General features: G+C 33.3%; 4 protein-coding genes across 5 annotated transcripts; 2 read left to right on the top strand and 2 right to left on the bottom strand.

Moving 5' to 3' along the window:
* Positions 1 to 5,710: 5,710 nt before the first annotated feature.
* Positions 5,711 to 7,600, bottom strand: LOC108471713 (probable LRR receptor-like serine/threonine-protein kinase RKF3). The gene has a single exon (XM_017773291.2). It carries the CDS (start codon positions 7,598 to 7,600, stop codon positions 5,801 to 5,803), a length of 1,800 nt encoding a protein of 599 aa, XP_017628780.1. The 3' UTR covers positions 5,711 to 5,800.
* Positions 7,601 to 13,812: 6,212 nt separating this feature from the next.
* Positions 13,813 to 15,663, bottom strand: LOC108471714 (probable LRR receptor-like serine/threonine-protein kinase RKF3). The gene has a single exon (XM_017773292.2). It carries the CDS (start codon positions 15,661 to 15,663, stop codon positions 13,813 to 13,815), a length of 1,851 nt encoding a protein of 616 aa, XP_017628781.2.
* A 16,822-nt stretch (positions 15,664 to 32,485) lies between these two features.
* Positions 32,486 to 38,230, top strand: LOC108470937 (receptor-like cytosolic serine/threonine-protein kinase RBK2). Of its 2 annotated transcripts, none has more exons than XM_017772468.2 (9): positions 32,486 to 32,855; positions 34,051 to 34,163; positions 34,258 to 34,620; positions 34,823 to 35,074; positions 35,153 to 35,307; positions 36,670 to 36,749; positions 36,830 to 36,965; positions 37,051 to 37,200; positions 37,802 to 38,230. In XM_017772468.2, exons 2-9 carry the CDS (start codon positions 34,136 to 34,138, stop codon positions 37,970 to 37,972), a joined length of 1,335 nt encoding a protein of 444 aa, XP_017627957.1. In that variant the 5' UTR covers positions 32,486 to 32,855; positions 34,051 to 34,135; the 3' UTR covers positions 37,973 to 38,230. The 2 variants fall into 2 exon arrangements, with proteins under 2 accessions (XP_017627957.1, XP_017627956.1); XM_017772467.2 differs by having other exon boundaries at positions 32,486 to 33,203.
* Positions 38,231 to 38,960: 730 nt separating this feature from the next.
* Positions 38,961 to 45,131, top strand: LOC108470444 (autophagy-related protein 18h-like). The gene is made up of 9 exons (XM_017771756.2): positions 38,961 to 39,631; positions 40,852 to 41,310; positions 41,614 to 42,057; positions 42,356 to 42,601; positions 42,685 to 43,485; positions 43,593 to 43,768; positions 44,050 to 44,174; positions 44,260 to 44,751; positions 44,856 to 45,131. Exons 1-9 carry the CDS (start codon positions 39,443 to 39,445, stop codon positions 44,858 to 44,860), a joined length of 2,937 nt encoding a protein of 978 aa, XP_017627245.1. The 5' UTR covers positions 38,961 to 39,442; the 3' UTR covers positions 44,861 to 45,131.
* The last annotated feature ends 26,958 nt before the right edge of the window (positions 45,132 to 72,089 follow it).

Raw genomic sequence — 72,089 nt, 5'->3', positions numbered from 1 at the left:
ATGTGTTGTACTTGTATCATTCCTTTGATGTGGACATGACAGCATTGTATGGTCCGGGTTCCTACACCACTCACATAACCTCGATTGATTTGACTTCTCCCAGATATCAATGTTGTCGTATATCTAAGTTGATGTTGGGTGACCTTTTAGTTTACAACCCAATGATCTAATGGGTAACAACTTAAATGGAGCAATCGATACAGGCGGCCACCTACATTCATTTAGGACCAGTGGGAATACGTTTCTCCACATGTTGTAAATGTTTTATAGTTTGTAGACTTTGTCCAAAAAACTTATAGAATCCAAACGTTGATTGTTACATGTTGCAATTGCATAAGCGCATGGAAAACGAAATACGTCAAATTTCCCACAGTCGTAAGTCCTTTACCTCAAGTGTACACGACACACTCCCCCGGTAATACCTTGGTTCGATCTGTCGAACTCCATTACTCAAAACTATAGGTCTTCATGCGAGTGACACTGGATTCATACAGTTCGCTCGTGTTGTAGCCTTTCTAATTTCTTTCAGTACGTCATTGCTCCAAATGTGGCCACCATGCATCTACCCAACATAATTTACTGTGACGCCCCAAACTCGATCGGGATGGTCCAACCCAATTCGAAACATCACATTAGCTACCGAAGTAACTCTCCATTTAAAACTTTACGAACCACACCAACCATGTAACACCTCTAACCCGTCTCCGTTATCGAATTAGGGTTACGAAGCAATACTGAACAATTGGAACAATATTTAACATCATAACATTAAATAAATTAATCTCATTAAAAACCTATCAAACATGTGCATTTGGTCCCTAAATTGAGCCTTCGAGGCCCTAAAAATAGTTTAGAAGCAATCCGGGACTAATTTGAAACAAAACAAAAGATTTGAGAAAAAGTTGCAAAATTTAAAAATAAGGGGCACACGGCCGTGTGGTTAGGTCGTGTGACATAGCCTAGGCTGTGTAACAATCGAACAAAGGGACACATAGTGGTGTCCCAACCCTTGTAACTCACTGAGTTGGGTCACATGGACGTGTCACAGACCGTCTAACTCTTTAACTTGTGACACATGGTCGTGAACAATTTACATGGTTATGTTGCCATGCCGCGTGACAGCCTTGTCCTAAGCCATGTGATCCATAATTTGACCTTAAAAACAAGCCATTTCGAAACTAAAACACACCTAACCATCTATCCGATTTGTGCACACATTTAATAGACTTAAGCATCATTCAAAAACTTATAAACATACCATTTCAAACATCCTATTTCATCTAACCAATATGTCATTCAAAGGCACCACATTTATATCAAAACATCATTAACCAAACAAATCAATATAACCCTACTTAAAGCACAAAACCTAGTCCATTTATCTACTAAATGATATCATATATGGCCATTTACATGCCATCACAAACATACCAAAAAGGATCTTATATACAAGCATTTAAGAATGGCCAAAATGATCTAACTTGTCATAACTCCAAAGTTTATCAAACCAAACATAAACTTCAAAAGCATATACATACCAAATCAACCACTACACATTTTAGAACTATCATAATAAAAGGGTCCTATACATGCCATTTATAGCCTTGGACAAAATACTCAAAACTACCAAAATGATTACTGGATAGTGTGATAGATCTTTGACAAGTCTCCAACCGATCGAGCTTCCAATAATCTATAAAATTAAGGAAAGTAACTATGTAAACAACTAGTGCTTAGTAAGCTCGTATAAGCTCAAAAATAACTTACCATTTCTTTAACACAATTTATAGAATAAACATGATATCATTACCAAGACCATAAGCTTAGTAAAATCTTATACAAGCACCATCAAACTCACAAGTTAGTAAGTTTATCCATGATACATATGAGTTCAATTATATTATAAATAGATTTTATAAGATACATCATTTAACTCATCAACATTTTCATAAAATCATGAACCATTTCATTTGTATACATACCATGACATTTTCTTTACTTACCCATTGAACCATCTAGAATTGCACCGGATACTCGAGAATGCTCATACATAGTGTGTCTTTCCATATAACCATAACCTTTCCTTTTCAATAGTGCTCACACGAGCTTTGAAATGGGCCTGCACACATGAGCTGTGGGTCAAAATGTTAGCTACATGATACTGCTCACACAAGCTGTAGAGAATTCACAACAAATGCAGGACTTCAATCATCGGCAGGACATTCAATACCAGCACCCGAATCATAAAATCCCTAATGACATGTTATTCGTATCCTAAGGATTCTTAAAGTTCAAACAGGATTCATTGTCAGTTAATTACTCAAAACATCGATACATAAGCATTTTCAAGTTCATTTATATTAACACAATATAGTAAATAATCAATTTAGCTAACATCAATACGATTATAATTCATACGAACTTACCTCGATAATTATGGTTGTAGAAGTAGAATTTAAAACTAATCCGAAGCTTTCGTCTTTCCTCGATTTAAATCTGATTGTTGTTTATCTTGATCTAAATAGATAATTTCATTCAATTAAGTATTTTAAGTATCCAATTCAATTCAATCCATAATTCATATTTATGTAAAATTATGAAATTACCCCTTATTTTAACTTTTCATAATTTAGTCCTTAAACTCATAACTTGAATATTAATCATTTTAACCTAAATCCATATTAACCAATGCTACAAAGGGCCCTGGTACTATATTACATGTCATTAAAACTAATCATTCTAAGCGTGAACTTGGAATAAATATCAAAATTACATGTTAACTTTTAAATAGTACAATGTGACACATAAATTTTAATTTGATTCAATTTTCGTAAATTATTAATACCATTATTGACATATTACCATTTTACATTTATATATTATATATAAAAATTTATTTATTTAATATGAAAATAAATGATAAAATGTGTATAATATAAAAAAACCTCATGTGAACTTGAAATTATTACAAATATCCTTTCTTTTAACAAATAAAGTTATCCTAGTTAAACATGTAGTTTAATTATTTTATTTAAACTTAATTAATAATATTAAAATTAATAAAATTTATATATATAAATTTTATTAATTTATGTAAATTTAAAATTAATTAAACTGTAAATTATTAAATTGATTTTTCGTAATATAATATTGTAATTATACTTTTAAAATTTGAAATTATTTCAATTTCCATATTAAATCATGAGCTAATTAAATTTTTATAGTAAAAGATTATAATATTAATCTTTAAAATAATTCACGTGTAAATGCATATAAAAATTAAAATGAAAAATGTTATATATTTTTGTTTATTAATTGCATGCTTTAAATTCTCGTTATATCTAAATTTACAGCAACAGTTATTTTAATTATATTTCTTAATGGTCTGCCGCTCCGCCATGAATTGCTTAAACGTCATATACCTGTCAACCCCTTCTGTGTCTTCTGTTCGGAACAACCTGAGGATGTTGGTCACCTCTTTCGAACATGCTCCATATCTAGGGCAATCTGGTTCGGAACACCCTAGGCCATTCGGAGTGACACTCTGGCTCTATTTGAAGCAAGTATTGTGAAATGGATGTGGATCATAAAGCTGTTACTCATCGCTGGATAATAACCCTCTGGCGAAGCACCCCAATGCAGTATTGTTTAACAACGAGGAGCCAAATCCATTATTGGTGGTGTACATGTGTCCTGGAATATAATGAGTCCATACAGGGATCCGCAAAACCTATAGTACTGCTCTGCACCGGCAGAAGCGAAATTGCATATTCCAGGTAACGCGTCCCAAGAGCCTCCCGCTAACTGTCCCTTCGCTGCTCTGAAAGCACCATTCTTAATGCTTATAGTATAGTACAAGATAGAGTATCAGCAAGACATGGCGTCGCAGCTGCATTAATCGGATATTGCCCTAACCCTCTATATCTTGCTGCTTCCTATATGCAAATTTCCAAAACCCATCTTCGGCTCCTGCTGATCCGAGAGGCTTTGAGGAAACTGAACTCATTACGTATAACTCATGCACAGTTATATCACTCTGATCAGACATAGGCACGTTTGATTAATGGCCAGGTAACAATTCACTGGAAGCTGGAACCATTGCAATCAGGCATCCGGAATTCGCTCCGCTCCATTCATCTATGATTGGAGCGAACATGGCACATGGCGTCACACAGGGTATACCTGCTGGCTCGAAGGGCGACTACTTCTCAGCACTGGAACCCATAAACAATGTTTTTTGCGCTTTTGTTAATCCACCCAAAAAATTTTATATAAAAAATATTACATAAATTTATATTTCGGTAATTACAGGAGGGATAATCTGAAGCAAATTAATTAGTAACTAACCCCCAATCACATCAGTCACCTGCAATAGTTAATTGTAAACACTCAAGGCCCAAGTAATAGACTTCCTTTAGCAAGCCAAGCTGCCACGAAATGTTTTTCCCTTCCAACATATGCTACCTGCTATGTTAAATTCGAAATTTAAAAGGATTTGCGTAAAAATATTATATTTGAAAAATAGATTCTTAATAAAAAAATAGGTCTATTTAAAATATGGGTTGGATTCAAGCGCTTGAACCCGGCTTAGTCTGTTTTTAAGTTTATAATACTTTATATTATATTATATTTATATATTATATAATTTAAAATATATTAAAAAATTATACAAAATATATAATACTACTTTAATATAAGCATTAAAATAATGTTAAAATGACTATATAAAAATTTCAATAAATAAAAATATATAAAATTATTAAATATTAAAATAATATATTATAAATATTTTTAAAAATTAAAAATAATATAAACAAGCTTAAAATAAATTGGAATTAATCTTTTATAAATATAAATGGATTTAAGTAAAATTTTAAACTTAGATCCAAACTTAAATAAATATACAGTATATTAATATGAAGTTTGCGGGTGTGAATCTTTCCAAAGCAAAGCTCTTACGCTTTCAACAATAGATGAGAAATGACATAAATTTGATAATATATCATACCTAACCCATATGAAATGACATAATTTATTTATTTGATAAAAAAGAATGGAAATTCTTTTGATAATGCGACATAAAGCTAAAAACAGAAAAATAATAATAATAATAAGTACATCACAAAACCACGTCCAGCCCACTGTTTCTATCTTTGGATTCATGCGGTTTTGTACCAAATGAATTATGTTTAGTTTAATCCCTTTTAAAGTTTGCATTTTCTGCATTGATGTACTTAATTAGTAGCTTTTTATATTATTTAATCCCAATCTCAAATTTAATTTAATCTATTTCTGAATTTAGTTTGCGTTCATATGATTTTTAATTCTTAATTAAGATATAGTTAGTTTATGGAGGTGTAATAAATTTATTTAGCACTTTAATTTTATAAAAAAATCATTTTAACTCTTTATTTAATTTTTCGCCTATTTTAATTATTAAATTTGGGTTATTTGTTAAAATACCCTAAAATATATAATAAAAAAAGTTAATATTTGTTAAATTTAACATGGTATACACGTGGATCACACGTCAACCATTAATTAATTTTTAAAATTTAAATATTCAAAAATAAAAAAATATTTTTAAAAATTAAAAATTATGAAAAAATATCAAAATTATAAAAAAATATTTTTAATATTTTAAAAATCAATTAATTACTTTTTTTCTACAAGAAAATGCAATTATTTTCAAAAGGCGAAAATGCTTAAATTGTTTTTAATGAAACTATAATAAACCCCTTTTTTTACTACAAGAAAATGAAAATACAATTGATTATAGGAGTTATACAAGAAGCAGAGCCTAGGAACTGGAACGAACTGGAAGACCAGATTCCAAAATTTTCACAGTTTGGTCCATTGTTGGCCTAACATCTAATATGGGATGAGAACAAAGAACTGCAATTAAAACATATTGCTCCATCACTTCTGCTAATCCAATCTCCGCCATGTCTTGTTCAAGGACATCCAATGCCCTACCTTGTTCCACAAGCTCCCATGCCCAATCTGTCACCCGAAAAATCTTTCCCTCATCGTTGTCATATGCCTTTTTGCCACTCAAAAGCTCGAGAAGCACAACCCCAAAGCTATAAACATCGCTTTTCTCAGTTAACTTGCCATACAAGGCATATTCTGGAGCAACATAGCCTAGAGTTCCAGCTACCCTTGTGCTTAAATGTGTCGTTCCTTCAGAATTGATCTTTGCCAAGCCGAAATCCGCAACTTTCGGCTGAAATGTCTCGTCCAAAAGTATGTTACTAGCTTTGATATCTCTGTGAATGATAGCAGGATGAAGTCCATGGTGCAAATAAGCTAAACCTCTGGCAGTTCCAAGGGCAATTTTAAGACGAATAGGCCAGCTAAGTCTCTTCTTCTCGGATCCGAAAAGATGATCATAGAGGCTTCCGTTATGCATCAAATCACAGACGATGATCCTTTGATGTCCTTCCAATGGAATTGTTGCAGTGCAGAAGCCTCTCAATTCAACAAGATTGACATGTTTTACACTTGCAATGACTTCTACTTCATGTACAAAGTTTGCATCTCCAACAAGTGAGCAATTCTTGAACCTTTTTATGGCAACTTCAGATCCATCAGGTAACACCCCTTTATAAACATTTCCGTATCCTCCCATTCCAATAATGTTCTCTCTCGAGAAATTCATTGTCGCACTTTTGATTTCCTTAATTTTGAACTTCTTTAAACCGGTGCTTCTACTATACAATCCGAATCCGAAAACCAAACTAGTCTCATCTTTAACCGAATCGTTCTTCTCCATAACACGATCACTCCTCTCCTTTACGTTTTTCCTTTGTCGTCTCATCAGAAGGATTAAAATTGCAGAAAAGGCCCCAAGTAGACCAACAAGAGAACCGGCTGTGGCACCAGCAATTGCACTTCGGTGGTGGCTACTGCTCGATTTCTTTGGTTTAAGTTCTATGGAAAACAAACACTTTGCAGTTGCTTTATCAGTTGGACCAAAATTGTTGATAAATGCAGCTGCATACATACTAAGATACCCTGAACAAGCAGAGATGTTCCCCGCAGTGCTACCGATGCCATCGAAGTAAATTTTCCTAAGTTGGAGCAGCTTTCTAGTACATAATTCACACGTAAAACTATCATCCAAAGACTGAGTACAGTAATATCTTAATTGGTACAATACGGTAGTGGGGATTAGGCTCTCAAATTGTGCTCTAGATTTTATATCCATGCAGGGTTTAGAAATCCATTCTGCATTATATCCGCAAGAAGTTTCGATATCAAAACCATTTATGAACTCACCTATTAGCAGTTGATAGGAATCCCAGCATGCCTTACAGGTGGTGGGAGGGGGAACAAAGTACTCGTTCGTTCGAAGATACTCGGACCGGACCAAATCGAGTCCTTCAAGGATGGTTTGACACTGTGAAGAAAAGTTAGCAAAGGTAGAGCTTGCAGGGTCTTTGTTTACCAACTTCTTAAGGATGTCAAAGTTCAAAGGACAAGAGGCTTTACCAAGGGTTTCATTTGAGAGGTTTTGGCAATACGAAGCTGAAATACCGATCTCCAAAAAGGTTAAGATTGTTACTAATGCAAAGAAAGGGAATAGAGATAAAGGCATTGCAATGTCACTAAAAGGAACCTTCAATCTTTAACTTTCCGCTGGAATTGATCAAAACAATAACTTCAGCATCAACCTTTTATTAGATCCATTGGCCGGTTTTGGCTGTTTGTAATGGGCGGCAACTTAGAGCTTGGAACCAGTCTTCAACCAATTTTAAACGGTGGAGACAGAAGAATCTTTAACATACATCACTATAATCTTTTTCATATATTTAGAGTGTGATATCTTTTTTATTTATCTTCGATTATGTGTTGGATATAATTGATATTCAAAAAATGAAAAATTTGAATAACATGAATTGATATTATAAATAGTTATAAAATATCGAATGCGAATACTTTAAAAAAAATGAAAAATTCAAATAAGTATAGTTAGAAATTTTGTGTTTGTTGAGGTGCCGTGGACGAATGGATTCAATGGATGAAGAAAATATGCTAAGAATTGAAGTCTAAGCCGTGCATGTGAGGTTTAGGTAGAGGTTTTATTAATAAAAAGAAAAAACAACCTGACAAAATTAGACTACACTTTAAAAGGTAACTTTTGGCACTAAGCAAGACTATTTCATATATAGGAAATTTTACAAAGTTAAATTATAAAAAGAAAATTGAAAGTTGATATCGTTCAATGTCTGTATATTTGATAGGCTGCATAATTGCTATATAAATTATAATGTTTAACTATTGTATTTTGACTTATGTTTTGATTTTTATGAGATGGACTGAAGAAGTGAAAGTAAATTAAATTTGGATTTTGAGTGTTTAGTATGCTTTTATTTTACATATTTGAGAAGAGAAAGGATGGTTGAATTTGGGATATCATGTCATTTATATCTCTTTTAATAATTAATGTCATTTTAATATTTTCATCCCAGCTTTTATATTATCATTTCTCTTTTGATTAAATTTAAAAGTTTAAAGAATTTGGACAGTAATAATAATGTTTGAGAGAGAGAGAGAAGAGTTGATTATTTTATTTTTATCTACTTTGGTTCTCTTCCATAAATTCTTATTTATTGATTTTTACAGTTATGGTTATTCAACTTTATTTTTATTTTTATAGAAGGAGAGATTGTTGAGATAATTTAAAGTTGTTGCAATGTGCTAAGGGAAGCTTTCATTTCCTTTGTTATTGTGACAAAATAACTTGGCATATTTAGAAGATTGATAATTTATGAAATCAAATCTTTGGACTATGTTGATATCGTGGAATGATTCAAACCCATATATCAATGAATATCAATTTACTTGGAGAAACATATCTAGAAAATTGAATCAAATCGCTTACATTTTATCCCTCAGATAAAGATAATTGGATCGGATCAAAACTTGAAGACTTAATTTGCCAACGGTCTATTTTACTTTAGTCATTGAATGTTATATTGCATTTAACTATTTTAGCTACTGCTTAGAAGGGACGATGATTGATGTTTATCATGTTAGCAAGTCTCAAAAATCTTAAATAATCAAAGAGACTTGTAAAGGTTTGGTACTGTTTTTTGAAAGCACTTATCTATTCAAGTTAGGAATATTATTTGTAAGAGTAAATTTTTTTATTGTAAAACATGTGTAGTTGGTTTTACAAGCTAAGTTCTCATAAGGGAATTTAGTAGTGAGAGATCTAATTTTTGAAATGTAAGAGTGAAGATTCTTCACTGGAATGTGTTAGAACTAGTATCACTCTAGTTGTATTCATTTTAAAGATAGTAGATTCATCTCATCGCAAATGTAAGAAAATTAAATTGCATAAACAACTTTGTGGTTCCCTATTTTCATTGTGGTTGTGATGCTTATTATAAAAGTGTGCATTTCTATTGTTACTTTTGCTCATACTCTATTTCTTATTAACTTAATAATTGTTTCAGGTGAACAATTGGTACCAAAGTATCCCATTAACATGACTATTAGGGATTCTTGATGTTGTTAATTATAGGTTATGGAAGGATCATCAACTACTCATCCCCAATGTTGGAGATTGGTCATTAATTGATGAGAAGACTTGACACTCAATTCTTATAGGACGGGAGCATTATATGATTGAGACTGATAAAGTGGCTAAACCCTAACTACAATGGACAACTGATGAGAAACTACTTGCCAATGCTAACTCTAATGCATTGTATGACATTTTTATGGACTGGATCTGCAAGTGTTCAAGAGAATTGCAAAGTGCATGATTGCAAAAACATGGAATATTCTACATATTGCACATGAAGCAACTAATATATTCAAGCAATAAAAAATGCAAATGTTGACCACTAAATTTGAAACTTTGAGGATATGCAAGATTCAGAGACCATAGGTGAATTCTACATAAAACTCTGAGATCTGTCAAATCAGGCATTTGCCCTGGGGAAGAATACTCCAATACCAGGCTAGTGAGGAAGGTTCTAAGATATCTTCCTGAGAGATTGTCTATTATGGTTACTACTATAGAGAAAGCTAAAGACCTTGAAAGCCTGACAATTGATGAACTCATTAGTTCTTTGCAGATCTTTGAAATGAATCTTGATGATGCCAAATGCAACAGGACAAAGGGAGAAAAATATTGCTCCTCAAGTGGGAGAAGTGCCAACTTCCCACACTACTGCAATTGAATGACTTCAAGAGTAGATCACATTACTCACAGAACTTCAAACAAAGCTTTTAAGAAGCAGTAAAGGAAGACAAAGAATTTTGGATCCAACACAAATGTTCCAAGAAAAAAATCCAGGGGGATGATCTTCAAATAAGAATTTGAAAAAAGATAAGAAGAAAGGTGTTCAGTATTATGAGTGTAAAGAATATGATCACATCCAGAATGAGTTGACTAACACTCTAAAGAAGAAGAAGAAAAAGTCACTTTGTATGACTTGGAGTGATGAAGATTCATCCTGCAACTCAGATTTAGATAAAAACCATCTCAGTAACTGTGGCATTTACAACTAGAACATTAAAAGGATCTGAAATTGATTTAGATGAAGATTTTGATGGTGGTTCTGAAGAAATTTTGAAAACTTACAAGATTATGCTAGGAAAATGGGAGTGGGTAGGTGATGTGAATACTCAACTGTTAAAAAGAAAATGGCCATTTGAAAGAGGAGAACACAAGGCTAGTCAAGCATATCGAAGATAAAGAGTGTCTTCTTACTGAAGAGCTTGACAATCTAGTGAAAACCTAGAAGGAACTTGCTGCATCCAAGCTTATGGTGTTTTTTATGGTTCAAGGCAAGAAAAAAATTAATGCAATTTTATAGTTTCAAAAGGAAAAAAAATTGTGTATGGAAAAAAATAATTTCCCCTCTTTCTCCGTTATCACCTTTTTTAAAGTGCATTAATTAATTTTAATCCCCATATATAACTTTTTTTTCCCTTCAAAAGTTAATTAATAGCCTTAAAGGAATATTGTTTAAGATTTTAAATTCAATAAAAAATTAAAATACATTATTTAGAAATTTTCAAATTATATCATTTAATAATAATAATGCAGTTATATTATATATTGTTGAAAAACATTATCAAATTATTAACCACAATTCCTGTTTGATAAGGAATATTTATATATTTATTTATATTTGATAAGGAATTTAACATAATTATGGAAACATGAATATTTGATTGCTGATTCTTGACCACAAACAATCAATACGAATTGAAATTTTGCATCAATCTATATCATTATCATTTATTAATATGGAAACATAAACAGAAATTATGGTTATTAATTTGATAATTATTATTTTTAAATGGTATGATTTGAAATTTTTAAAATAATATATTATAATTTTTATTGAATTTAAAATCTTAAACAATATTCTTTTCAAGGCTATTAATTAATTTTTTTAAGAAAACATTTGTATACAAGAAACTAAAATTAATTGATGCACTTTAAGAAAGGTGATAATGGAGAGAGTGGAGAATTTTTTTGTTCATATACAACTTTTTCCTATTGTATTAAATTTTTCTGGCCTTGAAATTATACAAAAATCATTAATTAAACTTTCATATACAACTTTTTTTTTTCTCTGTTGAAACCATAAATGTCAAACTCTTCAATATTTTTCATTTTCTTGTTCTCTTGTTTTCTTCACCGTTGAAATTTTTTTTTCCATCTTTTTTCGCTTGTTTTCTTTGCTTACTAAGTACTATAATAAGTAAACTAAACTCAAAAGTATTTTACCTGACATGGGTGTCGGCCACCATAGTGTTGACATCAAAAAGTACCCAAAAAAAAATTTAATTTTTTTTACGATGCCAACCACTTGGATGCCAGCATCTAATAAAAAAGATATTTTTTTTATTAGAGAATACCCATATTTTATAAAATACACGTGAAAAAATACATATGGGTGTCAGCCATTGTAGTGTCAGCACAAAAAAAAATATTTTTAAACCCTCATGCAATCAACAGCTAATTATTGGGGAATGATCGAGTTGGGTGCCGACATCGCCCGACACTATTCATTTCAAGTTATTCCCATCATTGTTTTTAAAGTTAGGTCATTCTTGTAAATATTTAATATTTTTGGATTAGTTGGGTAAAAAAAACCACTAATTGATAAAAGAATAATTATTAAAACTAATTAAAATTATTAAGAATTTTTTTATAATTCCTAATAGTTTTCAAATAACTTTTATAATTTTTATTTTTGATAATTATTTATAAAGTGACGTGAACAAATGTTTGTCCATATTTATTATGGACTTGTAGTGCTAGTAATTTTTAAAACCTTTTATTAATTTCTAATCATTTTAATATTTTTTAAATATTTTAATAAATCTCTATAATTTTATATTATTATAATAATTATTAAAAAGCAAGTTTTGCATAAACCTACACAAATTGTTTTATTGTTTTTAAATAATGTTTATTTATTTTTAAAATTTTTAAAATTTGTTTATGTGTGATTTTTATTACATAAGCAAAAATTAAAAGTCAAACTTTGGTCAACATTATGGAGGGGCTTAATTAATTAACATTCCAACTCTAAAAGTTCAATTAGATGAAATTTGATTATGACTACATAATTGATTTTTTAATATGGCTTTTTTCATTTTTACCCTTAAGCGTTCAAATTATGTTATGGAGCAATATAATCTAGGTTAAAAAACCCCAATTGTGTCAACATGGGTGTCTCTAAGTTTTAATATTGTCAATACTTGGAATTTTTTAAGGAGGTTTATTACCAAGAAAAATAATCAACAAATTTTATGTTTATTATCGATAAGTTATCAGAACTTCTCCAGTATTTATAACCAATTTTTAAAGAATACAAAAGTCCTACTTTGCATTAATCATCAATTTATTAATTAAAATTAATAATTTTTCTTAGTTAGATAAAAGTTTATATAGATTTATTGAATTTTTATTATGTTTTCTAATTTTGGTAAAAAGGCTGCTCTGGTTTTTCTCTCAATTTTAATTTTAAGCAAATTAATCCTTTTATATATATATATATATATATATATATATATATATATATAAAAGAACAAGTCAATTTTGAAAGTGGGCAACTAAGGACAATTAATCAAATCACGGTGATAATGTTTTTCATCGATTGTACTTTTATATTGGTATAATAAAAAATTAACCCTTAAAATTTACACATTCTGTCAATTTCTTCTTGATTTAATAAATTTAATTCACAAAATTTATGCATTTTTATAATTTGGACATGATTTAACAAATTTAGCTCGTAATAATTACAAATAATATATAAACATTAAGGGCTAAACGTGTTATTATACTAATAAAAACATGTACAATTAATAAAAAACATTAATGCTATAATTAATTTTCCTTAATTGCTTACTTTTGAAATTGACAAGTACTAAATTAATTTATTTCTTTTAAAGTGACTAATTTGCTTAATTTTAAAATTGATAGGGACCAGAAAAATATTTTCTCTTTTAATTTCAAAATCTCTCTTTTTATTAAAAGATAAATTTATTTTATTGATTCCAGGATTATGAAAGAAACTTTCAAGAAAACATCCATTCATTTTCCTTTCCTAATATATATTTGTAGTTGACATGGCCAGCTGACCATTTCTCATGTTGAATGCTTTGAATTGGGAGAACTTGTAAGAAAGTAGACACAAGGGACAATGACTGCCCAAGAAAGGGATATCAAGAACTAAAAACAAGATGACAAAGCCAGAAAACTTCAACAATCAAACATGGAAGACAATTTGTTTTAACTGTCATGATTTTATTAAAGGGAAGATTGAATCATTACTCGTTACAGTTACATGGATGTTTATCATCAGCGCAGGCGCTTGACATGCTGCGCGACGAACTGAAGTTGGCTGATTTCTGTTGGAAAGGAAGTTTCGGAATTGAGTGAACTGGAATATCGGTTTCCAATATTCTCACAATCTGGTTCATTGTTGGCCTAGCGTATAACTGTGAATGACAAGAAAGAATTGCTAACAAAACATATTTCTCCATTACTTCTGGAGGGCCTAATTCCAGCACATTTTCGTCGATAACATCGAATACTCTGCCTTCTTCGACCAATGACCAAGCCCAGTCAGTCAAAAGCAATGTGTGATGATCATTAATGGAAATAACTGCTTGCTTACTGCTTAAAAGCTCAAGCAGGACAACCCCGAAGCCGTAAACATCACTTCTCTCTGTTAGTTGCCCGTATAAAGCGTACTCCGGGGCTACGTACCCTAGAGTTCCAGCTACCCTGGTGCTCATATGAGAGAAGTCATCTGGAGTGAACTTTGCAAGGCCAAAATCTGCCAGTTTTGGCTCAAACGTATCATCTAGAAGTATGTTACTAGCCTTAACATCTCTATGTATGATAGCAGGCTGTGCACCATAATGGAGGTATGCCAGTCCCCGTGCCACTCCAATGGCAATTTTCTGACGAATAGGCCAACTAAGCTTGGTAACTTCTGATCCAAAAAGATGGTCGTATAAGCTTCCGTTTTGCATCAAATCGCACACGATTATTCTCTGGTGACCTTCCACAGGAACCGTGGCAGTGCAATAGCCTCTGAAAGGAACAAGATTGACATGATTAATACTTGCAATAACCTCCACTTCATGTGCAAAAGTTGCATCCCCGGCAGCAGAGCAGTTTTTGAACCTTTTCAATGCAACTTCGGATCCATCTTCTAATATACCTTTATAAACATTCCCATATCCTCCTTTCCCTACAATATTCTCCCTTGAGAAATTCTTTGTAGCCTTTTTGATTTCTTCAAATGTGAACATGACCGAACTGCTATCTCCACTTATCGTTTCTATTCCAAAACCCGCATCTGTCTCGTTCAGGGTGACACTATTATGTCTTCTCTTCCATTTCTGTTTTCTTCTCCAACTAAACCAGATCACCATAACTGTGATGATCAAGCCAATAGCAGCGCCTATAGGGGTGGCACAAAGAATAGCTTTCTTCTTCCAGTTGTTTGCATTAGTTGAAGTGTAATCAAGGGAGAACAAGCACTTTGCAGTGCCCGAATCAGCCGGCCCCTCGCGATTAGCCAATGCCCCGGCGTATATGAAGGGGTACCCTGAACAATATGATGCATTCTCGATGAAGTATGATTGATAAATGCTATATAAGGCACCCTGGCATGGTGTGCATGAAGAATCATAATCTAAAGAGCGGTTGCAAAGATGATTAACTTCCTGCAACTCCGGTTTCGAAATAAGACCTTCGAATTGGAATCGAGTTGATATGTTGTTGCAACTTTTTGATAGCAAAGTGGCATCGAAGGCACAAGTGGAACGAATATCCAACCAGGGTACTAATTCATTGACTAACTTCTGATACACATCCAAACAAACCTCCGAGGAAATGGGAGGAAGGGAAAAGTTTCCGGTGACTCGAAGATAGTTGGACCGAACCAAACGAATACCTTGAAGGAGGGTTTGACACTTTCTTGGAACATCTAGAAATGAAGGTCTCCTAGGACTATCAAAAATGAATTTCCTGACAACAGTGAAATCCAATGGACAAATGGAATCTGCCAGGTTTCTGTGTGGGATTTCATGATCACCGGTAACTGAAGAGATAGGAGAAGAAAAACATAAGCTGAGAGCGAGAAGAATGAAGTGAAAGGCTGGCATTTCAGTGTTGAAACATTGAAATGTTTTCCATATTGATTATAAAAGTGATGGGAAACTTTGAATATCATGTTTCATAATCTGATGTAAATCATGTAATCGATACTTGAAACTGATGTTTCATCAGAGGCTGTTATTATTAATTTAGATTAAATAATCATATAGTCATGCTTCCTCCAAACAAACTAATTAATTCTCAAAGTCAAATGACTGACTGGTTCCAATTGCTTTTCAAGCTTAATTTCAAGCCAACAATATAATCAACCAGTTACCTCATATAAAGTATCATATATTTATAAAATTGTTAACTTTTTGAGTTTGGAAAATGTTGCATTTTCCATTATTAGCCATTCAATTACTCACTAAATTGCTTGGTCAACATTCCTTCATAAGAACCATTCTCTACTTCTTTGCTCTTCTGGATTTCATACCACAAAATTTCGTTACTTATACATTCTTTTTTCATATGCTGACTTCCTTGAATCAGTGTATTCTGTAAATAAAACTACTGTCGTCATTTTCATAACAACATCTTTTTCCAACAACAAAGAGGTACAAAATTATTAATTATTTTTATACAATTTTTTCCAAACCATATCAAAAACATATATCTATAGTTGTTTATAATTATTTTTTCCCTATAAATTAGGGTATACCATTTCTTAGAAGTAAATTTTCCTCATCGTTTTAAGGAATAACCAATATTTAAATAGGAGTGAGCGTTTGATCGAATCAAGTAAAAAAAATTTAAGTTCACAAGTCCTATTTTATCATCCTAACTCAATTTAAAGTTTTTCCGAATCGAGCCAAGTGAAATGAAATTCAAGTCCAGTCAAATCGAATCGAGTGAAATTATTCAAATAAAATTAAAAAATTAAACATATTAAATAAAAATATTGTTACATTATAACTAATGTTAGGTTAGAGCACATAAATTTAAAACCATATATATTTGAAAAAATTCAAAGAAAAATAAAAAAATAATAAGATACTTAAATATGATAAATTTGAATCATTAATTAGGTCTAAAATTATTATTTTAGAAAATTTTTATATTTTTAAATTTTTATATATATTTTTAGAATTTTATAATTTTTTAAAAATATAAAATTTGAAATTTTTATAAATATTTTGAATTTCAGATATTATTTTAAATATTTTTGTAATTTTTCTTGAGAAAGAGACCTATTTACTTATTTTCAAAATTGACAGTGACCAAAATGAAAATTAAGCATGTAGCATTAAAAAAAGTAGTAAAAAAATTAAGGGGATTTTTTCTCATTCTAACAATGTTTGGGTATGTCGATTGAGTCTTAGCTTGATTAGTATAAATATTGTTGCCGATGCAGAAGGATGTGGATTTGAATACGTTGAAATACGTTATCCTCCTATTTATAGGTTAAGGAGGAGATATAAGTAGTTTTAGATATTATACCAAAAATAACAAATATAATCAGAATTTATAAAAAAATTATTAAAAAAATGCATGAAATCCTTTCAAAAAAAAAATAGTGCATGGGTAAATAACAAGTAATGCCCTCCACGTTCTATTGTTTTTAGCAGAAGATGGCGCTTTTTACAAATTTATCTTTTTGTAGTAATTATTTTTGTATTTTGTAAGATGATACTAAATAAAGCACTTTTAATTTTTCTTATTGGTAGTAAAAAAAAACATTTCTTAATGCTTACTTTTTATTTTTCTGGAATTCAAATATTCCTACTCTTATTTTAGGAATTTAATCTATTTACATTTAATATTTTAAAACGTAGATTCAATTTTAAAAATATTATTTGCGAGCACATTTATTTTAAAAATTTAGTCCTTTTGTTTATTTGCAATTTAATATAAACATGACTTTCTCAATTTATTTATTATTTCAAAAGGTACTGTGAATTTCATTTGCCCATAAAATGCTTATATATTGCTTATTACAATTAAATTCAATAAAACCACTACATTATAGAATTTAACCATTTTACACATCTCTAACTTGAAACAGATCACAATATTCCCACAATCTTGGACTGTTTTTTTTTATTGCTTCTTCCAGTTAAGCATGTTTGTTTATTAATTTCTATGTTTTATATGCATCACTTTATTAATCACTACATGCTTCTCCTCACACAATTTATACATTAACAATTTTTCTATAATATATTTATAGTCCTTCAATGCTAATTGTATTAACAATTAGTAAGTAGTTATTCAGGTTACTAAGTAGCTCTCGCACAACTTATCTTCCTCTACTTACTGTAGGGTCTTTGTCCATGTCTTGTCAATTTTCTTATCTATCCTTATCACTTTCATCATTTTTGGCAGATTTTACATGATTCGCTTGCCATACATATGTTTTCTCTTAACTCTTCTTCCACCCCTGTGGTTTCTCATACTTAACACACTGTCATTATATCCCTCACTTGAGGTCGCAACGAACTTTTCGCGTATGTTACCTAGAAGACTCTATGGGTTGTCGTAGCTGAGCTATGGCCTTACACCCTTCTTACCTCATTTCCCTTGTCCTTTTGGACTTGCCCCATATTTACTGTCCCAACGGACTTTCTCTTCTATGTTTACTGTCTCAGCAAACTATCTTTATTCTATGTTTACTATCACAACGGATTATCTATATTATGTGTTTATTGTCCCAACAGTCTATCTATGTTCTGTGGATGCCATGAACTCTTTCATCTATGGTCTTATATCGATTCGCCATCCTAACGTACTATCTTATAATGTCATGGAGTCTTTCATCCATGGTCTTACTCATCATACCTGGTTGTCATAACATCTTTTATCTATGGTCTTATATCATATACCTTATACTTTGTACCATGCTGTAATGGTGTCTTTCATTCATGGTCTTACGCTACGTACCTTATACTAAATTGCCATAGCATCTTTCAGCTATGATTTTACACCATATACAGACGTCAAGGTGTCACCCCGAAGGACTAGTAGATATCACCGTCGCGGTAAATACCTTTCTATAATTTTTATTTCCCGAATTCTCCTCTCATTACCTCCTGTACATCGCCTAACCTTGATGCTCAAACACCGTAGTGTTCCTTCCGCAAGGCTTGGAGCTTCGCCCGAGGCAGTATTTAACAAGGTCACTCTCTATTTCCCTTCCTAACTTCATCTATCCCATTGAGGTTTTTCCTACAATCATGCAATGCATGCACATATCATCATATTTTATAAATTATGGAAACATAACATATTCAGACAACACAGATTATACAGTAGGTTTAGAGTCTGGAACTGACTTAAAGCTTCATCGTCTCCATAGCTTAGCCTTCTCAAACATTAGAACTTTCGCTATCTTAGAAGCTAAGCATTTCAACCAAAATCATATATTATACTCAGTATTCTCAATTTAACCCCATTTTTCCAGAAACATGCAGAACTCTTAAAATGGTTCTGAAGTCCACAACTTTATTCTACGCACACAGAAGGGCTATGAACCTTACTCGCTTGTTGGTTTTCCACTTTTCCATCTCCCACCTCATGAAGTCTGCTCCATGCAGAACCTTTCATGGCTATTCCTTTTTCAAGCTATCGAAGAAGGTGGAGAAGAGAAAATAAAATAAAGTCAGGAAGAAAATCATCCCTAGGAAGTGACCACCCGCACGCGTGCACATTAAAACAAACCATTTTGGAAAATTATTTTCTTAAAAGCGATTCTAACTGCAAGTGTACAAGTTAGTTGTAATACGTATAGTGTCCAATGGAACACCAAAGTATTCCAAGGGGTTGAACCCGAAGGATATGGCAATTGAGTATTAATTAGCATACACTCTAGACTCTAAACGACTATTAGTATGATTTTATAATACGAAAAATCATAACAAGAAAATGGTGCAAGGAAATTAAACATGCTACTCTAAAGACCAAATTGTAAAGAGTACAAGATTATGAAATTAACTAATAAATGACAAACGGTGGTCGGTTGACTTTGATGTGGTTTGTCGATCTGTAAATGAAGGACTTAAATAACTTAAATTAGTAAAGTGACTCAATTTTATCTCTCGATCTCAATTTTACCAATTTGGACAAATTAGTTTGGTTTTTCTCTCAATCTCACCGGGAAATTCGGGACTAATGAATTGGTGCACAAAAAGATTACCTCTCGGTCTTATTTGTCTAGATGTTCCCTTAGGGGCGTTAATCCTAAGTGTTTTGGTTTATTCAAATTAATTCAATTTATTACGGTTTGATCCTTCATCCAAAAATCAGCTCACCACAACTCTATCAGCCAACCCCCTTAAAGGTTTAGCTACTCATGCTGGAAACATAACTAACAACCATGAAAATCAAAAGCAAAGAAGTCATTAAAGTAAAGTTTAAGAAAAATATAAAAGTTGAGATTTTTTATGCAAGAAAGCTTAAAGAACATGAAACGAAAAGCATTCAACAAGAAAATCTAAAGCAATAAACATAAAAGGAACAAACTTAAATATATTTGAAATAAAGGAAACTAAAATACATCAAACTAAAGTTAAAAATGTTATTACAACCAAAGTACAATGACTGAAAATGTAAATAAACCTAGGCTACAGTGATAACTAGCTTAACTAACTACAAGAACACTAAGAATAAGAAGAAAGTGCAATAAAATAAACCCTAAAACTAAGAAATGAGAAGAGAAAATATAAACCCTAGAAAAAGTTGCAGAAAAACTAAGAGAAAACTTAAAGAAACTAAAGCTAAAACTAAGTTAATGTGTGTATCCTCTCTCTTCAGCCAAAACTGACTGCTTTAGGTTGATGGATGATGAATTTTTGTTGCCAAAATTACCCCTACATGGGACTTGTGTGATTGGTGTATTGAATCTTATGAACATAGATTTTCATGCGAACCTAAGTTTTTATGCGAGCCATATTTGAATGCTTTGTGTGGTGATTAAGTGTATTGTGAACGCGAAATAACTACATGTTCGAAAATACTGTTTCATATAATTATATTCTTTAATGTTTTGTGCATGTGAACCCTTGTATTTTGAGTACATGTAATTTTTGCTACTTTTTAAAATATTAACACTACATTCTCGTGCTATGTATAAGTGGTGTGTTGGAGGTTAGGTTGGGAGTTAATGGAGAGTCACTTCGGTGGCTAATGTAGCTGCAACACCCCTAACCCGTATCCATCGCCGAAACAGGGTTACGGAGTATTACCAGAGTTTACAGTACAAACAAATAGAATTTTGAACATTATATATCCTAACAATATTCATATCAAAAACCAATCAAAACCATTCATATTGTCCCTTATACGAGCCCTCGAGGCCCTAAAATAACGTTAGAAACAAGTCGGGACTAAACTAGGAACTCAGAGAAATTTTTAGAAAAAGATGAAAATTTACAAACTGTAGGGGTGACACGGCCATGTGGCCGTATAACTATTATTTTACCTTTCATCATTCAACCACCAATCAAGCCAGACATCAACTAAATTAAGGCCACATATATCCATATCAAAATGTACCAAAACACAAGCCAACTCAAATGGCTATAATCACAACAAAACATATAGGCCAACATTAGCCAAAATAACCTATGCATGCCATTATAACCAAACTTCAACCAACCGAAAGTACCGAGTGAGCCGATAGATAGTGTGATGGATCTCCGACTAGCTTCCAACCCAATCGAGCTTCAGATAATCTGAAAAGTAAAGGAAAACTACTATGTAAGCAATGAATGCTTAGTAAGTTCGTATAAACTTTAATCATATTAATTCATTTCAAATATGAAATTTATATGTTGTTGGATTTACATCGTCATACGTCGTTTATATAGAATACAGTAAATTGCATACTAACATATATATATTGATTTAATCACAATATAATCACGTATTAATATTAAATTTAATTAAAATTATACAAAATACAGTTCATACGAACTTACCTAGCTAAATTGCAAAAAATACCAAAGTTCAGGGACATTTTGGTAATTCTCTATTTTTCTTGATTTTCCACCCGATTTTGATCTAAATTAATAATTTCATTCAGTATGTTAATTTAGACAATAAAAAAATTCATTTCATGCAATTTGGTCATTTTTTATATTTTTATAAAATTACCCCTAAATTTTTACTTTTATTCAATTTAGTCCCTGATCCCAAAACATGCAAATTAACCATTTCTTACCCAAAATTGGGCTTAGCCGAATTTTCATGGTATCTAAAACAGCCCATTCATGCAACAATTTCACAATTAATCCTTTCATTTTTACTATTTTAACAATTTAGCCCCTAACCGAAAAATTAACCAAAAATCACTTAATAAAATACTTTTAAATAAAAAATAATATCTCAAATTCATCATTTAACATCTAAAATCACAAGTTTCATCAATGGAAACATTCAAAATCTTTAAAAATATCAAAATCGAAGGTACGAGCTAGCTGAACCTAGTTGCAACGATCTCAAAAACATAAAAATTATTGAAAACGAGACTAAAATGGACTTACATGCATCATCACAAGGCAAGTCGAAGCTTCAAGTCTTCCATGGAGTTTTTTCTCCATTACCAATTGGTGAAGAAAACATTAAGATGATGATAAACATTTTGGTTTGATTTTATTTTATTTTAATTATCAAATTATCATTTTGTCCCTTTAATGAACATCAAAATTTCATGCTTTTAATTGCCCAAAACCGTCCAATACATTCTTAAATAGTCTAATTACCATTTAAGTCCCTTTCCTTTATTCAAAACCAATAAATCACTCAAATCAAGTAATGATCAAATTTTACTTCTTTTATGATTTAGTCTTTTTTAATTAATTAACCATCGAAACATTAAAATTTTTCAACGAAACTTTAATACCACCTTAATGATACCTCATTTTCTAAAACCACTTGACCTTAAGGTCTTACCACTTAAACTTAATAAATCACTCAAAACAAAAATCACTATATTAAAAACCTTTTCAAAGTTACAATTAACTCGTAAATATTAAATATAATATTTAAGAACTTACTCATCGGATTTAGTGGCCCCGAAACCACTATTTCCGACACCACTGAAAAATAGGCTATTACAATAGCTCACCAAATTCGGGTCAAAACTTTAGGTCGGGTTTGGAGTGTTACAGACCTTATTTAATAATTGGATTGTTTCATATTCCTTTTGAATAGGTAAACTTCTTTCTTTTGTTTTTATAAGGAATTTAAAGTTTCAAAAGTTGTTTTCTTATAAACATTGGTTTCTTGGAACTCTTGGGAGAGTCCAATTATCAAATCTTTAGAAACATTTTCATAATGTTCTTTTTGTTCATTAACAGTGTTATTTGAAGTTTGGTCAGACTATTGGGATTATTAGAGATAAAGCTTAAAAAAGAATTGGTTTTCCTAAGGAAAGGAAACATCTTTTTGTTTTCGTATTTCCTACAAGGGGGTTGTAACACCCATAACCCGTACCTATCACTGGATTAAGGTTACAACGTATTACCGTACAATAAAAAAAAATCAATAATAGATAGCATCAAGTTGCCTATTTAATTAACAGAATTTCATAATAATTCGAATTAGAGTAATACATATTTATGGGCCTTAAAACGAGCCTATGAGGTCTTAAAATTAGTTTAGGAACAATTATGAACCAATTTGAAACAAATCAGAAAGTTCAGGGAAAAATTTAAAAATTTCAAAATAAAGGTCACATGGCCATATGGCCAGACTATTTGACACAGCCCAGACCCTGTGGTTCCAGACATGGTCGTATGGCCAACCGTGTGACGAACCGTGTACCCTTTGAAATAATTTCATATGGTTGTGTCGCAGACCGTGTACTAGCTCGTATAGTATTCAAAATACCCTCACACGGCCGTGTGACAGCCCGTGTCCCAAGCCGTAAGTACCCAAAAATGACCAAAATCATGCTATCTTATTTTTTTGCAATTGCATAACAACCCAAACCAAGTCATACCAATCCAACACATATCTAGAAACATTTCATATATTCATTTACCTTATTACATGCCATATAAGCCAAGATGTTTGCAAAATATACCATAAAGAGTCCTCGAGATAGTGTGATTCTTTGAGTCGATCCGGTTTCCCAACTACAAAATGCAATCTACAAAATAAACGCAAAATAGGAGTAAGCTTACTTGAAGTTTCGTAAGTTCGTTAAATCAAACGATAATCTTACTAAATTTAAACATAACAGATCAAATCATACAATTAAATAACTAAGTTCATGTCAATCACAGCTCATAGCAAGTGAGTATTGTATGGTAAATTAGTTTAATTCATATTCCTAGTCGTCGTTTAGAAAGATCTCAAGTCAACAATATCCAATACAAATCGTTACATCGGCACAAAGCCTACCAGGCCGTAAGCCCGATAAATATAGGCACAAAGCCTGCTAGGCTCAAAGCTTGATAAGTCACTGGCATGAAGCTTGCTAGGCTCAAAGCCCGATAAGTCACCGGCACGAGGCCTGCTAGGCTCAAGGCCCGATACAATACACCAGCATAAAGCCTACTAGCCGAAGGCCCAATACAATACACCGCCATAACAACTCAATTCTATTATATATTCCCGACAATCAACATTCAACTTTATAATATTGAAGCTAAAAGAGTAAATCCAATAATAAAGAATAAAATCTAACTATATATATATATAAAATACGGACATCGAACTTACAGAACCAATTTGTAGTAACGACTCAAGTATAGGGACTATCCATCGGTAGGACATCCAAGACTAGCACCCGAAACTATATAACCCCTAATGACCTGTCCTTTATGTTTAAGCGTTTCTTTGTCATATGAATTCAATTATATTCTTTCCTCACTTTCAATCATGACCATCAATTATAATTTCATTTCAATTTGATTCAATTCCACAATTTAATATTTACTATACAAGAAAATTTAAATACAATATACTTAAATTATTCAATAATTCACAGAACAACAACTAAATCAATTACTTTATTGTGCGCACTTACAGGATTGATTTGCAGTAACGGTTCAGAGTATCTCAATCAATGATCTACTTTGTATCAATTCATTATTTCCATTTTCATTTACACACATAAATATAATCCAACATTATGTAATTAGGTTCATATGATATCTTTAAAAATATACTAAAATTAAACCGAACGAACTTACCAGACTAATTGCAGCAATAATGAAAGTTTAGAGACTGTTCACTAATTTTCTCTTTTTCTTGATTATTAGCTCGTCCTTGATCTAAATAATTATTCCATTCAATTATCAATTTGCAGCAACATAATTAACTATTTTATGCAATTAAGTCATTTTTGACATTTTTACAAATTTACCCTGACATTTTACTTTTATGTAATTTAGTTCTTAAACTCAAAACTTATAATTTAACCAATTTCAATAAAATTTAAGTTCAGCCAAACTATATACTACCCCATTTCAGCACATACTTCCTGTTATTTCATATCAAGTCCTTATAATTTAATCACTTTAACATTTTAGTCCTTTAATCTTAAAATTACTAAAAATTACTTTACAAAATACTCTTATTTAACAACCAAACTCAATGATATATCATAAAATTCCAAGAAAGTTCATAACTCATCAATGGAATAAATCAAAATATTTGAAATTTTTACAAATTAGTCCTCATGTTAGCTAAATCGAGCTAAAACATGCTTAGAAACATAAAAATTATTGAAAACGGGCAAGGTTTACCTATCAAACGAGGAACCCTAAGCTTGGTTGAAAGCTTGCTCCTCTCCTCCCATGGCTATTCAATTTTTGAAAGAAGAAGGTTAAAAAGATGATAGTTATTTTAGCTTTTATTTTATTTACATTATGTTTAATTATCAAATTATCATTTTACCCTTTCAATTTCCATTAGATTTTAATAATTTTAAGCCCAATACCGTCCACAATGATCACCTATAGTATATTTACCATTAAAGAAGGGTTTAATTTCACAATTGGTCCTTCAATTATTTTAATTTATTAGTTAATTAAACTTTATTTCAATTTAACCCTAAACTAATTAGGACTAAATGAAAAATAACCCAAAAGTTAGTGGATTAATCATATTACTACCGCTTGGACTTTTTGACCATGATTAAATTACCATTTTGATACCTTTACTATTTAAATTTATAGCAATTAACTTTTGCCTCTTTTACAATGTAATCATTTTACCGTAATTAAGCAATAAATCATCAAAATTATCGGACCAAACTTCAATTCATATGTAATACGACTCTATAAATATTTAATAAAATATTTACGGTCTTAAATTACGAAAACGAGGTCCTAATACCTCGTTTTCAATAACCACTTGACTTTTGAACCGAAGCACTTATACTAACTTTTAATTCAGTTAGTTAAATTTCCTTAAATCAAAATTCAATATAAAAATTATTATTGACTTGTATAATTTAAATACTAATTATAAGATTTCACTTGTTGAATTTGTGGTCCCGAAACCATCATTTTTAACACCATTGAAAAACGGGTTGTTACAGGGGTTTTGCTATCAGAATTTCTGGATTACTACAATTGCCTGCAGGGATCCTTAACACACCTAACTCATGGTTAACTGGAATGTGTATCAATACTCAACAAAAATAATAATATATTAAGAAAGACAGTTAAACCAAAACTTAGAAATATTGAAAACAAATTGAATATTTTCAAAACTTAGAATTACCTGTTCCTCCTTGACTCTGGTACTAAATAGTCTCGAGGATCTGAGGATAGTTAATTAGTTACAAAGACTAAATCATAAAAGTGGTAAAAGTGAATCGTTATAGAATTTTAATTGCTAAAGGACTTATTTAGTAATAAGCAAGGGTTTTCAATGACAATTTGACCACTTTGGTTTATAGTGGACGATTGGGTGATGTTTTATGAGTATTAATTTTATAATTTTATAATTTTTAAAACATAAAAATAAAAGAACAAAGTGGATTGAAAGAGAAAGCATTTCTCTTTTCATCATCTAGCATCGAAATCACCATTGTTGAAAGGAAAGAAATCGACCACTGAGCTCCAAGTTTAGGTCCTTTAATTGGTGAGTTCAATTCAATTATTTCTTGTAATTTTCATGTTTTTGAGATTATGAGAGTTTGTTTTAGCTGACTTGTGTACTGTTTTGCAAAATTTTTAAAGTTTTCAAAAGTTTTCACTATTGAATACTTAAAGAAATTAGTGTTATTTTGTTACATTCTAAGCTTAGAAATAAAAAATGACTGGTTTGTAAAGTTTAATTGCTAGTTTTTGAATGTAGGGACTAAAATGTAAATATTTCAAAATTAATATGAAAATTCTATAATTATAAATAATAAAGAACCTTATAAGGATGTAATTGAGATCGTTTTGAAACTGAAACTGAAACTCAAATTCGAAAGTTTTAGCAATTTCAGGTTTAGAGACTAAATTAAATAAAATGTAAAAATTAATTTTAATTTTGATCACATTGATTAGAGAATATTGTCATAGCTCACTTATTCACTATTTTCATTAAAAAGTTAGTTTTAATCCCACATTGACTCGAGAATACTACCATAACTCATTTATTCACTATTTTAATTAAAAATTAATTTTAATCTATTTTCATTAAAAAGTTAGTTTTAATCTCGCACCGACTAGGGAATACTATCATAACTCACTTCAATATTTTCATTAAAAGTTAATTTTAATCCCTTAAAATTAATTTTAATCTCACATTCATTAGAGAACACTCTCATATCTCACATTGACAATTTCCTCACTATTTTTATTAAAAGGTTAATTTAATCTTATATGGACTAGAGAACACTCCCACATCTCACATCTACCTTATAAATAAGTAATGATTTTTTCATTAATTTTCATTAAAATTAATTTTATCCCACATTGACTAGAGAATACTCCAATAATTCGTTTTTCACTATTTTCATTAAAAGTTAATTTCACATTAAGTAGAAAATACTCTCTCACTTCACTATTTTGCATTAAAAATTAATTTTAATCCTTTAAAAAGTTAATTTTTATCCCACATTGACAAGAATACACTCTCGTGCTCAAACTTGCCCTATAAATAAGTGTCAAATTCTTTTCTATTTTTATTAAAAAGTTATTTTTGATCATACACTGTCTACAAAACACTCTCTTATCTATAAAAATGTGTCAATTATTTATTTTAAGTTTCAAATTCTTCATTATTTTCATAAATTCTTTAGGGTTTCTTCCTTTGTGGAAATTAATGAGAGAGAGCTTATAGTTTAAAGTTATTTATATATTGTTGATATGAATGGCGGTGGTTCTAATACAATATTAATACTAAAATTTTGTAAATAAATGGTAATGATTCTAATATAGTGCACTTAGTCGCCAAAAGTCATCAAATGATTATATACAAATATTTTATATTTAAAAATATGAATTAATTAAATATATATATTTTATTTAAACACAATAAATTCATACATCTATATATAAGTACTAAACGCATTAATTGTTTTATAATTTTAATCAATATAACTATATGCACATATCAAATTATTTTAATCAATTAAATAACTTATTATAAAATGTAAAATTTGACAGATATTCATAACTATTAGGATTATAATCAATTTATAGACAGGGTAAAAAATTATTATAAATAAATAGTTTTCAGATACATCATATATAATTGGGTTCCATTTTTGACCAAATCTTATTCCTAGCTTCAGTGTAGAATTCAAGAATCTTAAGGCCTAAGCGGAATCAATTTCAAACTTGAGCCTACCGAAAAACCATTGCTTTGCTAATGCTTGGCTCATCATCCATCTTTATTAAAGGAATAATACAACTTAGACAACTTTTTTTTTTTAACTTAATTCTTGAACTTTTTATTATTATTTTGTATTAGTCTTTAAATTTAACAACTTTTTTTTTTTTTAAATTTTGGTTTCACTTAAAACTTAAGTAATAAGCTAGCACAAGTTTAGAATGCTAAACTGTCAACTTCAATATGGATAAAAAAAAAAAAAAAAGAGGTTACAGAACTAAAATGAAAAAATTGACAAATTAAAGGGTCAATGTTACATTATCCCTATGGAAGAGTTTCCTTGAAAAAGGTCATAAAAGATACAATTTTTATAAATTATGTATGTAAGTTCACATCAACTGTAAAATAAAGCCAGGTTGCCCACGTGCTTACATTTAAACTTCTCTTTTCTTTTATAAATCACATTTTATATATATTAAAATAATATTTAATATATTATCGATGAAAATTTTAAATTATAGAAACAAAATTAAAAATTGTTAAATGTCTCACAAGGTGTAATAAAATATTTTAAATATATATATATATATATATATATGATAATTTCTTAAAATTATTTATGAAATAAAAAATTAATGTATCAAATATCAACCCATATATATTTGGGTTGAAAAAAAGAGAGAACAACATATAATAAATGTCATTAAAAGCCACGATACCGTTGTTTTTTAAAAGGAAAACAAGAATGTGGCTTGATGCAGAAGTTGATTAGTTGTTTTTGGTTTAGTAAATGTTGTTGTGATGGAGGGTCACAACACAACATTCTAGCCTTCTTGGCTATGATGGTGACAATAGACTTAATCCATGGCTGCTCTGCGCATTGAAAAATTCATTATAGTTTCCTAAAATGTTTGAATCACCCATTTGGGAATGTGAAACATTTTTAGTGTGAATTAAAAAAATGTATCTAATAAACACCACATTTTCTGAATGCTTTTATACACAAAATCGATCTTACCCCCAAAACAAAATATTTTCATTTCCATGTTTTCGATTCTTTACTTCCAAATAAACAATATTTCTAATTATAACATAAACATCTAATGGCAATGTTTATTGAATAATTTTTAATAATTCTTTTGCATTTTTAAATTTTTATGAAATGCATATAAATTTCCACACTAACCTGTCACATCAACGCTATTAAAATTTCAACAATTTCCAAATGACTAATTTAATTTAATTTTAAAGATAAATAATCAAAATGAATACAGAAATAAATTTTAGTACATTAGACAGTATTTTAAAATCTTACGGAGTAATAAACTGTAATAACTATTGTTGAAACATTTTTTAGTTTTTAACATTGTTAAGTAATTTTTTGGTTTAATGGTGTAAAAGAAATTTAATTTTTTTAGAAAACAGTAATTAATTTTTTTTACATTTATCTTAGTGCTTGAACTTTCACAAAAGACCCTAAATTTTTTTCAAAAAAAGCATTTAAGCTTCTATTTTTTTTTTGCACTCAATTGGCTACTTGAATCACCTCTAATTTTTTTAGTTAAAGCTACTACATGTGACAACCACAACATGATATGTGACAAAAAAATACTAAAAATTAAAATTAAATAAAAGTCATAAAAATGATTAAATTTTAATAAAATATTTAAATAAAAATTATAAAATTATAAAAATCCTAAAAAATTATAGAAATATAAAAAATTATAAACTTTTATAAAGTCATAAGAAAACTATAAAAAAATGTAAAGAAATATAAAATTGTAAAAAAATTATAAAATTATCGTACTAAAATAAACATTTTATAATTTTTCTATAACTTTAATTGATTTTAATTTTTTATCATTTTTCACCACGTGTCACATTGTGTTGCGACACATGATGGCTTTAATTGAAAAAAAAAACTTGGGGGTTGTTAACTTTAACGGTCAATGATTAAAGGATTTTTCTTTATGCAATTTATAATTTTTATGATTATTATAAAAATTCTAATTTTAATTATTTTAATAATTTTTATTTGTTTTATTTTTATAATATTTTTTGCCACATGTCATGCCATGGTTATGACACGTGATGACTTCAATTGAAAAAATAAAGGGCAGTTAACTGTAACGATCAATTATTAAAGTTAATGATCAAAAAGTTTTTTTTATGCATTTTACAGTTCAAGTACCTAATTGAGTATAAAAAAATCAGGGCTTAGTTTATATTTTTGAAATGTTTGAAGCCCTTTCTTAATATATTTTGAAAGTTCAAGTACCTAATTGAGTGTAAAAGTAAAATAAGGACTTAATTACGTTTAAAAAAATTGAGTAATTTTTATACCTTAAATTAATTTTCTTTCATTTGGTTCTTATCTAAAATGAGCAAATATAGGGTTATATAAAAGGAAACAAAATATATTTCATGGGTTATTTACTTTCTTTCATTGTGTTTATCATGATATTTTATTTATGGATAACTAAAAAAGTGATTAAGGGACTAAGATATACATCAAATCTGAAGAGTATTAGAAGGATTTGATGACACCACACAACTTTATAAGGGCTCCTGAAAAAGGAAAAGGCAGTATTAGATATTGAATGTGAAAGGGTAGGATCATGTCTAATCTAAGTGTTGAAGGTTCACTTGTTTGAATACCCTACTTATTTTGCTTATCTTTATTAACTATATCTTGGATGGTTTGTGCTGATTTGCTTATTGTGCTCTGATTTATTCATGCTTGCTCTTGTAAGTGGGAGTTGTTTTGAACTTATGTATTAAATGTTAGTTTCTTTATACTCAAAATTTTGTATATTGGATCCATTCTTTAGGCAAAGTTCTATAGTTGCAGAGTTGATAAACAGACGTGTAAAAACAATCTCATGCCTCTTTTATTGTCTGTAATTATTGTTCTTAATTGTTTCTCTTCACTGTTACAACATCAATTATTATAGTTCTCTTACTACAAACTTATAAATTCGATATTTTCCTCAATAGTTACACTTAAAATTAATAACTATAAACATCAAATTGAATAAGTATCTCACCATAATAAATTTAAATAGAAAAATATATATAGTCAAAATTTTTGGATATCTTCTTTACTAATAATACGGTTAAAGAGGTGAATGTTTCCATTTGGTAAGTTCTCTTATCAATTCCAATCACATTTGGGAATTGGATTCAAATAAACTTTGATGATTCAATAAAAGAGGATTCTAACTTAGCAATGATTGGAGGAATTCTACGTGACAGATATGGTAGATAGATATTGGGTGCAACCGATTTGTGGGTATTTGTTCAATTTTAGATGCTAAATTGTGATGTATTTTGGAAGGCTTGGCAATTACTATTAATAGGGGAGTACAAGTGTCGAATTCTACTTTAGTTAGAAGAATAATGTACTAATCGATTCAACACATATCCAAAGATGATAACAAAAATATTGATAACCTAGCTAAAATATCTATTCGTAATAATAGTGGTATTCAATTTTTTGAAGCCCCCTCCAAATTAGTTTGGATGTATTTCTAAGTAATGTTGCTGTAATATTTTTCATTCACTAACAAAATACGATTAAAGATGAAAATTAAAAAGGCTAAAATTCATGGCGTAAACGGAAACCCATTTTTGTATAAAATATGTATGTTTCATACGTTTCATATTTTAAAAGAAAATCAGGAAAAATAATTGAAAAAGTTGACATATAATAAATGTTCATTAATATCATTTTACTGGCTTTTGTCTTGTTATTGAGAAAGGGGTAAAAGAAGAATCACTTACATTTATCATTTCACGTTTCGTTCACAATATAATATTAAATATAATGTCAATCAAAAGATTAGGAAAATATTGGAACATGGTAGCTCAATTATTAATGGAAAAAGTTAGTTTTAAGTATACAAACTCAATGCTTATTCATCAAGGCATGGAACACACAATCAAAATACATTAATGCAGCCATGGAAGTGTGGTTGGCATCATAACAAGATGATATCAACATCTTCCCTACAAATATTATGATTGACAACTAAATTTTCTAGTATTTAAATTTAGTGTACTTCATACGAAATTTTCTTTCATTTTTCAATTTCAGGACAAAGAAGATGCATATTTATAAAACATACCCACAAATTATGTAAAGTTTTGGCCTTCTGGGGGGTGCAATATGAAGAGAATATAGAACTTCTGTAGCCGTAATTGCAAAATATGAAATTTGCTCGAAGAGCTTCAAATTTTTATTCTTTTTTACTGAAAAAGGAGCGGAAAGAAAAGAAGAAACATTATCAACGTTCATATTCGGTCCCTCAAGTTGTCTGTCTGCACAGTTTTGAGCGTTTAAGGTTGAGAGCCGAAGTCGCTGCAGAGCTTTGAACACATGTCACCAACCCAACACATTAGACTAGCGATTCTTGCGGACTCGTGTAATAAAAGAGAGAGAAAACAACAAAAACAAAAAAGTTAATGTAAAAGTTTGTTTGTAAGTAGCACCACTTTGTGAAAATCTTTCTTCCCTCTGGGAAAAGAAAATTAGAAGGATAGAGAGAGAAAACAAAAGAAAATGAAAACTTTTCCATATAAAGATATCTTATGTTTCAGATGGCCCTTTTCTGGGTCTTAAAAAGAACAAAAAAAAAAAATATTTTTTGGGGGGTGGGGTCAAAATTATGTTACTAAAGAACAGGGCTTTAATGTTATAGAAACCACTACAAAGTTTCATTTGTTTGCTTTGCTTTCTGTCTATCACATTGTTGTTTGGTTTGGTGTATTTGCTTGTTTTGAGAGTGTTCATGGCTGATATTAATCACCATAAACATGGTACTTTAAGGTATGTATTCGTTTATCTTCATGTTATCTCATTTGGGTTTTTCTTTTTTATTTGATTGGTGGCAGATGAGTTCTTTGTTTTCCACTTCATGTTAAATCATTTGGGTTTTTCTTTTCTTTTTTTCTAAACTTGTTTTCCTTTTCCTGATGTTCACTGAAATCTAGCATCTTGTTTGCGTTTTTGTTCTTCATGTTATTTCATATGGGTAAGTGTTTAGTTTTGTTCAAAGCTTTTTCCTTTTCCTAATGTCCATTAAGGAATGTTATCAAATGAGTTCTTCTTTTTGTTCTCTCTTCATCAAATGTCTTTTCAGTGGTAGCCATTGGTTTGTTCAATTTTGCGTTTCTATTGGTTTTCCTTTGTGCTGTTTATAGAGAAGATTGTTGGTTTTGAGGCTACTTATGTTGTGATTTCTAGTTTCTACACTAATTATTTTGTCACTTGTGGGTTTCAGCTTACCAATTTTGTGGATTTTCTACAAATACCACATATGGTAGACAAGTATTTTTGCTTATTTTCCTTCTTAATGATGTTTCTCTTTGTAGAATGTAATCTTCTTTGTTCTTTCTCTTTTGGATTAAATCTGGTTTAGAGCTACTCTCCTTCGAGCTTTACTAGTTCTCATAGGTATGATGATGGTTTCCATGTTGGCTTGTGTTTTATTTTGTGTCATCCTAAGGAATTAGTTTTCAAAAATTTGGCAAATCTTGCACCACTTATAGTCTATAATTGTCTCCCCCAGAACGAAGTTACTTGTACACATGCTGTAAGAAGTAAAGATTTGATGATTTCTGGTTTTATTTCTTTTTCTGATTATTGATTTTTTATTGTCATTGGTATCTTCCAGTGAGAACTCCGCTGATTCTGGTGACAAGCCGGATAAGAACTCAGAAGATGTGGTTGTTCAAGCAAGACATAAAAGACGAGGGGCTATGATTTCTTCATATGCATCGGCCCAAGGTACTGTGACCTATTTGTTACATGTATCATGTGTGGTGTATGTGTTTCTGTAGTCCATGGTCTTACCACTCTTTTCTTTCTTATTCTGTTGAAGATTTGAGGTCTCCGGATGCGGAAAACGAGAAAAAAGATGGATCATCTCCTAAAGGAGTTATAGAAGCCAGCTTAGAAGGCTTGGAATCCGATATAGCTTCTCCTGAAGACAGCCCCAAGGCAGAAGTTCGATGTACACATGCAGGAGCTCTTTCTAACTGGAGAAAGCTCTTCAAATTATGGAAAAGAAAATCGGAAAAGCCCTTTTCTACCTTCCCACAACTTGTTGTTCCAAGGCTTTCGAGAAAGAACAACAGCAGCAAACAGGAGAATCCTATGCTGAGAAAATTATACAACTTCAAGTCTTCTTTAGAGAACTTCAGCCTATCGCAGCTCCGAGCTGCAACAGACAACTTTAACCGAGGTATGCAATTTCAAGACTTATAAATCTTGCTAAAACTAATTCAATATATGGTCCACTTGAATTCCTCAATTGGGCAGAATCTCTACTTAACCATGAGAAATATGAAGTTATGTAAGGATGCTAAACGATAATATTGTTACAATAAAATATAATGATATTGATTAAGTGATGTAGCCAAAAATAAGGGTTTGATTTCTTGTAGAGAACATTATTGGAAGGGGTGGTTATGCTGAAGTCTACAAGGGTCGGTTGAAGGACGGAAAGCTCATAGCAATAAAGCGGCTGACAAAAGGGGCACCAGATGAGAGGACAGCTGGATTCCTAGCAGAGCTTGGCATTATAGCCCATGTAAACCATCCAAACACTGCCAAGTTGATTGGATGTTGCATTGAGGGAGGAATGCACCTTGTTTTTCAGTTATCTCCATTGGGGAATTTGCGTTCAGCTCTTCATGGTTTGTTCCTAAACTGCATTGTTTTTCTCAGTAGTTATGAGAACTTTTTTATGCTCTTGAGTCTTTAACATTTTCCAGGTTCGAAAGGTACACTCAATTGGAGTAAAAGGTATAAGATTGCTTTGGGTACAGCAGATGGTCTCACATATCTTCACGAGACCTGTGAAAGACGGATTATTCATAGAGATATCAAGGCTGATAATATTCTTCTTACTGAGAACTTTGAGCCTCAGGTACTTTCCAAGTTTTAAAATTCAATGGATACACCACATGAGATGTTTAAACCCAAGGGTTGTGAAAGATTTTGCAAGAATCAGAGTGTAAAGAGCCACTATAGCGCATTTGTATATTTCATGATACAAAGAAATCATGAAACTGAAATACGGAGACAAAAGAAAAAAAGATTGCATTTCTTTGTAGAGTGCTAGAAATAATATTCTGTAAGCTGGGTACTTACAGCTATATATGCTAACTATGTGCTATATTTTTTTCCAACGATCTATGCATACTTCAAGTTTCTGCATCTATTGACTATTCTCATCACTTTTTGTCCATTCTTTTTGTGTGTAACATAATTTACCATTCACCTTGCACATTGAAAGAATTGAAGAAAATAGTATCACTGGCCAGAACTGATATTTCCTTCTGATCTTTAAACATACAGAATGCTCCCCATGCATACTGAGTCCTCATAGTCTTCAAAAGTAGTATTTTAACAAAAACGTAATTTAGATAACATCCCAAACTTAGAAAAATACAATATCTAATGAATGCATAGAATTGAGTTTCATTGCATGCATAGACATAACGGTCACTGGGTTAATTTTTGAGAGCTAGAGCTAAAGTTTTAAGGTCTTTCAACTGCATTATGGAGACAAAAAAGAAAAGGGGATCAGTGTAATTGACAATTGCTATGTGCTATGCTTTATAGTATTTCAAACCTTAAAGCAGCCGAGTTAATCACCTAATACTAGCTCGTATTCCTTTCCCTGGTGGTTGGCCAAATTTGTGTTGCTGTCCTAAATTTCGGTTGTAATACTCGAACACTTATGTTAAGCTTAATAACTACATGAGCCTTATAAGGTATGAACTTTGTGTAAGCCTTAATGGTATAAATTTGGAAACATAAATCGACCCAACGAGAGATGGCTCAAATAACCCTCAAAATGTGGAGGGTATACGGATTGCTTCCTTTATTCTCACTCTGGAGTTGCTTGCAGTTAGGGTGGAAGTCTTAGATCATTATGTGTCATGTTTTAGTTGTGAAAATCAAGCATTCTGTCTCAATATCCTTCCAAGATGTATGTATGTACGAGTGTCGTGTTGTGCTTCATGAGAATTTATTTCACTGTCTTTTCTGTCGGAAAATCGTTTCTGTAATCTCTTTCTAATAGGCGCCTTGCATATATTTTTGTTGACATATTTGGGTGACCTCCACCAATAAGCTATATCTGTCCTGTTTTCTGGAATTTTATGACAATTTTATCAAGTTCCAAATGATCTGTGGACATGAATATCGATCAGCCATTAGCATTTATATTTCACTTCCTTTATCTTGTCCATTTATTGATTACGTCAGCCAATTTGTCTTTCAGATTTGCGATTTCGGCCTTGCCAAGTGGCTACCTAGACAGTGGACTCACTACAACGTTTCAAAGTTTGAAGGCACTTTCGGGTTTGTAAGCCTAAAGTTTCTATATCGAGTTAATAAATACTTTTGTCGTAATGCTCACACATTTATTTCTCGAGATGCAGCTACTTTGCACCCGAATACTTCATGCATGGCATAGTTGATGAGAAAACTGATGTCTATGCATTCGGAGTTCTGCTCTTGGAGCTCATAACAGGAAGGAAAGCTTTAGATGATCAACAGCAAAGTGTCGTAATATGGGTGCAAATCCTCGTACAGAATTTGATCATTCCAACCATATCATAATCGTGTATAGAATCTTTACTTACCCTTTTAATTTTTGTAGGCAAAGCCTCTTCTCGATGAGAACGATATCAAAGAGCTTGTAGATCCTTCCCTGGGTGACAATTATGACGTGGAGGAGGTTGAACGCATGGTTTTGACTGCATCCCTGTGCATTGAACAGTCTCCTCTTCTTCGTCCTCAGATGAGTCAGGTTAGGGTTACATTTAGAAGTGCTTGAATATTTGTTCAAACTGTTCATCAATTAAAAGCGGTAGAAGTTACCAGAAATCTTTATAGCAATAACAAGTGATGCATTTTGTTAATGCATGCTGGAATGAAATCAGAGAAACCAACGAAAGAACATTTGTTTCGTTAGGAAAGCTATTCTGGTGGTTCATTTAGTTCTATACTTGTATTAGCATACAAGGAAACTTGAGTTGGAACTCGGAAGTGCCCGTTACAGTTCCTACCAAGGAAAGTCATCCACCTCCGCTTGCTTGTGGCATCCATTTCATTTGCTGTTCCTCCTAGTTTCTCTGAACCGTCTATGATGAAAATGAAGTAACTATTTTCTTTATGACATCCCTGCCAAAACCGAACAAATATAGCATAAAGAAGTCCTATACCACAAGCAATGACTTGGTTTTAGGGTTTTGTGCTGTCTCTGTCCTTACTTTATTAATGGCAAATGATTATCGAACTTTTCCTTCACCAGTTTTTTTCTCATATTCGAAGACTGGAATCGAAAACGAAAGGTCACTAATCCTCTTATTTAAGGTAGTTTTGGTTAACCAAGTTGTTTTATGATGCAGGTTGTGATACTGCTGAGGGGTGATGATTATGTAGCAGAATGTTCCAACGAATCCCAACATCCATCCCACCAAAGAACATACTCGAACGAGATCCGGGACACACAAGAATACAACTCAACGAAACACATCAACAATATCAATCGACTTCGGGAGATTGCTTTAGGTTCTTAAAAAAACTGCTTATAACTTTGTTTCAAAAAAAAAAAAAAAAACAATTTGGTGCTGTGTTTCATGGCATTTGGAAACATGGGTTGTTCCAAATTTCATGTGAAACAGTACATCAAAAATCAAATTTCCTCCTCTTAGTTTGTAATGTATATATGTAAGGTTTGAACTAAAACTTATAAGGAAGTTGAAACTATATATATATATATATGTTTTTTAAGGTTGTCTTGATCAAGTATACAAAGGATTGCTTTGGTTGCTTAACTAATATTTGTAAGTAATTCAAGCAAGGATTACCCATTAAGATACTTCGATAAGTTCTGGAAGAAAACACCAACAAAGGAGGAGGAAAAAAGGAATTGAAAATGAAATAAATGATGAATTAAGCAAAAACCAATTTGAAAAAATCAAAACTTATCTTGTCTTTATGACTCAAAATAAAAACCATGTGACATAAAATAAAAAAATAAATAAGAAAATGAGAGACGTAAGATGAATGTGTGATGGAGGAAACGAAACTGACACGTCAAGTTAGCATATAATTTGTTTCAGCTTGAACTGTTTTGTCTGGTTTGGCAGTTTAATTTTCTGCCTTGAAATATTTTTGTAAAATTGAAAGTTTACGGTTGACAACTGTGCAAATCTATAAGCCCCCGGGTTTTGTGGTTCGGCATCTCCCTTTAAGATATTCTACGTTCACTGCCGTAACGTAACCGACCTCCCCCCCCCCCCCCGCACCGCACCTTCTATTTTTCTTTATTTTCCCTTTTGCCCCTTGTATTTTCTTTCATTTTTCACTTCTGTCCTTTTCGATTCTGATTTTGTTTTCCTTTTCAAGAAAATGGGGCTTGACCACATTTATTACCAAATAGTTAAGATTAATCTGTAGGTTTTGCCTAATTAAATATTATCATTAAAGATGGAATAATAATCGATACACCCATCAACAAAAGCATTAATTCTAATGATACCAACATTAAGAATTTAAAAAGATTTTAGCATATAATTATGTAAGATTTTAGATTATAAATTTAGATCCTAAATTTAGGTTAATTACGACATTAAATCAATCAAAAAAATCAAATAATTTCCTAATCTTAAAGCATCGGAAGTTGAAAAACAAGTGAAATTAGCAGGTAAGCTGTGTCAACCAAATCCTTTTGACCAAAACAAGGACTCCATTGAACTCTCCAAAAACTTGACAGGACTCGCCTGCAATACTTCCATTCTTGCTTGCACTGCAATTAACATTTAACGAAGAAAGCAAAGAACCGTGTCCTCTCTGCCTTCCTATTCTTCCTCTCTTTGTTAAAAAGGTCAAACCCAACCACCGCGAAAAAAAATTCATTTCCGGTGATCCTCTAAGATTGAAGTGCTGCCGTTTTGTTATTTCCCTCTTATGCTATTGCGGATCACTTTTTTCTTTCCCGGTAACGCCCCGGTGGCCGGAACAAGAAATTGGATTGGTTCTTTACTATGAAGAGCAACAGCAACATCGGAAACAACAACAAAGGCTCCAATAATAGTAACAATAATGGTTTTTTGCCGAATTCTTTGAAATTCATTTCTTCCTGCCTCAAAACAGCCTCTTCAGGTGTACGGTCAGCTACTGCCTCCGTCGCCGCTTCTATTACTGGTGACTCTCAGGAACACCCAAAAGACCAGGTTTCTATTATTATTATTTTTTGTGTTGTTTTTGTGGATTTACTTTTGGAACTACAAGTTTTTTTTTCCCTAATCGTTCGATGGATCAGTGAAAATGAAGAGAAAATTAAATGTAGAGAATTTTTTAAGGTATTCCCTCTTTTTTTAGGAAAAAAAAGAAGAAAAAAGGTAAAGTAAAAATTACTTATTCAACTCAACAGGATTTTAAGTGATTGTTGTAATGTACAGCTAAAAGTTAATTTCTTTATGAATTTTATTCTTGAATTTAATATTTTCTGAAATTTAAATTTGATTCTTGAAAATGATCTTTTATTAATAAGTTAAAGTTGAGATGTATAGGAATATTTCTCTTTTTTCTTAAAAAGAAAAAAAACATATATATATATTGTCGCTTTAGTGGCCATTGAATGGACATTGCATTATCTCTCTGAATCATTTTAATTAAATTAATGAATGGAAAATCAGCTGATTTAGTGTTTTAATTTACATTGATTTGTTTATTGCACTAACCAAACCAATATTTACATGATATTTGTCAGATTGGTTTGTTGGGGAGTTAAGGAAAGTGTTGCTTATTTATAAAGTGGATTTTTTATGGATAAATTAATGCTGTAATAATGTTAATCACTCAGGGCGTAGATTGCATAATTTTGCAATTAAAATAATTGAATCATTTGCTTGATCAATCTTCAGTTATAACTTTGTAAGAAAAGATTAGGTTATATATCTGGAAATGATGACTTTGGAGAGTTTAGTTATTTATGGGAGAACCATATTGATTTTTAGATGTAGTAACACAGAGGCAGTTTATTATAAGATTTTTCTTGTGCCAATGATGTGATTCATTTTTGCTCTTTCTATTACAGGTCGTTATGTTCTATTTGTTCTAATAATGCTCTGATTTGAGTTCCTTTAAGTTCAAAATTGCCAAAATGGAAACTCAACTGCTGAATTCCATTGTATTGTAGCAAGTTGTTTTTCAGTTGCTCACAGTTTTGATGACAATAGCTCATTGTAGGGATGAGGGCACTAGTTTACCCCTTAGCCTAAGAAGGTGGGAGTGAATGTGAGATGCAGATATAGATTTACCTAAGTCGCATTGCTTGACATGGTTTTTTGTTGTGCTCTTCTTTGACAGGTTGTGTAACTTGTATGTGCATTTGCCTTGAAACTTCTTGTTACTCTATCTGCTATCTCATTGGGTTTCTTTTGTAAAACAGGTGCTCTGGGCGTCATTTGACAGACTAGAGCTTAGTTCCTTATATTTTAAGAGGGTCCTCTTACTTGGATACTCCAATGGCTTTCAAGTTCTTGATGTCGAAGATGCCTCTAATGTCAATGAACTTGTTTCAAGGCGTGATGATCCCGTTACATTTTTACAAATGCAGCCACTCCCTGAAATGTCTGAGGGTCATGAAGGATTTAGAGCATCACATCCTTTACTTCTTGTCGTTGCCTGCGATGAGTCAAAGGTCTCAGGTTTGATGCCTTCTGGAAGAGATGGATTGACTAGACATGGTTTTGATGAGCCTCAAAATGGAAATACTCTTCTCTCTCCTACTGCTGTTCGATTCTATTCGCTAAGGTCTCATAATTATGTTCATGTATTGAGATTCCGGTCAACCGTATGTATGGTTAGAAGCAGTCCTCGAATAGTTGCTGTGGGGCTTGCAACACAAGTAAGAATTAGCCTTTTTCCTTCCTCAAACTTAGTTTTAGTAGAACAAGCATTTTAAAATTTGTCATAAACAAGTCCGATAGGTTAAGCAATTTTTATTCCTTGTTTTCATCTGTTATAATGCCCCAGTTCATTAAAAACCTCAAATAATCAGATTAGGTGGTTCCAAGATTGCTTTTACTTTATGAAGATGTTGATCAAGGATAGTTTTTACTGTATAAACATTCATTATATCCTTTTATTTGATCAATTATTTAGTTGGAGCTAAACAATTTAAACCATGCATTCTTTTATTGGTTGACAGATATACTGCTTCGATGCTCTCACTCTTGAAAATAAATTTAGTGTCCTCACCTATCATGTCCCTCAAGCAGGAGGCCAAGGAACGCTTGGGATTAATATTGGATATGGTCCCATGGCAGTGGGTCCCAGGTGGTTAGCTTATGCTTCAAACAATCCATTGCAGTCAAATACAGGTCGACTGAGTCCACAGAACCTGACTCCATCTCCTGGTGTTAGTCCATCAACTTCTCCTAGTAGTGGGAGTCTTGTGGCTCGATATGCTATGGAATCTAGTAAGCAGTTAGCTGCTGGGTTAATCAATCTGGGTGACATGGGCTACAAAACTTTGTCAAAATACTATCAAGATCTTATTCCTGATGGTTCTGGCTCTCCCATGTCTTCAAATTCAGGCCGGAAAGTTGGTCGGGGTGCATTGCATTCTGCAGAGACTGATATTGCTGGGACGGTTAGTACATGATGTATTTGAGAAGCAAACTTTAGTCCTATGTTAGAATGCCTGAAAATAATACATATGATCATTACACATTAATTCCACCCTGATGTGGAAGGTTACAATTCATATCTTTGCCTATATACTTGAGTTTTTATGTCAGATGCATGTTTAAGTTAAATTTATCTGAAGGTATCTGATGAGATCTTAGAAATACTTAATATCAGAGGCATGGGAATTTGATCTGTTAATAATCATCTATGAAAATTTTGAATGTAATTTTAGGGTTTTCTTTATATATGGTCCAATGCAGGTTGTTGTCAAAGATTTTGTTTCCAGAGCTGTTATATCACAGTTCAGGGCTCATACCAGTCCAATTTCTGCTCTATGTTTTGATCCAAGTGGGACTCTTCTAGTTACGGCCTCAATACATGGGAACAATATAAATATTTTTCGGATCATGCCATCCTCAACAAAGAATGGATCTGGCTCTCAAAGCTATGATTGGAGTTCTTCACATGTGCACCTTTACAAGCTCCACCGTGGCATGACATCAGCTGTATTTTCTTGCATTCTCTACTTTTTCATAAAAATTTTATGTTTAATCTATCTATAATTTCTTTTTCCTTTTTTTTTTTGTAGGTGATCCAAGATATTTGCTTTAGTGCTTTCAGTCAGTGGATTGCCATTGTTTCATCTCGGGGTACTTGCCATATTTTTGTTCTTTCCCCGTTTGGTGGTGAGAATGTACTCCAAATTCGGAATTCTCATGTAGATGGGCCTATCTTATCACCAGTTGTATCTTTCCCTTGGTGGTCCACTCCATCATTCCCAATAAACTATCAAACATTCTCTTTGCCAGCACCACCAACTGTTACCCTCTCTGTTGTTAGCAGAATAAAAAATGTTAACTCTGGATGGCTTAATACGGTTGCCAATGCTGCATCATCTGCAGCTGGAAGGACCTCCTTTCCTTCTGGTGCTTTCTCTGCTGTTTTTCATAACTCTTTACATAATGATTTGCACCGAGCTCAAGTAAAAGTTAATGTTTTGGAGCAGCTATTAGTTTACACTCCTTCCGGACATGTTGTCCAACATAAGCTACTGCCTTCATTTGGGGGAGAAGCAGGTGAAAGTGCTTCAAGAATTGGACCAGGTTCATCTTTCCAGCTACAAGAAGAGGAGTTGCGGGTGAAAGTAGAAGCTATGCAAGCCTGGGATGTATGCAGAAGAACAGATTGGCCAGAAAGAGAGGAATGCCTTTCTGGAATGACTCATGGAAGAAAAGAAGCATTAGAGATGACTATGGATGGTTCTGATTCTGAAGATAATTATGCTGGGCAAACGGCTATGTCAAAGGCCCAAGATAGGTCTCACTTGTATCTTTCCAGTGCAGAAGTACAGATAAGCTGTGGAAGGATTCCAATCTGGCAGAATTCTAAGGTTGTTATTTATGATTGGTTTATGATGTAATCTTGCTTGTTTCTGGTTTCACGTATTATAATCTTGCACATTCCCAGTTTTCTTATGTCTCATTTGCATTTTCTTAGGTATCATTTTATACAATGAATCCTGTTGGGTTTGATGATCATAAGTTCACTGTTGATCAGTCTGGTGGAGAAACTGAAATAGAACAGATGCCTGCTCAAGAGGTTGAAATTAGACAGAGGGATCTATTGCCTATTTTTGAGCCTTTTCACAGGATTCAACCTGATTGGAATGACAGGTATTTTCTCAATTCTTTACATTTTGCCCTTTCTGCTTTCTACTATTCTCGTCCTTGTTTTAATCTTGAAAGTCAAAGAAGTAGTTGTAAAAAGGGTTTGGTAGAAAAACAGAGATATTTGGAAGTTTGAGGTCTGGATGGTGTTACAGAATGTTAGGATTTTTCATTTTTTTTTTTTTGGGGGGTGGGTTAGGGTGGTGTTACATGTTGCCAAATTCTATTATTATGGTACCCACCAAATGAATTTTCCTTGAACACATTTCCATTTTTTCCCTGTGCAGGGGCTTAGCTGTAGAAAGTTATCCAGTGTCTTCTTCTCTTGATGCTAAAGCAAGATTCTCTGAAGTCACCGTTATCTCTCACTCTAAGTTGATGTCACCTAGCTCGATTGAAAACTCAGACAGTGGTATGACATTGTTTTAAATTTTAGATATCATTCTATATACTTTTGGATTCATTTAACTCCAGTTGATGCTTGGTGTTTTAACCAGGGTCATTAAGAAATTCTTATCCACCCAGCCTTCAATCTGGGAAGGATAGTAGTGGTATAAAGGGACAGAGTTGTATTTTGGCATCACATATGCTTAATCAGAGCACTCTTAACAAAGATGCTAGTCTTGTGTCTTGTAATCAATCCAATAGTCCATCATCATTAACAAGTGGCTCTATATCTGGTGGAAGAACCATTGCAAAGGAGGTTCAATTTCCAAACAGTGGTGGAAGCAGTGATGTTTCAAACACAAGTTCTAGCCGATCAGATTTGAGTATGAACATGTTAGATGAGGAGCCTGTAAATGAATCACCGGAATTTGAGCATTTTTTTCAAGAAGAGTACTGTAAAGTGTCACCCTTAAGTGCATGTCCTGAGCCAACAGAGGTTGTTACTGATGTTGACAGCAACAGCAGTCCTTGTGAGAGAGAAAAATCAGAGGAAGGTGACAACGATGATATGCTTGGTGGTGTTTTTGCCTTCTCTGAGGAAGGTTAGTATCTAAAAGTGTTAATTAACATACAAACCAACCGGTTTTATAACGTCTGTTAGACTAACTAAAACCGTATTGAAATCATCGTTTTGATCTTGTGGCAGGTTGAGTTGTTTCTTGTGTTCCTTTCAAGGTATGCGCATTATGTTTATATTGTCAACTTCAGGTTCATTTGTTGAAACGCCAGCCTTGTAGGGCGGAGGCCGACAAAACAAAACTAATTGAAAGTGTGGAATGGTGATTTTAAGAAGCTACTGACTGATTGGTTCTAAGTAATTTAAAGATTGGCTCATTGTGCTGCTAGGGCACATCTCTGGATTCTACTCTTCTAATGTACAGGTTGTAAATTGATATTCTGCTGAATGCAAAAGATTTGTGAAGACATGTTCTTTCTGTGCTGTGTAACATTATTCATTCTTCAAAAAAAAAAAAAAAAAGGAAAAAGCAATAAAAAGAAAAAGAAAATTACTTTGCAGTGTGTTCTTTCTGTTATAAACCAGGCATGGCTTCTTCTTTGCCATCGCATGCATTTTGAATGTGTACATGAATGATCCCATAGGGTTTACAGGGTCTGGGCTAACTTGGGTCTTGCCATACAATAAGGGAGTATGGAAATTTGAATCTCTAATTCTTGATTTTGATCACTTGGGCTTCAAAAAGGAAGACAATCAAAGATTATTTGGATAAACTCTTTAAAAAGCATAGGTCAAATGCGCTTGCTATTAGTCCTTGTGTTAGGTGGGAAATTACCAAGAAGAAGGGGATTTGGAATTTTAAAAAAAAAAATTTACTAACTTTTTTAAGAATTGTTTGGAAAATGATAGGATCCAACTATCTACTTCCATTACCTTAAAATATATATTTTTCACTAATTATTTTTCAATTCATTATGAGAATTGTTAAAATGTATAATCTTTATTATTTCTATCTTTTCACAAATGTATAAAGGTATAATCTTTACAATTCTCATATTTTTCACAAAGACTAAGATAAAATATTCTCTTAATTTTTATAGATCAACCAAAACCCTACAACTTTTATTAAAGCTCAACTAGAATTCCTTTTAATCCCCTTAAAGTTTTATATCCAGAAATCCTTAAGTTCACATTTTAATTGTAAAAAGGAAGAGCAAACAAGTATATGACTATGTTTGGAAGTCGGAGCTCTAAATATAATGACAAGAGGATAAAACATTTTATCATAATAGCTTTGAGACTATTTACAAGAGAATGAAAGAAAATGAACAACTTATTATCTAATGTGTAAGGAAGCAAGCAAATATGTAGATTTTACGAAAATTTTGACACAAAAACTTGAATTGACGCACAGGATCAAAAATTTAAAATATTTTATTATTATTTCTATTGAGACTTTTAAACTTCTCTCTTTTTATTTTAAGATTTTATTTATTTAGGCTATTATTATTTACGCGTGAATGGGATGGGGTTAGTGTTAACAGACAGCTTTCTTTTATTTTTAGAGTTTATTTTTTAAAAATATTTGATATATTATTTAAAGGCTTTTAGACTTCACAAATAAAATTAAAAGATTGATATAATAAAATATTTTAAAAAATTATACATAGCCATTTTTAGAGCTGCTGTAAAATATATATATATATATCATTTTTGAAATAAAAAAACACAAATAATGTACCAAATATTTTACCTTTATTATATATATACATATAAAGATAGTAGACAGTAGAGGGGGGGGGGGGGGAGGGGAGGGGAGGGAGGCGTTGAGTGCGCAGACAACGAAAAAAAAAAAAGACAATTGTTTGTTCTCTTAATTTTATTGAAAAATAAAATTCCCTTTCTAATTTCTTTTCTTCTTTTTATTGTTCTTATTTTATGAATTAGTTTGATCTAAATTTATGTAGATTTTTTATCTAGTTTTGAAATTATGACACTATGAAACTGTACATAAAAATCTCTATTTTGGTATTCATTATTTTTCCAATTTAGGAGATAGTCTCAGTCATCTCATAAAATCGTAATAGTATCAAATCAAAAAAACTCGTTGATTTGGTGTTGTGCAGCGTACAATTGGAAGAACTTTTGCAGTTCGTAATTGCCGTGTTCGGCTTACCGAGGAACAAATTGACGTGATTAATTGAGTGAATAGTTGGATCCGTCAAGGGAACTAACGATCGGATTTAAACGACCTGCGCGGTTGAGATCGTTGATTCAAGTCAGGTTTTTCTTGTTTGTAAGGCTACCGAGAAACTAAATTGTGGATGCATGTTTCAGGGTTGTTTGCTAGGCAAGAATTAGTTGTCGAGCGTTCCCACAATTAATTTACACAAGGAAGGATTGGTGGTCTATGGCGTCCTCGACCACTATAACCAACTTATCCTCTATAACCAACTTATCCTCTGGAAGAAAAAATTTATTGTTTAGGATCAATTCGAAGCCGAAACCTAAATCAAGCTTGAAGCTAGAGCGTCATCACATCTATTTATCTAGTTGTAATTTGTTTTTTTATTTTATTTCGTTTTTTATTTTATTTATTTTTGTTACTTTTATTTTTATCAGTTTTAAAACCCTCTTTATTTTTTGCGTAGGTCGACACTCGTCGTGAGCACAACAGCTGTCTACAACGCCTTCTAGTTATAAGAACTGCAATTTTAGATATCTAGTATTGTAGGACCGACCATACTCTTTATATTTAAATTTATATTCTCTTTAGGTGTAAGAATTTTATATTTGGTGGATTTGGTACCCATCAACTTCAATATTGGGCCACCCTTACCCATGCTCATCTGTCCCCCTATTGTATCCAGGAAAATTGTATCATGGTCCGAATTAACTTATAAGTTAAATTTCGTGGCGCTGCATATAGCGACGTTTTTTGCGGCAAGCGCCGCTAAAGGCAAAAAAAAACGCCGCTAAAAGTCTGTTTTCCTGTAGTGTTAGCTCACCACTTCTACCCTTATATGCATATTCTATTGGAGCTAGTCAACTTTCACCACAAAATGATCAAGCCTTTCCTTTATCAAACCAACTCCATCGCGATTGTTAGACCAAGTAAACCAACCTCCTCTGATTTAATATTAGTAAGCTCGGTTTCATCCAATACATCCCTAAACGCCTCCATTTCCACCCTAAGCTTGCATTAGCTCCTTTGCTTTTCACAATCAGCAAGAATCTCATTAAACTCACCACATACAAGCCACAAAAAACTTGACCTCCTACCCAACTCCCTTAATAACTGTCATGTTTCCTTATGTTGCCCTTCTTCCGGATGACCATAGATACCAGTAATGTGTGTTGAAAAAATCTTATTAAGAAAATAGTTATTTGGTTACAATGGAAGTTTAATTTTTTTTTTAAAATCAAGTCAATTGTGATATTTATAGTAATAAACTTAAACTAGAAATGCACCTATGATTTGAGGGAGGAGGACTTAAGTCGATCTTGACTTTCAACCAAATGAGCTTTTGTCTTACACTTGTATCACGAATTACGTTAAGTGTGGGCTCGAGCAACACGAACCAAACATAGAAAAGAAAAGAAAAGAAACAAGTTACTTACTTTCATACGTTCTCTCTATAAACTAATAATCTAACAGCCCGGTTTTAGGTAAATTTGAACAGTGATTTTGAAACCACAAATTCGAGATCGTAAAATTATTTTAATATTATTTTTGGTGGTTATAGCATGTGAATATATGTGTGTGAAAATTTTGTGTACTAATTTTATCGTTTAAATGGTTAATTTGAGAAAAGGACTAAATCGTGTACAATGCAAAAGTTGCATTCTATATGTTAAAAGTGCTAAATTACCATGGCTTAGTAAATGAAAGGTCCTTATGTTGTAATTAGACCATGATTAGTGGAATTTGACATAAATGGGCATATATTAGGTGATTTCATAATGTTTTCATTAAGGGTAAAATTGGTATTTGATTATTAAGTTAACATTAGTTAAAACAAAACAAAATGTTCATTAATTCATGCATTCATCAACCGAAAATATCAAAGAAAAAGAAGAACATTTAGGGCTTGTATATTTGGCACCTTTAATCCTTGATTAAGGTATGTTCTTTGCTCGATTTTTGACGATTTTTACGTTTTTGTGATGGTTACTTTGTGTTCTAGCTAGCCCATGTCTCAATTTTTGAAAGTGTTGATGATTTTGGAAGTTTCCATTGATGAATTCATGTGTTTTATGATGTTTAATGATGAATTATAAAAGCTTAGTGCTTGATATACATGTTTAGTAAAGTGATTTTGAGTAAAAAATGCATATTAGGGATTAAATTTAGAAAAGTGTAAATTGAGGGGTTAAATTGTGAAATAAATGAAATTTTTGGGCTGCCAGGGACTTACATGAAATTTGGCTAGGCTTGGGTGTAACGAAATTTTGTGTATTTTGTGTTTTTGTGAAATAGAGACTAAATTGAATAAATGTGAAACTTTAGGGGCTAAAGTGCAAAAATGCCCAAATATGTGTTTGTGGATTAAATTGAATGAATTGGTGATTAAATGAGTTAATTTTGAATATATATAGATCAAGAAAGAAAGAACTCGAATTTAGATCGGGGAAAATCGAAGGTTTTCGAGTAATCGATCCGATTTGTCAATTCCGAGTACGAGGTAAGTTCATACGTGATAGACATTGTTACAATTATGTTTTTAATGCTTTAATATTTCATAAATTATATAAATGCGACTACAATTGCATACGACGACAAATTGACTATGTTTAGCACTTAGTGTGCGAATTGGAATAGCTTTGGTTTTGTATGGCACTAAGTGTATGATACCGAGATACCTTCAGTTTAATATGATGGCACTAAGTGTGCGATATCGTTATAGCTTCAGCTAAACAATTATGCACTAAGTGTGCGAGTTCTTAAAGCATTGAAGATTTCCAAACGATTTAATGTATTGAACAAAGAGATGAGAATGAAATACATAAATATGGGAAAGTACAGGTACGTACGATACCTATGTTGATAAAGGGATGAGAAGGATGGACGTGAAAGCGGATCGTAAAGTTTGTCAAAGTTGAGGATTTGACTTAGGGCTCTAGACGTTCGAAAAGAAACTTAGATTTTTGACACAACCTGAAACGAAATTAAATCCAAATTAGATAAAACAATTAAAACAAATAACTAAAATAAAATAATAAATCAAAGATTAAGGAAGCGAATAAAGAAGATAAATGGAAAGATAGAATGTAACATGTAGAAGTCCTAAGAAGCCTTGGAAACACGAAAAATCCACAACCCCCTTCAAGTGGCTCTAATTTCCCCTCCAAGATAAAAACCTTGGTAAGAAAAAGTTTGAAGATGAACCCCACAATCTAAAAAGATTGTTAAAACTCATCTAAAAGAAACTCAATTGAAATTCTTGAAAAGAAAAACTCAGAGTGAATTTATTAACTCAAAAGAAAAATATAATAAAAATAAATTGTATCAATTGTGTACAATACAAAGGCCTATAAATAGGCTAGCTAAATAAATCTAAATAAAACTCCTTAGCATACTAGAATTCTAATTTAATCTAAACAAGAAGTAGTTTTAAACTAAACTTTCTCGTTAACATAAAATTCCTAAATAACTTAAAATACTTAATAATTATCAAAATTAAGAATAAAACAATAATAAAATAACAAAAGCTGATAAATAAAATATTGGGCTCATATATAATAAAAATTAAGCCTAAAACCCAAACCTAATATGATTTAAACTCGAATTAAAAGCCCGAAACTCGTAATTCCCGTCATAATCCAGTTCAGAAATTCTACTCGCGCAATCTTCACTAAAATGGTTATAACTTGAGCTCTCGAACTCAAAATCAAGTGATTAAAAATGTGTTTCGAAGCTAAGAGATATATCTTCAAATTATATGAAAACATCTCAACCCATAAATACCAGGATCCCATAAAAAAGTTGTCGCAATTCTGCTGATTTCCCAAGCCTGAAAATTGGCAATTTTGATTATTGGAATCTAATAAATTTCACCCCATTTGTGCATGTATCATATCTGGTAGATGATACTATGTGTATGAAGCTTGATGAATTTGTATATTATGAATTGTTGAGTATCTTTGGTACGAACTTACTAAGCTATGAAGCTTAATGTGTGTTATTTGTTTGTGTCTTGTAGATTATCGAAACTAGCTCGGACTAGAGGATCATCGGGAACACGTCATCACACTATCGATCATTTCGTTAGTATTTTTGGAAGCTTTGTATATATGGTATATGGCATGTATAGGCTAGCGTCATTTTAGTATGATTTGAGTTGTGATTTTAACCATGAGATTTGGCTTGAGAATGTTGGTATATGACCATTTAAGTTGGCTTGAATTATATGTTGATAAGTGAAATGTATGTGATGTATATAATGCCTTATATGTTGGCTTGTTTGGTATAGTTATATGGTTGTTATTCTAATTAGTTGTAAATGGGAGTATTAAGGTTGGAATAATGATATGTTGTGACTTGATTATGTGATATTGAAATGGTAAGTCTTGTGGATTGAAATAGGTGATAAGATAATGATAAAGAAATGCATATAAAGTTATGCAAGTTTGATGGTTTTGGCATGATTGTGGTTGAGAATTTAAGTAGTGAAATGGTTGATTTGAAAATGACATGAATTATATGTGATTTGGTATGTTTTGGCTGCCTATATATGTAATGAAATGATACCATTTTGATGGTTAGGTGAACATGAGAAAAGGGTGGCAAATTGGCCTTGCAAATGACTTATTTTTGTCCACACGGGCGTGTATCTCAGCCATTGCGATACACGGTCATGTTACCCGGCCGTGTGTCCCCTAGGGTACCCTTCAAATTAAAGTCAATATACCCTACAATTTTGACACGGCCTAGACATATGTGCGTGTCTATTGGCCGTGTGTGGCACACGGGCTGACACATAGGCGTGTGGTCGGTTGTGTGACCCAAGTTAGTAACCTCCTTAATTTTCACACAGCTTGGCACACGGCCACGTAACACCCTTTACCCGTACTCAAGACCGGGACAAGGTACAAAGCGTTACCAGATATTTACTCAGCCAATCACGTAAAATCGGGCGGTAAATTTTTGTTTTAAAAACAAAAACCATTAATCAGAATCACATTGTCCCTATCATGGGCCTACGAGACCCAAAACATACAATAAGAATGGGTCAAGACTAAATTGGGAGCTTCAGAAGATTTTAGTAAAATTCCTAGAGTTATGCCTCACACGCCCGTGTGGAGGCAAAGCACACACTCGTGTGGTTGGGACACGCCCGTGTCTGTAACGACCCAAATTTTAAGGTCATCGAAAAATTGAATTTTTGGGTTATAATTTCCGTAAAATAAATTAGTAAATATTTATTAGAAATATTTACGAAGCTAGTAGTGAGGTTAATTAGATTTTAATTAAGTAAATTTAGCTTAATTAAGGCTAATTCAGTGAAAGGACTAGATTGAATTAGTGTAAAAAGTTTAATTGTAGAATAGAGAAAATTCAAGGGATTAAATTAGCAATTAAGCCATAAGGTGACAAATGTATGGTAAAAATAAATAAAATGTGTAAAATATAAATGGTACACATGTAATAAACATGTGTATTTTCTTATATTATAAGAAAATAATAATAATGATTAAAGAATATTATAATAATATAATACAATAAAGTAATTAAATAAAATAAAAGAAAGAATGAAAAACGAAACAGAGCATGGAAAGAAAGAAAGAAAATGAAAATGAAAATTTAAGGTTTTGGAGTTCCAAGCTTGATTGGTAAGTCAATTTGATCCCTTTTCTTGTAATTTTGATGTCTATGGAATCCTAGGAAAGAATATTACTTGAGTTATGTTGGAATTTAGAAAGTTATTGAATTTTTAGATGTTGATTAATTTGAATAAATGGAAGAATTAAGTGTTAATTTGATGAAAATTCAAGTTAGAAGTGGGAGAAGGATTAAATTGTGAAAGAAAATATAGGTCTTGCAATAATAGGGATTGAATTGAGAAGATGTTATAATTAGTGTTTTATGCTGAAATTTAAGAGTTGGGATAGCTTAAAATGATAATTGAATGAAAATATAGGGTTTATTTTGAAGAAAAAGAATTGTTATGGTGGAAGGACTGAATTGGAATTTTAGTTAAAGTTACATGGAAATTAAAGAATGTGTTGTTAAATAATATATATTGATAATTTTAAATGTTAAATTTTATGTAGCCAATGTAGCACCGGAAACATCATCGAAAAAGGGAAATGAGAAAGTGTATAAGGATATCGAGTAAATTCAAGAAATTCGGTTTGTATTTCTATAAACTATGCTTAATGTTTTAATACAATGTAATTGTTTTTTTTATAGTTAGAATGTATATGAATAATATGATGAAAACTGTTACTACTATTGTATTGTAATTGAATTACATGTGAATTATTATGGAAAAATATTGAAATGAAGTAAAATTAAATTAAGAATGGAAATTTGAAAATTGGAAGTTGACTGAAAACCCTATTAACAATGTCAGGCTATTCAGATATAGTTGGCATGCCATAGGATCAGTGGAGTTAGGGATATTCCGACTCTGTGTCGATGAGACACTTTATGTGTCGCTCGACTGTGACTGTTCCGGATTCGTTCCGAAGAGGTACTCTGTACCTAACTATGACTATGACTGTTTCGGATCTGTTCTGAAAAGGTGCTATGTTTACCATGACTGATACTGTTACCCTTATGGTGTATTCCAGCTTCAGCCGATGAAACACTGTATTATATCCCTGGTGTGTGGGTTGGATTTGGATCTGCGTATCCGTTCATGTCCGAGTTATGTTAATAGGGGTAATTGAAAGTACTAAAGACAAAGACTAACTGCTATTGATTATGTGACTGTGACGGTTATACAAGTATTGAAAGATATTGAATGATATGAAAAGTATAAAAAGAATTGCTTAAATACATTTAAGAGTTATAAGTTAAAGGTATGTGATGAAGCTAATAAGATTATGAAGTAAAAAGTTATGTTACAAAGTATATACATAGCTTATTATTGTTTTAAGTATTAGTTTATAGAAATACCACTGAATGCATACTCGATTATACGGTTTATTTCGTCTTGCAGAGCTAGGTACTGAAAAGAAAGCTAAGGACTCAGCATCCAAGCCAATCCCAGACTCAAAGTGGTGAATACTTTTCTTTTGGTAAAATGGCATGTACCTAGGTTGTTAAGGTGTTATTTTGTATATGATATTGTATAAACATAAAAGTTATTAAAGCATGGTATGAAATATGCATATTTTGGAAGTTAAACTTACATGAGTTTGACTAGTATGTTAATGTTGTACAATTTTGTTATGAACTGTGGTACATAATTCTTAAGAGGTATTTAAGTGAATGAATAAATATTTGCTAAGTTTGAATGGAATAATGAATGATATTTGATTTAAGAACTATTAGCATATGTTTGGGCATGAAATATATGTGTTTAGCATGTGAAAATAGCTTAGAAATGGTCAAAAATCATGTTTTCACACGGCCAAGTCACATGGGCGTGTGCCTAGGCTGTGACAGCCCTAATTTGACCCTAGTCGGGAAGTGGTTTCGGGACCACTAAACCAAGTCGTGAAAATAATTGAATGTTAAATTTCGTGCTTAATTTGTGTGAAAATGCATATGTGAATTTGCGGTGCTTTGATTGAAATTTATTGAAAGGGACTTGTGTGAGAATTTTGAAAATGTGCTAGGTATTTATGTGATGGCTTATTACTATATGGTTTAAAAATCATAAGGATGTGCATGCCAAATTGCCATTTTTTTTATAGTGGCCGTCCATGTGGTTTAGTAGTTGAAAAAGTATAAATTTTATATGTATTTATATATATAAATGTATTATAATATGTAATAACAATTTTATATTATAATAAAATAAGTAAATGGGTGAAAAGAACAAGGTTAATTACTCTTGTTCTTCATTGCCGATTTCTTAAAAGAAAAAAAGAGGGGATAGGAGAGATCAAACTTTCGGCTATTTTAGCATCCAAATTAAGGTATGTTTCATGTGCTATCTTCAAATTCTTGTGAAAATTTAGTTAATTACATAGTTTCCTACGTAGCCCATGTTAAAACTTTAGTTTTGGTTGAGGATATAGCATTCGGCCATTTACATGAGTTTTGCTAAATTATTGATAGTTGAATGTTGGTTTTAAGGAATGAATAATTGTGATTGTAATGGAGTTTCATGTTGCTTAGGTGATGAATTAAGCAATTTTTGCAATTGGACATATTGACGAGATGCAAGGATTTTATTTTTTTTTTTATAAATGCAAATTCGGTCATGTAATTTGATGTATTTCTTATTAAATTTTGATGAATTTTGTTATAGGAGAAATTAAGGATGAATTTGAGTTGGCTATTAGTGATTTGTGTGAATCATTTAGCTAAGTGAGGTATTCGGCTAGGTCCATTTGAACAAATGTTTTGGTGTTGGCTGTTTAAATGATATTATTTTTGTATTAGGTTGAATTGGAAGATTGATAAATGTGTTAAAGATGACTCAAGACTTATATAAGCATACGGCAATAGCTAAGGAGTGGGAATTTTTGATAGTTGATGTATATGTGTAATGAGTAGTGTTATATATATGCGATTTATTTGGTAATAGAAAATTTGTTAAAATGCTTAGTAAATGGATATTTGGCTAATGTTGTGTACATAAATTACTTAAAATATTAACTTTAAATGAGTACTAAAGGTTGTATATGAATTCGGCCTTGGGAGATATGTTAGTATAAAAATGCTTGAGAGTTAAATAGGTGATTACTTTAATGACCAAATGTGCCAAAGAATAATGCATGATCTAGTTGACCAATATGTGTTAAGGGAACACGAATAAATATATTTTGATGAGCTATACATTCGGTTATAGTATGAAATGCAATGTTAATACTTAGTTGCTAGTATGCATATGTGTGCTAGCCGAATTTGAACTTGAATAATGATTTGAACATGATGTATTGTATTGAGATTATGCTTAAGTGAAATTATAGAATTGTGATGAAATTGATTGGTGATATACATGTTTAAATAATATGAATGCAAAGAGTTGTGAAAGAGTAAATTGTAGTAAATCTGCTTGGGACAGCAACTGTAACGTGAATTTGGAAAATCACCATAAATTGTGGAGTGGAGTTAGAAGCGAATAAATTATGTAATTAAATCTTAATGAGTCTAGTTTCTAATGAAATCAACGAGAACATATTTTGACTTCTGTACAATTAGAAATTTGATTCGTAGTAAAGGGTGGTCAGACTAGTCAAACAGTGAAACAGGGGAAACTTCAAGAAAAATCTGGTATTGATTGGCCAAACTAAAAATTCTGAAAATTTTATGGATAAAAGATATATGAGTCTATTTTTAGGGAAATTTTGCGGCAATTGATTTGGAGTTTCGTAGCTCCAATTATAAATAAGTTAGTGACTGTTGCTCAGGAAGACAGCTTATTGTGAATTTGTGATTATGTGGTAATCATTGATAAAAATTTGTTAAGAAGTTGCTTAATGTTTTCTTATAAACTTACTATGATCTATGTGTGTGAAAGTCGAATATATATATTATATTTCTGAAGAAATGTTTGAATAGTTGAATAATGACTAGTTTAAAATTTTTGAATTTAAGCTCAAGAGCAAAGAGGGTCGAAGTTGGATAGGGGAAAAGAGAAAGTAATTGAGTAGCCTTTCCGCAACCGTTCAAGTATATCCAAGGTAAGTTTTGAGTACAAGCCTCAGTAATCGCCATGTACTCAGCTTCAGTGGTAGACAAAGCGACTGTAGTTTGCAAAGTGGCTTTCCAACTAATTGCACAACCTCCGATTGTAAAGACGTAACCTGTGAGAGATCTTCTTCTATCAAGGTCTCCAGCAAAATCAGCATCAACATACCCTATAACTCCATCTTTAGTTCTTCCAAACTGTAAGCAAACATCAGTAGTGCCTCATAAGTATCTTAAAATCCACTAAACCGCTTTCCGGTGTTCTTTTACGGATTTGCCATATATCGCTAACCGACCGATCGCATATGATAACCGGACGTGAACAAACCATAGTATCGTGAGAGATCCCCTTGCACTAGAGTATGGAACATGTGAGATGTACTCAATCTCATCATCGATTGAGGAGACAAGGCCGATGAAAGTCGAAATGGTCGCTAAAGGAGTACTAACAGCTTAGCACTCTGCATATTGAACTGCGAAGAACTTTCTCAATGTACCCTTCCGACTTAGGTACAATTTACTTGCTTTTCTATCTCGAGAATCTCCATACCAAGTATCTTCTTTGCTGGTCCTAAATCTTTCATCTCAAATTCTTCACTTAGTTGGGCTTTAACCTTTCTTATCTCTCCTTTATCTTTTGTCGCTATCAACATGTCATCAACATAAAGAAGTAGATACACAAAAGAACCATCACTGCTTTTTCTTAAAGTAAACACAACTGTCTAAACTACTTCTTTTGAAATCATGAGAAGTCATAAAGGAATCAAACCTCTTGTACCACTATCTTGGTGACTGTTTCAAACCGTAAAGGGACTTTCTCAGCAAGCAAACATAGTCCTCTTTTTCTGAAACTATAAAATCCTCTGGTTGTTGCTTGTAAATATCTTCCTCAAGTTCTCCATGCAGAAATGCAGTTTTTACATCTAACTGCTCAAGCTCCAAATCATGCATGGCCACAATACCAAGCAAAGCTCGAATCGAACTATGCTTAACAACTGGAGAGAACACATCTGCGAAGTCCACTCTTGGAATTTGACTGTAACCCTTTGCAACAAGCCTTGCTTTATATCTGGGTTATTCAACTCCTAGAATCCCTTCTTTCTTTTTAAACACCCATTTACAATGAACAACCTTTTTACCTTTAGGAAGTTTCACAAGGTCCCATGTTCTGTTTTTGTGGAGTGATTCCATCTCTTCTTGCATAGCAAACATCCACTTTTCTGAGTCTTCACAGCTAACCACCTCAGAATAATTAGATGGCTCTTGATTCGCATCTATATCTTCAGCCACATTTAAAGCATAAGCAACTAGATCAACCTTGGCATACTTCTTTGGAGGTTTAATTTCTCTTCTAGTTCTGTTTTTGGCGATAGAGTATTGTGGTGAAGAAGCAACTCTATTCTCAATTTTTGTTCTGGCTTGAGGAGTTGACTCTGTATTAATCTGATGCTCCACCTGCTTTTGATTTTCTTTATTGGAAGAGTCTTTAAGAGATAAGTTAGGTAGCATACCAGTTTCATAAAAACCAACATCTCTGCTAATCACAACTTTTCTATTTTCAGGACACCATAACTTATACCCTTTTACACCAGCTTTATAACCAAGAAAAATGCATTTAATAGATCTCGGTTCCAATTTTCCATTATCAACATGAGCATACGCAGGACATCCAAAAATCTTTAAATCAAAATAATTAGCAGGATTACCAGACCATATCTCTTGTGGAGTCTTTTTCTCAATGGCAACGGATGGAGATCGGTTGATCAAAAAACATGCAGTAGAGGCCCCTTCTGCCCAAAATGCCTTCGGTAAGTTGGCATTTGACAACATACTTCGAACCTTCTCCATGATCGTTCTGTTCATTCGTTCTGCAACACCGTTTTGCTGTGGAGTATGACGAACTGTCAAGTGTCTCATGATCTGTGACAGCCCTAAATTGACCCTAGTCGGAAAGTGGTTTCGGGACCACTAAATCGAGTCATAAAAATAATTAATTGTTATATTCTATGCTTACTATGTGTGTGCATGCATATGTGGAAGTTTCATTCTCTAATTTTACCAATTTTATGAGAAATTATTAAATAGGGATCAATGTGAAACATGGTGAAATATGATAGGCTAATTTTAAATGGCTTATTAGTGCATGTTAACACAAAGGTGGAGTTGCATGTCAAATAACCCATTTCCTAAGGTTAGTGGCTGGCCATGACATGATGATGGGCAAAGAAAACATGTCCTAGACATGTTGGCCTAGTGCATTATGGAAGGAAAATAAAGAAATGAAAAAAAAGGAAAATGATGAAAAAAAAGAGTGTGGATGCCCCCTTGTTGCCGTGAGTTGAGGAAAAGAAAGGAGAAAAATTTTGTTGTTCATCCTTTCTCATTTTGTTACAATTGCCATGACTTGAGAAGAAGAAAAAAAAGTGTCCATTCTCTCATTTTTCTTTGCATGGCCGAATGTACTAAGAAGAAAGGGGGAAGCTTGAGAAAATCAGCCATGGGAGCTTACTAGACTAAGGTGTTTTGATACAAGAAGGTATGTTTTATGCCACTCTTGAAAATGCATGCATAGTTTGGAGGATTGGTTCAAATTTTTCCTTGAATCTTGGATCGAAACTAAGTTGTTAGGTGAGTTAAATTTCGCCAAGAATGTTGTATTTCCTAATTAGTGTTTTGATGTTGTTGTGATGAAAGCATGGAGATGAGTGAGTTCGAATGTTTAACAAAAGGAGATTTTTGTGCCATTGAGTTCTTGTTGTTATGTGTGTATGTGCATGAGTATTCGGCCATGCTATAAAATTTATGTTGCAAAATGATTTAATGCTTAATGTGATATATAATAGTACTTGTGAATGAGCTTGAGAGCACCTAAATTATTAGTTGGAAGTGCCGAATGTAGTCTTGGATGAATTTTAAAGAACAAAGAAATTTTGGGTGACTAGAGGTCAAGGACATTCGCCAAAGGCTTGTGTGCTAGCAAAATTTGGCCTAGATGGGGTAAATGTTAAGTGTTAAATGCAATGGAAATGCTAGATTAATGTTGCACATTCGGCTATAGTTAGGCATGTTTATGATCTCATTTAGACGATTAGACATAAAAGGGTGGTAATGAGGCTGAAAATTGTTGAATGGCTAGTTGGGTAATGAATGTAGCATTCGCCATATGGGGTAAAAATGGGTCAAATGTTCGTGAAATAAAACTTTGTGAATTGATGAATTAATGATGATAGTATTGTTGATGTCATGTATATATGTATAAATATTTGGCAAGACGGTTAAACTAGTTAATTTATTGATTAGCTCAAGAAGCTAGAGGGGGAGAATCAAGCAAAAGGAAAGGAAAGAACATCGAATAGCCGAGTTGGAACCATTTTACCCAACACAAGGTAAGTCATTAAGCATATATTTGGTATTGATTTAAATGATCATAATATTTATGCAATTGTGTTTAAATGAGTTGATGTGTAAATTCAAATGTATGTGTATGGAATGATGCCATTGTTGAATGTATAAAGGCAGCAAAATGCATAAGGTATTGGTCTCGGCACTAAGTGTGCGGGTATAAATGGACACGGTGACAAGATTGGCACTGAGTGTGCGGGTTTAAAATTGTACAGCACTAAGTGTGCGAGTTTGATTATATAGCACTAAGTGTGCGAGCTGAATATATATAGCACTAAGTGTGCGGATTCACTATATGCTCTTGCATTACAATTGGCACTGAGTGTGCGACATTATCGAGTTAATCCCGGACAGCGGATCGGGTAAGTACCTTGAGCTCATGACGAATGGGCAATATGTTCATGCTCGGGGTTGAGCTTGGTAAGCTTTAAATCTATGTGATGATTGCAATTGTATGATTGTGGTGAAAATGAGTTGGTGTGTAAAAATGCCTCAAATATCGTATTGTATAGAATATGAAATGTGGATGTATGACTTGGTATGAGATTGAACCGAAAGGTCCGAGGAATTATGGTATAGTTTCGATATGGATGGAGTACCTAGCCTCGTTTATTGTTTCATGTTGTGATAATTTTATTAATGGATGGTTGTCGAATGCTTATGACTTACTGAGTTATAAACTCACTCGGTGTTTTCTTGTCACCCATTTTAGGTCTCTTGGACTCGTATCGTTTATGTGTTTCGGAACCGTCGTTGAAGTCATCACACCGCTGGAAATCTTTTGGTATTGTCTTCGTAGTTGAACTAGGAGAACATTTGGCATGTATAGGCTATTTTGTTTTGTTGAATCTCGGGTTGTAAACTTTAAGCCATGCGAAGATGGCCTATGTGGTCGGTTGAGTGTGAATCTAAAACCTATAGGCACGAGCCTTAGAAACCTTAATTTTGATATGGTGGCCATAGTTTGTATTATGTATGATGAAATAGTTGGCCATGGAAGAATTATGAAATAGTCATTGTTTGCTTTAGTACCAGATGCTGCCAGCAGCAGTGAGGTGAGATGGAAAAATCACTAAAAATAGTAGAAGTAGAATTAAATAGTGAATAAATTATGAAATTGAACCGTGATGAATCTATTTTCATATGGATGAAACGAAACGACCGTATGAGCTGTATTTTAAGAGATATTCAGGTTTTATGAAACAGGGCCAGAACGGTTTCTGGATCCCTGCTCTGACTTGGAAAATTTACCATAAATTATCCAGAAACAATTAGAAGTCATGCCTTATATTCATAGATTCCCCTTTGAGTCTAGTTTCATTAGAAACAAACGACATGAGCATTAGAGCTCTGTACAAGATGATATCCAGGTCGTAATGCGCAAAGGTCAGTGTAGTCGAACCCTGAAACAGGGGTGACTTTAACTAATAAACTGTACCAATTGGCCTGACCAAAAATTCTAGAAATAAATCCATGGATGGATATATGAGTCTAGTTTCAGGGAAAATTGACGGAACTCATTTTCTAGTTCTGGAACTCGAGATATGATTTTTAAGGTGACAGTGATGCAGTTAACTAGCCTGCCTGGAACAGAAAAAGGAAAACAAAAAAAAAAATTTTCCAAGAGAGGAATAAGTAAAGTAAGCCCGGTAACACCTCGTGGTCAAATCCGGTGACGGTCACGGGTTTGGGGTGTTACATTTAATTGGTATCAGAGCTATGGTTTAGTCGGTTCTAGGACTACCATAGCGCGTGTGAGTCTAGCTATACATGCCAAATCGTTAGTGCTTAATAATGTGATGACTTCTGACGGTTGAAATTTTGTTTTGATTAGCAATGGAACCCGGGGTAGAGAGACCTTTGGCGGATGACGTTGAAAGTGTAGCGGCTGCTCCTGCGCAAGGGACACCGCCTGTTGAGCCTCAGTCATCCGCGAATAATCAAAATGAAGGGGCGAAACAAGCCTTCTTCACCATGATGAATGAGTGGGTCGCGCAATATGCCCGAACCAATCCGGCTGTCCAACCATTCCCGAATTTAAATAATCCACCCCAAGAGCCCGTAATGCCATCAGTTACTGATCCTGTGAGGCTGAGTAAACCACCTGTGGACATGATTAGGAAGCGTGGGGCCGAAGAGTTTAAGGCCATAGTTACCGATGATGCCAAAAGGGCCGAGTTCTGGCTTGATAACACCATTAGAGTGTTTAATGAACTGTCATGCACACCCGATGAATGTCTTAAGTGTGCTATATCTTTGTTGCGAGACTCAGCCTACTATTGGTGGAGGACCTTGATTTCCATAGTCCCAAAGGAACAAGTTACTTGGGATTTCTTTCAAATGTAATTTGGAAGAAATATATTAGTCAACGGTTCATCGATCGAGCGTAAGGAATTTTTGGAGCTCAAGCAAGGCCGTATGACAAGATGTCGAATATGAACATGAGTTCGTAAGACTTAGTCGGTATGCTCGGGAGTGTGTGGCTGATGAGGTTGCTATGTGCAAAAGATTTGAAGAAGGATTGAATGAAGATTTAAAGCTGCTAGTGGGTATTTTGGAGATAAAAGAGTTCGTAACACTAGTCGAACGAGCCTGCAAGGCGGAAGAACTTGGAAAGGAGAAGAAGAAGGCTGAATTTGAAGCAAGAGATTATCGTAAAAGATCGGTGAGTAAAGCTCCGTTCTCGACCAGTAAAGAAATTCGTGGAGGACACTAGTAAGTCGAGGGCGACTGCGGGAGTTTCCATCAGAGCCCGACCATCAACGGACTCCCGAGCTACTTCGGTAGCTAGTGTGGGCAATAATCGTCAAGAGAAACCTGAATGCCCCTAATGTGGAAGACGACACCTAGGTGAATGTTGGGGTAAGTCTATTAATAGGGCCTGTTATGGATGCGGTTCGAGGACCACTTCATTAGAGATTGCACGAGCTAGATGAGAGGAATAAGACGCAAGGTGCAAGACCTAGTGAAACGACGGCTGGAGGTAGGCCCCCGAGAATTTCTGGAGGTAGGGGTGGTAATCAGAGAGGAACCTCTAATACGGCTGTCCGATCCGAGACCCGTGCTCCTGCTAGAGCATATGCCATCCGCAGACGAGAGGAGGCATCCTCCCCTGACGTTATCATTGGTACTTTTACTCTCTTTGATACTAGTATGATTGCATTGATTGACCCCGGCTCTACTCATTCGTATGTATGTGAAACCTTAGCATCCAATAAGACTCTACTGTTGAGTCTCATCGAGTTCGTATTCGGTGTCAAACCCTTTGGGTCAATACGCATTGCGTTGATAAAGTGTGCAAGAGATGCCCCTAATAATTGAAAATCTGTTTTCCTACCGATTTGATGCTTCTACCATTTGATGAATTGATGTTATTCTTGGTATGGATTGGTGACCGTACATGATGCGGTGGTGGACCGCAAAGGAAAACCATTGATTTGAGGAGTGTAAATAACGAGGTAGTCCGAGTCGAGTCTCTTGATTTAAAAGGAGTGCGGTGATAATATCTTCTATGACCGCCGAGGTATGTGAAAAGGGGTGTGAAACATACCTTGCGTATGTGTTTGAAAGTAAAGAGACGGAAAGGAAACTCGAATCGGTACCAGTGGTTTGTGAGTATTCGGATGTTTTTCCTGAGGAGTTACCGGGATTGCCACCGGTTTGAGAAGTGGAATTCGGCATCGAAGTTGTACCCGGTACTACGTCGATTTCAATAGCCCCGTATCGTATGGCATTAACTAATTAAAGGAATTGAAGGTTCAATTGCAAGAATTGACGGATAGAGGTTTCGCTCGACCGAGTTTTTCTCCATAGAGCGCTCAAGTATTGTTTGTGAAGAAGAACGATGGAACTATGAGATTGTGCATCGACTATCGCCGCTTGAATAAAGTGACGATAAAGAATAAATATCCGTTGCCACGAATTGACGATTTGTTTGATCAATTAAAGGGAGCCTCAGTGTTTTCAAAGATAGATTTGAGGTCGGGGTACTATCAGTTGAGGGTCCGAGAATCGGACATACCCAAAACCGCTTTTAGAACGAGGTACGGTCATTACGAATTCTTGGTGATGCCGTTTGGGCTCACTAATGCCCCTGCGGTATTTATGGATTTAATGAATAGAATTTTCAGGCCATACTTGGATCGGTTCGTAGTTGTATTTATCGATGACATTTTGGTCTATTCGAGAGATGAAATGAACATCTTGAACACCTGAGGCTAGTGTTGCAAATTTTACGAGATAAGCAGTTATACACAAAGTTCAGTAAATGTGAATTTTGGTTGAGAGAGGTTAGCTTTTTGGGGCACGTGGTGTCCGCATCGGGTGTCAAGGTGGACCCGAACAAAATTTCAGCCATAGTCGATTGGAAACCTCCAAGGAATGTTACCGAAGTTAAGAGCTTTTTGGGGCTTGCCGGATACTATCGACAATTTGTGAAAGGTTTTTCGATGATAGCTGTATCGATGACGAAACTACTCCAAAAAAATGTTAAGTTCGAGTGGTCGGAACGCTGTCAAGAAAGTTTCGATCGACTAAAAACTTGTTTAACCGAGGCCCCAGTGCTAGTACTGATTTGAGTCCCAGAAAGAGTTTGTCATATCTGATGACGCATCCTTGCTTGGGTTAGGTTGTGTGTTGATGCAAGAAGGTCGAGTTGTGGCTTATACGTCGAGACAACTAAAGCCGCATGAGAGAAACTATCCAACCCATGACCTTGAACTAGCAGCCATAGTGTTCGCCTTGAAGATATGGCGGCATTACTTGTTTGGAGAAAGGTGTCATATTTATTCGACCACAAGAGTCTAAAATATTTGATGACTCAGAGAGATTTAAACCTGCGACAAAGACGTTGGCTTGAGTTGTTGAAAGACTATGAACTCATCATTGATTATCACCCGGGAAAGGCCAACGTGGTGGCCGATGCTTTAAGTCGCAAGGCACTGTCTGCTTTGAGAGCGATGGATGCTCATTTATCCGTTTCATCCGAGGAGGTGCTAGTAGTCGAATTAGAGGCCAAGCTGTTATTGAGTCATCAAATACTTGAATCTCAGAAGGTCGACGCTGAATTGGTCGCTAAGTGAGCCGAATGTGTTTCGGATGAAGAATCGGAATTTCAGATTGACGACAATGACTGCTTGACGTTCAAGGGTCGATTATGTATTCCAAGGAACTCGGAACTTGTTTCGATGATTTTGAGCGAGGCTCACAGTAGTCGAATGTCAATCCACCCGGGTAGTACTAAAATGTACAATGACCTGAAACGCCAATTTTGGTGGCCCGGTATGAAACGAGACATTTCTGAATTTGTTTCAAGGTGTCTGATATGTCAACAAGTGAAAGCGGAACATCAAGTGCCATCGGGATTACTTCAGCCAATCATGATACCTGAATGGAAATGGGATCGAGTGACAATGGATTTTATATCCGGATTACCAAAGTGTCGGCAAGTAAGAAAGATGCGATTTGGGTCATTGTTGATAGATCGACCAAGTCCGCTCATTTTATCCTCGTCATGCACGGATTTTTCGCTCGATAAATTGGCGAATTATACGTCTCCCAAATTGTTCGATTGCATAGGGTACCTGTTTCTATCGTGTCGGATAGAGACCCAAGATTTACATCGCGATTTTGGAAGAAATTGCAAGAGGCTTTGGGTACCAAGTCGCATTTTAGCACTCTTTTCATCCCCAAACCGATGGTCAATCCGAACGGATAATTCAAATCCTTGAGGATATGTTGAGATGTTGCATCCTTGAGTTTAGTGGTTCATGGGAAAGATATTTGCCTTTGATTGAATTCGCCACAATAATAGCTTTCAATAAAGTATTAAGATGGCGCCTTACGAGGCTTTATACGATCGTAAATGCCGTACCCCATTATTCGGTGAACTTATCAAGGTAAAATCTTGAGGTTGATTTGATTAAGGATGCCGAGCGAAAGTTCGAGTAATTCGTGAAAGTTTGAAGGTCGCCGGATCGCCAAAAGTCGTATGCGGATTTGAAAAGGAAAGCCATTGAATATCGGGTTGGAGACAAGGTATTTCTCAAAGTCTCACTCGGAAGAAGGTGCTTAGATTTGGCCGTAAGGAAAATTGAGTCCGAGGTTCATCGGTCCGTATGAAGTATCCGAATGAGTTGGACCAAGAGCGTCCGATTAATGTTACCCCGAGCTTGAAAGGATTCAACGTTTTCCATGTCTCGATGCTTGACGATATATGTCGACCCGACACACGTAATTACTCCATCCGAGGTCGAGGTTCAAACCTAATTTGAGTTATGAAGAAGAGCGGTTCGCGTTCGATCTTGCCAAGTAAAAGAGTTGCGCAATAAGAAAATCCCATTAGTGAAGGTGTTGTGGCATAAACACGGAATTGAAGAAGCCACTTGGGAACTTGAGGACTCTATGAGAGAGCGATACCCGAGCCTATTTACCGGTAAGATTTTTGGGACGAAAATTTCTTAAGTGGGGGAGAGTTGTGACAGCCCTAAATTGACCCTAGTCGAAAAGTGGTTTCGGGACCACTAAACCGAGTCATAAAAATAATTAATTGTTATATTCTATGCTTACTATGTGTGTGCATGCATATGTGGAAGTTTCATTCTCTAATTTTACCAATTTTATGAGAAATTATTAAATAGGGATCAATGTGAAACATGGTGAAATATGATAGGCTAATTTTAAATGGCTTATTAGTGCATGTTAACACAAACGTGGAGTTGCATGTCAAATAACCCATTTCCTAAGGTTAGTGGTGGCCATGACATGATGTCAAGCAAAGAAAACATGTCCTAGACATGTTGGCCTAGTGCATTATGGAAGGAAAATAAAGAAATGAAAAAAAAAAGGAAAATGATGAAAAAAAAAGAGTGTGGATGCCCCCTTGTTGCCGTGAGTTGAGGAAAAGAAAGGAGAAAAATTTTGTTGTTCATCCTTTCTCATTTTGTTACAATTGCCATGACTTGAGAAGAAGAAAAAAAGTGTCCATTCTCTCATTTTTCTTTGCATGGCCGAATGTACTAAGAAGAAAGGGGAAGCTTGAGAAAATCAGCCATGGGAGCTTACTAGACTAAGGTGTTTTGATACAAGAAGGTATGTTTTATGCCACTCTTGAAAATGCATGCATAGTTTGGAGGATTGGTTCAAATTTTCCTTGAATCTTGGATCGAAACTAAGTTGTTAGGTGAGTTAAATTTCGGCCAAGAATGTTGTATTTCCTAATTAGTGTTTTGATGTTGTTGTGATGAAAGCATGGAGATGAGTGAGTTCGAATGTTTAACAAAAAGGAGATTTTTGTGCCATTGAGTTCTTGTTGTTATGTGTGTATGTGCATGAGTATTCACCATGCTATAAAATTTATGTTGCAAAATGATTTAATGCTTAATGTGATATATAATAGTACTTGTGAATGAGCTTGAGAGCACCTAAATTATTAGTTGGAAGTGCGAATGTAGTCTTGGATGAATTTTAAAGAACAAAGAAATTTTGGGTGACTAGAGGTCAAGGACATTCGGCCAAAGGCTTGTGTGCTAGCAAAATTTGGCCTAGATGGGGTAAATGTTAAGTGTTAAATGCAATGGAAATGCTAGATTAATGTTGCACATTCGGCTATAGTTAGGCATGTTTATGATCTCATTTAGACGATTAGACATAAAAAGGGTGGTAATGAGGCTGAAAATTGTTGAATGGCTAGTTGGGTAATGAATGTAGCATTCGCCATATGGGGTAAAAATGGGTCAAATGTTCGTGAAATAAAACTTTGTGAATTGATGAATTAATGATGATAGTATTGTTGATGTCATGTATATATGTATAAATATTTGGCAAGACGGTTAAACTAGTTAATTTATTGATTAGCTCAAGAAGCTAGAGGGGGAGAATCAAGCAAAAGGAAAGGAAAGAACATCGAATAGCCGAGTTGGAACCATTTTACCCAACACAAGGTAAGTCATTAAGCATATATTTGGTATTGATTTAAATGATCATAATATTTATGCAATTGTGTTTAAATGAGTTGATGTGTAAATTCAAATGTATGTGTATGGAATGATGCCATTGTTGAATGTATAAAGGCAGCAAAATGCATAAGGTATTGGTCTCGGCACTAAGTGTGCGGGTATAAATGGACACGGTGACAAGATTGGCTTGAGTGTGCGGGTTTAAAATTGTACAGCACTAAGTGTGCGAGTTTGATTATATAGCACTAAGTGTGCGAGCTGAATATATATAGCACTAAGTGTGCGGATTCACTATATGCTCTTGCATTACAATTGGCACTGAGTGTGCGACATTATCGAGTTAATCCGGACAGCGGATCAGGTAAGTACCTTGAGCTCATGACGAATGGGCAATATGTTCATGTTTCGGGGTTGAGCTTGGTAAGCTTTAAATCTATGTGATGATTGCAATTGTATGATTGTGGTGAAAATGAGTTGGTGTGTAAAAATGCCTCAAATATCGTATTGTATAGAATATGAAATGTGGATGTATGACTTGGTATGAGATTGAACCGAAAGGTCCGAGGAATTATGGTATAGTTTCGATATGGATGGAGTACCTAGCCTCGTTTATTGTTTCATGTTGTGATAATTTTATTAATGGATGGTTGTCGAATGCTTATGACTTATCGAGTTATAAACTCACTCGGTGTTTTCTTGTCACCCATTTTAGGTCTCTTGGACTCGTATCGTTTTGCGTGCTCGGAACCGTCGTTGAAGTCATCACCGGCTGGAAATCTTTTGGTATTATCTTCGTAGTTGAACTAGGAGAACATTTGGCATGTATAGGCTATTTTGTTTTGTTGAATCTCGGGTTGTAAACTTTAAGCCATGCGAAGATGGCCTATGTGGTCGGTTGAGTGTGAATCTAAAACCTATAGGCACGAGCCTTAGAAACCTTAATTTTGATAAGGTGGCCATAGTTTGTATTATGTATGATGAAATAGTTGGCCATGGAAGAATTATGAAATAGTCATTGTTTGCTTTAGTACCAGATGCTGCCAGCAGCAGTGAGGTGAGATGGAAAAATCACTAAAAATAGTAGAAGTAGAATTAAATACTGAATAAATTATGAAATTTAACCGTGATGAATCTATTTTCATATGGACGAAACGAAACGACCGTATGAGCTGTATTTTAAGAGATATTCAGGTTTTCGCGAAACAGAGCCAGAACATTTTCTGGATCCCCTGCTCCGACTTGGAAAATTTACCATAAATTATCCAGAAACAATTAGAAGTCATGCCTTATATGCATAGATTCCCCTTTGAGTCTAGTTTCATTAGAAACAAACGGCATGAGCATTAGAGCTTTGTACGAGATGATATCCTGGTCGTAATTTGCAAAGGTCAGTGTAGTCGAACCCTGAAACAGGGGTGACTTTAACTAATAAACTGTACCAATTGGCCCAACCAAAAATTCTAGAAATAAATCCATGGATGGATATATGAGTCTAGTTTTAGGGAAAATTGACGGAACTCATTTTCGAGTTCTGGAACTCGAGATATGATTTTTAAGGTGACAGTGATGCAGTTAACTAGCCTGCCTTGAACAGAAAAAGGAAAACAAAAAAAAAATTTCCAAGAAAGGAATAAGTAAAGTAAGCCCGGTAACACCTCGTGGTCAAATCCGGTGACGGTCACGGGTTTGGGGTGTTACATGATCCCTTCTGACTTGCACAATCTATTAAACTCATCAGAACATAACTCTAAGCCATTGTCTGTGCGGAGTTATTTTATCTGTTTTCCCTTCCATTTTTCAATCATAATTTTTCAAGACTTAAATGCGGAAAACACATCGCTTTTCTGCTTCAGGAAAAACGCCCAAACTTTTCTGGAAAAATCATCAATAAAGGTTAGCATATAATTAGCTCCACCTTTCGAAGGCACTCTGGATGGCCTCCACAGATCAGAATGAATATACTCCAACGTTCCCTTCGTGTTATGGATTCCTCTAGTGAATCGAACTCTCTTTTGCTTCCCAAAAACACAGTGCTCACAGAAATTAAGTTTGCAAATTCTTTGCCCATTAAGAAGTCCTCTTTTGCTTAATTCTGCCATGCCATTCTCACTCATATGCCCTAGGCGCATTTGCCAAAGTTTAGTAATATCATCATCTGACAAGGAAGAGGAAGAGACAGCTGCAACGCCAGTAACAGTAGAACCTTGTAAAATATATAACTTGGCAATCTTTCTTTGCCCTTTCATCACAACAAGGGACCCTTTGGAAATTTTTAAAACCCCACTTTCAATTGTGTATCTGTACCCTTTTGAATCAAGAGTACTCAACGAAATTAAATTTATTTTCAATTCTGGAACATGCCGCACGTCACTAAGTGTTCTGACAACTCCATCAAACATCTTAACTTTAATTGTTCCAACACCTGCGATTTTATATGAAGCATTATTTCCCATCAAAACAACACCTTCAGATACTGTTTCGTAAGTTGTAAACCAATCCCGATTGGGACTCATGTGGAAGGTGCAGCCTGAATCAAGTATCCACTTCTCGCTTGCTTTAGAATCATTGACAGATGCGACTAAAAGTTCACCATCGCTGTAGTCTTCTACAACATCAGCTTCACCGGAATTTTCTGGTTGTTTTCCCTTTTGAGTCGCAGCCTCCCTTTTATTCTTATTTTGTAGCTTATAGCACTCAGATTTAATGTGCCCTTTCTTCTTGCAGAAGTTGCAAGTTTTACCTCTGTTTGAAGACTTCGATCTACCCTTAGATTTACCACGAGGATTTTGTTCCTGTGTCCTACCACGATCATCATCAGCATTTTGATCTTGTCTCCCACGAACAATGAGACCCTCTCCCTGAGAGTCGGGTTTAACCACAAGATGCTTCATCTTATCATACGAGGTTAAAGAATCATAAACCTCTTCAACTGTGAGAGACTCGCGGCTATATAAAATCGTGTCTCTAAAGGTTGAATAAGACGGGGGCAACGAACAAAGTAGAATCAACCCTAGATCTTCCTTATCATACTGAACCTCCATGGCCTCCAAGTTTGAGCGAATTTCTTTAAACACTGTTAAGTGTTCGTGTACAGACGCACCTTCCTCCAAACGATGAGCATAAAGACGCTGCTTCATATGCAACTTGCTTGTTAGAGTTTTCGACAAACATATTTGTTCTAGCCTTTTCCATAATGCAGCGGCAGTTTTCTCTTTCATCACATCCTGCAAAATTTTGTTGGACAAATGCAGATGTAATTGTGTTAATGCCTTTCGATCCTTACGCTTCTTCTCTTCATCTGTTAATGTCGAAGGCATCTTATCTATCCCTAGTAGGGCATCCTCCAGATCCATCTGTACAAGAACTTCTTGCATCTTAATTTGCCACAACGCAAATCTAGTGTTGCAATCTAACAGCAGAATTTCATACTTCAAAGACGCCATTACCGTGATCGAGATGAATAACCCGGAAGCTCTGATACCAATTTTTGAAAAATAAAATAAAATAAAATAAATAAAATAAAGAACACACAAATTTTACGTGGAAACCCTTTCGGGAAAAAAACCACAGGTAGAGGAGAAGAAAATTCACTATGTCGAAAAATTAGAATCAAATACAAGAGGAATAGACTATGTCTATTTATAGGCTTGCAAAGCCATATTCTAGTAGGATTGAAACACCTTATCCTAATTAATATAAAATAGATGGAGTTTAATAAGGTTTAAAACCCTTATTCTAAAATAAAATAAAAGAAGTCTAGTTTTATATGGATTTTACTTTTATTTTATTTTCCATCGTATTTTATTTAAATAAGAATTTGGGTCACTTAATTCTAACAGTACGTAATTGATAATGTCTTGATATGTGTATGATAACTGTACTGCGATCTATTGATTCTATTTGAATATAGTGGAGTGACAAATAATTTATGTTTAAGGCTTAAAGCCGAATAGACATTAGAAGTTAAGCTTGGAAAGTAAAATGGACATATATTCTTATGTATGTTATTGAGCCAAAAGTTATATGAATGGTGCTCATGTTATGCTATTATTCGAATGGAATAAATGAACTATGATTGTAAGATGTTATGTGAATTGAATTTTCTTGCGAATAAGTATGCATGACATTCAGTGATTTATATCCGGACTTAGGGTCCGCAGGCTATATCTTTGGAATTATATCCGGGCTTAGGGTCCGCAGAGCTATGTCTTTGGAATTATATCCGGACTTAAGTTTCGCAGAGCTACGTCTTTG

This window comes from Gossypium arboreum, chromosome 11 (genome assembly GCF_025698485.1).
Source record: "Gossypium arboreum isolate Shixiya-1 chromosome 11, ASM2569848v2, whole genome shotgun sequence".
In the NCBI taxonomy this organism is placed as follows: Eukaryota; Viridiplantae; Streptophyta; class Magnoliopsida; order Malvales; family Malvaceae; genus Gossypium; species Gossypium arboreum.
Note: the sequence above shows the minus strand (reverse complement) of the source record. Positions and strands in the feature narration are given on the sequence as shown.

Excerpts from the sequence above, each read along its gene's own strand:
- LOC108471713 (XM_017773291.2), bottom strand. The coding sequence starts at position 7,600 with ATGCCTTTATCTCTATTCCCTTTCTTTGCATTAGTAACAATCTTAACC.
- LOC108471714 (XM_017773292.2), bottom strand. The coding sequence starts at position 15,663 with ATGCCAGCCTTTCACTTCATTCTTCTCGCTCTCAGCTTATGTTTTTCT.
- LOC108470937 (XM_017772467.2), top strand. The coding sequence starts at position 33,166 with ATGGCTGATATTAATCACCATAAACATGGTACTTTAAG. Across the intron at positions 34,621-34,822 it reads AACAGACAACTTTAACCGAG|AGAACATTATTGGAAGGGGT; the intron begins GTATGCAATTTC and ends GATTTCTTGTAG. Across the intron at positions 35,308-36,669 it reads CTGAGAACTTTGAGCCTCAG|ATTTGCGATTTCGGCCTTGC; the intron begins GTACTTTCCAAG and ends TTTGTCTTTCAG.
- LOC108470444 (XM_017771756.2), top strand. The coding sequence starts at position 39,443 with ATGAAGAGCAACAGCAACATCGGAAACAACAACAAAGGCTCCAATAAT. Across the intron at positions 42,058-42,355 it reads AGACTGATATTGCTGGGACG|GTTGTTGTCAAAGATTTTGT; the intron begins GTTAGTACATGA and ends GGTCCAATGCAG. Across the intron at positions 44,175-44,259 it reads GATTGAAAACTCAGACAGTG|GGTCATTAAGAAATTCTTAT; the intron begins GTATGACATTGT and ends TGTTTTAACCAG.